Here is a 72,089-nt window from a genome sequence, read left to right as displayed (position 1 = left end):
TAAAATAACTGGAGAAACAAAATGAAACAAAAAGCAATACTGTTGTTAGCACATATTATTGCCTCCAACCAAGCAAAGCATGTGGATTCTGCTTTCCTGAATCAAACTGAAAGTTGATTCTTTCCTGAATCAAACTGAAAGCATTCTTATTATCAAATCAATTAAATGTGGGTTAGATGGCACAACAATCATGTGGATTAATAGCTGACTTGAAAATCATATTCGGCATTTGTGTATCGATGTGTTCCACATCAGTCTGGATTAAGAGAATGGAGTGCCGGAAAATTCAGTCCTAGGTCCTGTACTCTTCATTGTTTTGAGTAATAGCTTAGATGGACGAGGTGGAGAGAATGCCTAACGGATTTCACAAAATTGAGTGGAATTGCTAATACTGTTTTAATTGATTAAAGAAAATAAAATAATAAAAGTTAAAATAAAATTGTGACATTTAATCAAGACAAAGTTTTTCACTTAGAAAGCAGAAATCAAATACACAGGTTAAAATAAGGATAGATGATAGAGATAGATAGAGATAGATAAATGATTGATTAGTCTTACAGCCATTAAAATAAGGAATACTTGGTTCAGTAATAGTAATTGTGAAAAAAAGTTCTAGTAGTTGTTAATCATACACTGAATATGAGTCAAAATTTGATGTAGCTGAAAGTAGGCAAATAAGTTTATATGCATAAATTGAAATATAGTTTCTAAATCAAGTAGAGTAATCATTCCATTTTATTCTGCTTTGATCAGATCCCTCTTTCAATATTATGTCCTTTGTTTTAAGAAGGATCTGGAGAAACTGAAATAATTTCAGAGAAAGGCATGAGGAGGCTGAGGGGACTAGAAACTGTCCTAGAAAAAATGATTGAAGGAACCTTGAGAAGATGATAGCACTCTTCAAATACCTGAAGGTCATTGCACAGAAGGACAAGACTATAAGAGCAGTTCAACAGTAGAATCAATTACATAGAATGATGAGCAAATAAGGTGGCCTTGGAAAGTGCCTGTGATATTAGCAGTATAGGCAGTCCTTGTAGCCGGAATGATACAGTTCTTAAAAACTCTTGGATGATGCTATCAGGATATGATCACTTCTTACTGTGCAGTCTTTCAAGATGTCCTTAAGTATCTTCTTGTTACCTAAATTTGCTTTAGTTTTCCAATTCTCTTCTGAGAAACAGGCTCAGGTATTAAGCATTTTCTGCAATAAACACCAGTGCAAATAATTTATTCCATTTCTTTGAAATACACATATTCTCCTTGAGTGTCTCTCCAAATCCTTATTGTTTAACACTGAAAGAACTTCCCTGGCTGGCTTTTTGCTTAGAATGATTTAAGTTCTTATTATTTCCCTTAGTGTTTTTTGCTATACACTTCTCAAATCCTTTTTTTTTTTAACATTCCTTAATACTTTTTCTGCCAAATTTTATTTATTTATTTAGTAGACTTGTCCCCGCCCATCTCCCCACAATGGGGGACTCTGGACTTTTATGTTTCTTAGGACAGGTTTACCATTTCCTGAAGAAAGCCACTTTAACTTTTACAAAATGTTAAAAACCCTGAACTTCTTCTGGACTTGCTTGACCTTTTCTTACTTTGCATAATAGATTCCAGCTGAGCCCCAACCTATTGTGTTATTTTAAATAACCTCCAGGAATTATGAAGAGGTTTGGCCCTGTTGACTTTTCCTTTCAGTCTCTTTCTCATCCATCCCTTCATTTTTTAGAAGTTTCTCCTTTTGTGATGAAATGTGACAGCGTTGGATCCTGCTTGTATTTCCCATCTGGGAGAATGCTACATGTAATAGCATTATGGCCATTGTTTTAAATCATTCCACAATACTAACCTTGCACTAGATCTCAGTGATCACTTAAGATTAAATCTAGGATAGCCTCACCTCTATCAGTTCCAAAGGCCAACTGTTCTAAAGTCATAATAATGTACAATATCTAGAAATCTATTTCTTTGTCATAGTCTGAACATGAATGGATCAGGTTGAGGTTAAGTGAAGTCCACCATTATTACTACTTATCCATTGTCTGCCTCTTTAATTTCTTTTTCCATCTCAAGATTACCTTCAACATTTTGATCAAGCAGATTTAGCATGTAACTAAATCTAATTTATAGTTGTGGCCAGATATTGTCACTTATAGTGGAGGAATTTAGTCTTCCAATGTTTCTAGTACATTAGATTTTATACTTTCTTTGATATAAGGAATAACAGTTCCCTAATATACCCTTCCTCATGGTTCAATAAAGTTTGACTTTCTTCTTTTGGGGTTAAATACACTGGAGATGGCATGCTATTATTACTTGCCAAGTTAAATTATATCCTATGCTCCATTCTGACAGTATGAGTGAGATTATCTCAATAGGGGATCAGCTATTTTCCCTTCCCTTTGAACACAAAGAGGAAAATTCCTTCACCCAAATTAAATGCAAAGTTGTACCACCAGCAGGAGCATGGCTGTTATCAGGAGAAGTATAGAATGTGTGTATTCTTTTCTTTGTCCCATTTTAGCCTTTCCACAAGCATATCTGGATTGGTGGAGCGCTAGTTCTATAGCTATATTTGCATGTGGAATGCAAATATAGCTATAGCAATAGTGGCACAACATTCTACTGGCAGAAATAAATAACCAGGTGCCTTCCAGATAGCATAGATGAAAACACTGAGAATTTTTCATTGGCCATAGTGGCTGTGTCTGATAGGAGATGAAGATCAAATCACCTGGAGGGCTCCCACTTGCCTTTCCTTCTATCAGAATTCTGAGGTTTTTTGAAATCTTTTAATTCTTCAGTTGGGCAACCTCTGTATAAATGTATAATTGCACTTTTCATCATCTTTTTAATAACATTTACAAATGAGATATTTTTTTCAAATATGTATCCTTTTTTCCTGATTTTTCACATATCTAGCTTAAAAGTAAAGGCTCTTTCACGTTGAACTCAACCCTTGACGACTGTGTGTTTCTTATTCACAATAATGTGGAATTGGTTTACCATTCCATTCTTCTAGTCTAATTACTTCAGTTTTGTTTTTCAAAACTGTTTTGAAAATGTTCATGTTACCAAAGGAGGTAATCTTTAAGATGGAAATACATGGTTTTGTGCAATTTTGAATAAAAAAGAATCTGTTTTGCAAAATTCATTATATAGTCCAGCAGATGGCAGTTGAGCTTCGATTCTTCCATGTTCCTTTTCTAGATTTCTACCATTACTGTATTAAAAAAGTCAGCTTTGGAAAAGAAGATGCCAGCATAGAAATGATATACATTACAACATATATTAGATTCTTGATCTAATTAATTAAATTATTACTTCATCAGCCAAGTTACAATATTAAGCATAATGTAGGACATAACAATCCTGACAGGCGTAACTAAACAGCACAGCTATTCTGTCTGAAAATCAGGCTTAAATTCTGATTTTGAATTGTTGACCGGGAATTCCAGTTCCTGTGGAATTCTGAAGAAAGCCGGATTATAACGAGCATCTTCGCAGAGGTAGAGGTGAAAGATTAGATTAAAATGTGAGCTAAGCAGGATGTTTCTGGAAAAAAATAAAAGGACCCTCTTTTCCTTTCTCATTGTTCACTCCTCTACAGTACGGGAGTGAAATGTTGCAGTTTCAGCCTGGCAGCCAACTCAAAACTAAATCTTGTAGTACTCTACAGCAGAGCAGGGAAGGGGCATGGAAGAGCAAAGGCAAAGAAACCAATGCTTGTTTCTCTGTGTCCTTTCCTCAGCTTTTCCTCATTTCTAAATATCAGTGCAAATCTTTAGTTCCAGATTGCCAGGAAGTTAAGTTATGAACAGAATCCCTTGGGCATTTGTTCTAAAATTAACCTGCAAGTATTTAGTTAACTGCATGAAGCCAAAGAAACTGATTGCAGGAACAATAAGTAAACACTTATTCTGGGCCAGTTGTCCACCTGCCTAGCTTGATCCTAACTGGCTCTGCTGCCCTGCCTGTAGAAGTATTGCCTTTAAGCACTGCCTGTTAGGGTCCTTACCAGTGGGGAAAGAGGAAAGCCTTTAGGAAAGGCTACTGTTTGGTGGTTCAGTTTGTAATTTGCATAAGGAAGAGCAACTGCCTTTCATATTCACATGAGAAAAGAGCTCAGCCTAAGGCTTTGGGGAGGATGCTGCTGTCCAGGGCACACTGAGCTACAAGGACCAATGATCTGATTCATAAAAGATATTTGAAGGATGAAATTGCAAGGATTTCCCAAAGGCTGCCTCCTTTTCTGTCACAAGGGAGAGATTTTGGAGAGCCAGCGTAAATAGACTTTTTGACTGAAACAGCTGCACCATCTCTTTCTTCTAACTTTTTTTTTTTTTTGCTTTCCTACAGATGGTCTAGGATTAATGGCATGAGATTTGAAGAGCCCATTTCCTGACTCATAAAGCTGATACTGTGCAGAAGACTTAATATGCTGTCCCAGAGGAGGTGAAGATAGCATTACATCATTTCCATAAGCTTGCAGATTGCTTTTATACAAAATAGAAACAAGTTGAAAAGCTCTTCAGCATACCCTTCTCAAGATTATTTGAATCTGTGTGTGTGTGTTTAAAGAACAGAATATAGAAAAGGTGTTAAGAGGCACGAAATTGCTTGCTCGGGGATGAACTTCAACCCTCACCTTTATTAACCATACCGAATGGGGTTACTCAGAGTAGTAATTCATCTGGAGGGCCACACGTCCACCACCCCTGCTATTACATAGGACTGGGACTATTTTTCTCTACGGAGCAGTTATGCGTGATGTCGTGTGCAGAATTAAAGTTGGTCGTGGACAGATTGAAGGGTGCATGTTGATTGTCTTTCTGGCTTAGTTTTTGTGGCATCATCTACTCAGGGGGCTCAGACTTGCTGGAAATACCGGTGTTGACATCACGTTCTCGTCGCTGGAGAACAACCCGAGCGAATTTGCCGGCAGTCTGAACTGCAACACTACATGAATTGGTAGCTGTCACGCAGCTTTGCAAACGTCAGAGAGATCTCTCCCGGAAATAAAGACGGCAACCCCGCTCGCGCTTACTCGGAATTAAATCGCCCCGAACTTCACGGGCTTGGCTGCCCCAGACTTCGCTCAAGAAATGTTCCCAATATGCCCGCGGCAAGGCAGGCAACTTTGCAAAGCGGCAGGTAGGCAGGGACGCAGCTGACCCCAAGGAGCTACCCTTTCTCCTCCTCCTCCTGCTCGCAGACCTGCCTGCTTCGCCGGAAGATCCGGGTCGTGAGGAGGGAGCAGGAAGTCGGGACGTGGCCGCCCAGCTGAGCAGCAGGGGGCGAGGCAGGCGATGGCGGCCGCGGCGGCGCTCAGTTCAGAGCGGCTAGAGGTTTCCATTGATGGTCTGACCCTGAGCCCGGACTCGGAGGATGCTAGGCCGGGCCAGGCAGACACTAGGCCGCTTCCGCTCGCTGGCAGCCGAGGCGACAGAGTGGGGACTTGCGGTCAGCCAGCACAGGCGAGGGACGAGGCCGGCGGAGACAGCGACGGCGGTGGCGGGCTGAGTCTGGAGCGGCGCTGGGGTTTCGGCCTGGAGGAGTTGTACGGCCTGGCGCTGCGCTTTTTCAAAGGTGACTGCCTTTGCCCCTTCCCGAGGCGGGAAAGTGGCGAAAGTCTCCCGACCCCTTGTGCCCCCCGACCTCTCAGTCGTAAGAGGGTCCGTGAGGAGAAAGCTTGGTAGCCTCCCGCCCCGACTCACGTTCCTAGAGCCCCGGTAATCTTGAACTAGGTGTACGTTTATTTGGTTGGTTTGTGTCTGTGGAGAGAGACCGCCGCCGCCCTCAGAGGCTTGTTGAGAAGCAACAGAAATACTCAGTTTGCAGGAGAATACTGTAGATTAGTTGCAGAAGTGACATTAAGTAGACTTCAGATATGCAGGCAAAAGCGAAATAGCTAGATGAAGTATGTTAACCTTTTCAAATAAGCCTGAGTTGTATGTAGACCAAGGACTCCTTTTTCAAAAGATTATATAGCCTTATGGAAATATGGGAGCCTGGGGGCATATAAAATGATATTGTGGTGCTTGTTCTTTCTTCTTTTAATGTTGGTTGCTGTTTTGGAACTATTTTTCATCTGAATGAATACAATCCTGAAAACCTTCCCAGAATATTTTAAGGCTAGATATACTTTTGAATAAAGTCACAGAAGGTAATATAAAAGCAAAGACAAAGAAGCCCATAGTTGGGAAAAGACTTGCTAATGTTTAAATAAAATATTAAGCCAAAGTACAGAACACACTGCAGCAAATTATGTTATAAATCCATTTTTGTTGTTCATATTCTATTTACAAGTACATGGCAATTGCTTCTGCAATACTACTGCACTTGGCAATATTTTATTATATGTTGGAATATATCTATGAATTATAAAAGTAACCAGGGAATGCTCTTTTCTAATGGGGAAGAGTTAGGTCTTATAATATGTACTCAACTTTTATAGAAATTCTCAATGTTTAGTATCTTTGGGAAATGAAAAAATATTTTAAAAATCCACATTTGGAATGACTAGATAGTAAGTTTATGCCCAGGAAATGTGAACTTTTGCTTTCATATTTGTTGATGTTGCTTTCACACTAGAATGTTATCTATCATGTAGTGCAATCATACTCAATTTTATTTCAAAGCAAGAGATAGTAAAATTTAGTATCATACATATGTAGGATTACATTTCTGAGCAAAATAAGTGCCATTCCTGATGTGATGTGTTTAACGTACATCAGATATCAGATCATGGGAACTGGATGTTAAATATTCAGTGAAATATTTAAGATCTTGTCACAAGTGTGCATATTATCACTTAGTGCAGTCTCAATATTTCGTTGCTTGCCATAACAATTTGTAGACATAGAAATATTTAAATACTTCATTGCTGTTCCTCCTGGAGGAGGAAGACATAATTTATTACATATTATAGGCCAGAAGTTAGCCTGAGCTGCCCATTTAAGTACTTTGAGGTGATATACAGTATTCTACTACCATAAATATGCATTTCTTGAAATATATTATTGCCTTTGAAGGTCAGCCTAACTAATCACTTTCTGTGTAAGAAATGATTGCTTCTATAGAAATCAAAAGGAATAAATAAAGTTACTTGAGAATAATTATATATTGTCCTCACATATTTGTTACAACTTTTATATACAACAGATAGTTTCAGTCGGTGTCAAATGTGGTTTTCAGATACTCCATTTCTCTGTTGTTCTTTATGCCACTCCAAATTCTGCCAGGGATGGTTGGGGTATCTTCTGAAGCAGATTGGGAAGGGGGATTGAAAGTAGGGGTTTCAGATTATGGAGATCCATAGTTTTTAAGAGCACCTTTACTGTTAACCATAACAGTTTTAAAATGTTATTAGTTTAATTTGGTATTTATATAAACATTATTTATTATTTTAAATAGTTTGGAATGCTAACAGCTATTCTGTTTTAGATTGAGTCTTTCAGATTGACATTTTGTAATAGGAGAGATTGCAGGACAAAGTGGTAAAGCCCATATTTTGCATGCATGAAACCTTAAATCCTAGTATCTCCAGTACTAAGACTGAAGGAAAAGAATGGAGATATATCAACCTAAAATGCAAGGTCTAATATTTGTAGAGCTTCTTAATATTTTGCTCTACGAAAAAGAAAAAAATAAATCTACTAAATCAGGTTGTATATACAGTAATATATTTAATATGGAAATTGACAACCTGAAAGATACGATGTATAGTAATTATGCAGTGAATAAATTTTTACATACTGTGTGAAATGCAGCCAAATGCCGCCTGGAAGTATTAAGACATTACTGTAAAGTTGGCTTTTGATAGCCAGTATTATATTGGGTTAAGTGTATATTATGTGTGTGTGTGCTTGTGTGTGCATGTGCGAAGGTTTACAGCTTTTCTGCCTGATGTGATGAAGAGTATTATACACCTTTGAATTTTGGCATCATTTCAATGGCTATAAGGGAGAAGATTATCTACTGCTTTCTTATGAGAAAAAAGGCATATTTAACAACATATGTATTGCTTTATAATGTTAACAATATGTATGAGTTCAGTATTAATGAAACTATGAAGCTTAACATTATAAAGGTTTTTTTCAGGCCACCATACTTAGGAAATATGCACAACTCTTAGGGCAGTATAGTATATTAACAGCTCTCAGTACCTTTATATTTTAATCCTTTAATATTAAAAATAAGTGTATGTGAGTTATATCTTACAATATTTACAGGTGTTTTATTAAAAGTGAAAGTCCTCTCTCCTTAAATTTGTTTAATTTTCTCATGTCATGAACAGTGTAATTTTCAGCATGCTTAGACTAAATTGGGAAGTTGACAAAACCATCCAAGAAGGTAGCAATGGCAAACAATTTTCATATTGCTGCCAAAGAAACTACATGGATGTATCCAAGACGTTTTCAGGAATCAAGCTCAAAAGGGCCCTTACTTTTTATTCTGATATAGACAGTAGCACTAGACAGCATCTAGTGTCCTTGGCTGATCTTGAAAAAAAGCTAAGTCAAGTCAGGCCCATTTAGTACTTGGATAATCAACTACCATGAAATTTTAGGGCTATGGACTAGACTGGGAAGGCAAAAAAGATCTTGGACAAAAGCAGTGGCAAACCACTTGTATATTGTTAACAAAAAAATTAACTTGGATGTGTTCATGTAGTCACCAGCATAGAGCTTGATTTAAGAGAATCTGTTATTTTTAGACATACGTTTCACTAAGTTGAATAATGCTTAGAATATTTTGTGGTTCAAAATCTAATTAAATATTTTCTGTTAAATATACTGGAGGTGAATAATTTTTTACTTTTTACTAAAACAAAACATTTCTGCTTGTTTACTAATTAGAAGTCAGTGTCAGTTTTAAGATGTTAGAATATTTTCCAATTCGAAATTTCAAAAAACTCGCATTGTGGATAGTGTGTGATGTTTCTACAGTCTACATTATTATGTTGGGAAAGAGCATTAATGAATTCAGATACAGTACTGCAAATTGTGACTTAGAAATCTTGTGATTTTCAGGGGCATAGAAATATGCTATTTGCTCTTTTATTTTAAGAGCAAGCCTTTGACGTCTCATTCTCCCTCATCATAATTTCCTTTATCTGCTTCCCTGAATTGATTCCACATTGTTCTTCCTTCCTCCCCCTGGTATCTTTCTGGTTAAAGCACATTTGAGCTTTATCTTTGGAAAGTGTATTCATATGGGTAGTATTTCAGCATTCAGTTTGCACTACAGTATGTAAATACCAAAGGTAGTACTCTGTACTGCATTTAGAAAAATAAAGATAGGCTGACTCTTAATTCTGTGCTGTAATTTACAACTGACTATTAAAGAAAATTTCTTTAGTAGAACTTTTAAGATCATGTCAATTGAAAATGCATCATATATGTAATATTTAATTTTTTGCATGTGGCTTCTTGGTAATTGTTAATACTGTTTAGAGATATGTCCCAGAATAATTAATCTTAGTTAGATCACTTAATCTGAAGCTGTGAATATCTTTTAAAAACTCTTCTTGAAAGACTCTGTACAAACAATTACTACAGCATTTGGATCTCCAGACAATACTCTAAAATTCTGATTGTCTGAAGTGTGTACTTTAATTTTTCTCCAAGTTCTTGCAAACTAACATGTTCTGGAAAAATTAAAATGATTTTCCTAAATATAATACATTCTATAATAATAGATATAAGTGTACTCTAAAGACCACTACATGGAAATATTGATTTGCACACATGAAAAATTCCCTTCTTGTTCTCTTCTTTTCTCCATTTATTTGGATAATTTTTGGAGACATTTCTTAATCTTGTATCACTCTCTTTTCTTGGTATGTGAAAGGATTAGGAATCCACATGTACCTAAATGACCATCTAATAAAGCCAAAAAATGCAAGTTTTCTGTTAAAAATATTGGAGTTGCTAAATCAAAAACTGTTTACCATCTCATAGTCAATTTTAAATCTCCTTTGAAAATTGTCAGGAGAAAGTACAATTAAAAACATGTAGCAAACAAGCATGCTGTAGATTGTGGCTACCACCACTGGATTCAAGAAATGTGGTCACTGTCATTGCTCTAAAGAAATGTTCTATACAAATGCTACAGAGCTATGCTTGGAGTACAAAGTAAGAAATAATAAAAGTAATGTTAGGCAGAAAGAAAAATTGTGGTAAGTTGAAAGTTTTAAGTTGATAAACTATGTTGGAGTGTTACAGAGTAGATTATCCTACTTTGGCAGCTGTGTGGAGTTATCCTTGGTTGATTGATTTATACAGACATACAGGTGCATTGGAAAAGTACATGAATACTGGGGCCAAAAGATTGTGATGCAGAGGGTTGCAATATACCTATTGAACACAGATTTATACAAGATAAAAACATTGTTATCCCTGCTGATATTGTCTGAAATATATATATTGGGAAAGAAGGAGAAAGGAGAGGAGAGGAAAAAGGAAAAAGGAAAGGAAGCTAATCCCCACCTTCCAGTCCCAATTTCATCCAAATCAAGCTTGAAGAAGGATAGTAGGATATTACTATCAGATCTGGGCTACAAAAATGCCGATGACTGCCAGATGGCAGCAAAGAGAGTTTTCTGTATCTCCTTGCTCTCATCTAGTGGTAGACCTAAGTTTTGGAGCCCAGATCTGCTAGCCATAATATTGGTCCGTCTCTTTTGATATCATTGAACTATGACCTTCCAGACAGCAGGGGCAACATAGGGCTGTTGACCTGAACATAACATGAGAGAAATTTGATACCTGCAACAAAATGTTTCAGTGTATCCTAACAAGAGTACATCACTTTGGGATATCTGCTTATCAACCATGTTGTATTTCAGGATAAGCAGTAATGGTATCAAGAAGATTGGCCCACTATCTCTCTGAGCTCCTGGGTTTTCTTTTCCAACTCAATATTCCATAGTTTCTGGAGGCTCTGACTGTGCTCAGTCCTTATTGAAATGTATTTTGAAGTTTTGTTTTGTTTTTTTAACTTTTGGCATATCTTAGGGTCACCTGAGCACGCTAATATTTCCTTTTCTTTTCCATGGTCTTAATTTCTTTTCAGCTTTGTCTTGTGTAGAGACTGACTTTGTTACTGGTAGAGCACAGAACATATTGACAAGAGAGCATATACATTGTATTTGAAGGACACCCAGTAATTAAGCTCCTGGTGTGAATAGGTCTTTTAATAGTATTATTTGTGCAGATAAAGGACATTATTGACATTTTGGTTTGTTGGAGGGCCTTATCTCTCTATTGTTGGGTAAGTAGGAGGTATTTAAGCAGGACAGGCCTATCACTCTAACTCTGTAAGAAGTGTTTAGCTGGGAGCAGCAGGTTACTATTAGATATTTTGTCACTTTGTTTTCAGGAATGATGTTCAAAACAAATAATTTCTGGGTATCAGCTTGGATTTTGTACTTCATTAATTGTTCTTGTTTAAAAGTATATGGTACAGATCAGTGTTTCTTAAAGTGTTGTCCTAGGACTCCTGGGGGGTCCCCCAAGACCCTCTCAGGGGTCTGTGAAATCAAAATTTCGCCAGCCTATTTTGAAAAATAATACAATATTAAAATCCCATCAAACACCCATGAGAAATGGTAATGGCAGCAAATAAATCAATTTTAATTTTTAATATGGTAAATATTGATAAATATAAACCATACAAACAAAAGCTCTTTTGTGTCCTCCATCATTCTTAAAAGTTGGAAGGGGTCCTGAGACAAGAAAAGTTTAAAAAACACTGGTATAGATAATTCCTAAATACTTTATTGTCAGAAAATTACTCCCTCATTTGTGTTTATGAATGACCCAGGAAACTAATATTTTGAGATAAGTACACCAAGTAAAGTACCCTGAAATGGCAATCCAGGCTTGTTTTATTATACCAATTGAGGCTTAATCAAAAAGTGAGAAGTGTCTGAGTAATATTTGGACCAAACTGTACACCTTTTGAAATTCCACGGATAAGATATAATACAAATGGATTATGAAAAGACTTGGGGAGCTGGTTTTATTATAAGAAGAATAATTTCACACCTTATCCATCCAACTTTAACATATTCAAATAGGGCCAAGTAAAATGGCTTTGCATAAGATGGGGCTGAAGAGTGAACAGGAATTCCTCCCATGCTGTCTAGCCTGAAATTAGTGTGGCCGGTATTTGAGACCTCTTATGCCAATGCCAACAAGAGCATGTTTTTGTAAGTTTCAGCGGGCATCCATACAGACTCTATTATGATAATATAGCATAACAGAAATTACTCCTTTATACTGACTTGCTATATGGCAGAATAGCTCCTGCATTTGCGTCTTTGTTCCATGTTTCATCAGTCAGCATTTTTTCAAGCAATAGCTTTTGCTCTTCTATATGTTTTGTAAATTCACTGAATGTACTGTAGTAGGCATATGCTCACTAAACCTAAAAATGTTCTTTTCCCCCCCCAATAACTTGTGGTTGACCTGGATTCAATTTAAAATAGACTAAATTTTTATAAGATTATCTTTGTTGTAAGTACAGTTACATTTGATGCTCTTGCTTACTTCAGGTGAACCCTTTGAAACCAGATCAATGCTTATGGGACATAAGTTTAAAACATATGACATTCCTTTTGTGGCAGATGTTAAAAAAACTAGATTAAACTTGTGAAATGGATCATTATTTATTTGCTGTAGTTTTTAGTAAGGTCCTTTCAGTCTTTCCATTCCTGCCTGTTAGCTCATTTATCAGTCATATCTGTAAATAATTCATTAACCTGCTCTTTAATAATTAAAAGTAAAAACTATTTGTTTACTTCACTAATGTTTTTGTAATTTTATTATGTAATTTAAATTATTTAAATTTATTATTTAAATTATATTCTAGGATGTATTCGTAAAATAACATGAATACTTTCTAGGCATATTTTTATCCTAGCTGTATAATTAGAAATAGGATTTATGTATTGAAAATAGTAAAAGGAGAGGCACATTGTTTTTATAAAGACAAAACCACATTGATATAGATAACTCTGGATATATGTGGATTTGTGATCTTATTTGTTTATTGCTACCCATTTTTTCTGAGGTGCACAGGGGAGCTTATAGTATTTTTATCTTCACAATAACTGCAAAGTGGGTAAGACAGGCCTCCAAAGCCACCTACTGAGGTTCGTTACTTAGTAGAGACTTAATCCACATCTTTGATCCTAGTTTAGTATGTTAACTTAAGGTACCATACTCTTTTTTTTTCAATAAAGTTCCTTACCACATATGAGGCTATTAAGGTGAAGCTACCATTCTTGATGGCTTTCCATGTAAATGTGTGTTGGGATAAGGCTTTATTCATGTTCTGAGTGTTTGCATGGAATTAGGTCTCTATGACTGAAGTATAGAACTGCTTTTCCCTGAAAATGTAGGTGAGCCTTTGTTTATTACCTTTCTTGGAGGTAACCTGGAAAAAATCAATATTCACTCCTCAGTTCTCTGCAGTGGGCAACCATATCAGCTGGCATGACTGATACCACTGTGAGGGACCATTACAGATGATATGACATTCCATCATGTTCTTAACTATGGAATGTATAGCTCTGTGGCATTGATCATTTATATCTTGAAATTCACTGTATCTTTTACCTTCAGAAAAAGATGGCAAAGCCTTTCATCCCACCTATGAAGAAAAACTCAGACTGGTAGCCCTGCATAAACAGGTTCTGCTGGGACCTTACAATCCAGATACCTGCCCTGAAGTTGGATTCTTTGATGTACTTGGAAATGACAGACGGTAAACGTATTTATAGATATATCTATGAAATACATTGTTTGATTTAGTCAACACATTTTAACCTAAGATTGGACTGTGGGTTGAAATGTCAGTAGTATGGTGACGTCTTATGAATTTAGTGCCCGAGCGCATTTTTAACATTTCTAGAGGCCTTTAAAAGGTGGTTGTCTGTCTGTCTGTCTGTCTGTCTGTCTGTCTGTCGACAGAAGATTTGTATTTTGTGACAAATCTTTGTAACAATCTTGAAGATGAAGTTATTGGCTTTACTTTTTAAAACAGTAAAAAATGTCAAACTTACATACATTTGTTCTCGTTTTCACACAAGACAGCAATATGAATTAATATTTAATCACTAATATATTTGTTATCTTAGGGAGTCATCTGATAAGATTTTGTGTATATATGTGTGTTGTCATGCGGAGTTCTTAGTGTTCTCGGCAGAAGTACTACTTTCAAAAGTATCTATGTTCAGAGTTGTTTTCTGGGAACATTTTCCTGCCCAGTTGGCTTAGCATCAAGTTAAGCATAAATTGTTGTGTTTATACTTAATTTGATAGGAACTGTCTCCTTGTTATCTCATCATTGCAGGAAAGAATGGGCTGCGCTTGGCAATATGGCAAAGCAAGAAGCCATGACAGAGTTTGTAAAACTCCTGAATAGGTGCTGTCATCTCTTTTCAACATATGTTACATCCCATAAAATAGAGAAAGAAGAGCAGGAAAAGAAAAGGTATGCTTTTGTACTTCTTTGGAACCTTGTTCTAGTTCACATAGATTCCTGTGTCCTGGCTATCTTTCCTAATAATCTCTTAGTTCTTAATTACTTTGTAACAATCTTGAAGATGGAGTTATTGGCTTTACTGCAGTTTTTCTTAGCTGTGAAATAATTTGCTTGCTTGTATTAAAAATATGAATATTTTAGGCAAATATGAGGAATATTAGTAATATTTTAAATGTTGCCTAAATACGTACTTGTCACTAGTGCAGAAGAATCTTAGTAAATATGTAATGTGGTTTACAGTACGATCAGTTCAATGCTTCATGTTCATTTATTGTGGTAGAGAAATGGCATATTACCTAGTATCTCACCCAGTGTCTGGATTGCTGTCAAAAAATTAAATGTATTCGCTTCCTAACATAGATTTGGTTGCTTATTGATGGCATTCTTCACAAAAATGTCATCTTGTGAAGAAACAGATTTTGTTTTCTGTTCTGTTCTGTTTTGCACCAGAGTTCAGTACATAGTTAGTTTTTGTTGCATTTCCCCAAGTTTATTGGTAAACTTTTGGATTGTTCTGATGCATAGTAAGAAATGATTTTAAATTTTTTGTAATAGTTCTGTGTACAATGTTATTTCTGAGAAGAGATTACTTAAGCCTTCTGTGTTCCATTTGAGTTGTTGTGGCCTTACTATGCAGGCATCATTGTGGCTGGTTCCAAGGTAAGTTTCTCTAGGATTACAGTCCTGGAGAATTCACTACAGTAAAATCATGATTTAAAAGAATATTTGGAAGGGGTTCCTTTAAATCCAAATATCTGTTAAATCCAAATTGACATAATTGACATTATTTGCATTAATTGATACAAATTATGTCAAATTACTTAAATACATGAATTATGTGAAATGCCCCGACTGCTTTGTGAACAACAGATTTTATCTGTTATTTGGGATGAAGTCCAAAGTTAAAAAAAATCCATTCCATTTCATCCAAAGTCTGCTGAATAGGGATAACTGCAAAATCAAGTTTTTACTGTATCTTCCCACTAATAATCTAATCAAGTAGAACACTAGATTGCTACTAGATTAAACCATAGGTTCTTTTTATCCAACATTCTCAAATGCCTCAAAGAAGCACCTTGCAAGGCAGCATCTGCTTTCTTGGGCTCCCCCATGGCAGATAGTTGGAGCTGTATGACCTTGACTAATGGAGGAAATGTAGCTCTTGTAGATAGTAGCCATTGATAGTTTTATAGAGATAATCTTATACGGGTTCTTCATTTTTAAATCCAACGACAGCTCTTTAGACTGGTGGGTAGCTACACTTGATTTGAAACCTCGTTCTTCATATTGCAACATGAGAAGCTGTACAGAGTTACAGAATAATTAAGTGATAGATATGAATATTACAGGAGGGAAGAGGAGGAACGTAGACAACGTGAAGAGGAAGAACGAGAGCGTTTACAAAAGGAGGAAGAGAAACGCAGGCAAGAAGAGGAAGAGAGGCTCAGACGGGAAGAAGAGGAGAGGCGGAGGATAGAAGAAGAGAGATTCCGAATGGAACAGCAAAAGTAGGATTCAGTAATACATGATTTGATTATATCATATTTGTGTCTTACCTTTTTTTAAAAAAGAGCTTTTGAACATGGGATTATCCCTTTTATTCTCACATTAATGGAAATGCCACCTTGCCCAAGGTCATACAAGTGATTTTTACAAGTGACTAAATATTTTTAAAATTATGTTTTGAGTCCTCACAAAGTGATATACAAAAGGAGTAAGCTGAAGTTCACTAGAAATAAACATTGTGTGTAGAGAACAAGCTTGCAGATTCAACCTATTACCATGGACAGGTAAACCATTTTTGAGTTGATTTAAAATACTGAAGACAAAATTCTTCAAAGGCATATCTAAATTCATGTACTGAATTTACAAGTCCATTGGAAGAAAGTTTTGCTAAGAAAGTCTTAGAACTGTAGAGCTTGAAGGGGCATTTAGGCCATCAAATCCAGTAATGCAGGAATTTAAATTATAGCATTGTTATCTAGCTTCTGCTTCAACATATCACACAAAAGATGAATCTACCATTTCTCCAGCTAATTGGTTCTACTGTTAAACTGTTAGAAACTTTTTTTTCCCTGATGTTCAGTCAGAATCATTTTTCTGGTATCTTGAATGCATGATTTCTTGTCCTGTACTCTGGAACAATGAAGAACAGGCTTTAACCCTGCGTGACATCTTTCCAGGTATTTGAAAGGTGTCATTATATTTATCCTCCGTTTTTTTTTCTTCTTAAAACTAAACAACTCCATTTCCTTCAACCTCTTTTCATACAACTTAGTTTCTAGTTTCTTGATCACCCTTGTTACTCTTCTTTGAACCTGTTCCAGTTTGTCTGAATTTTTATTAAATTGTGGTGCCTGGAACTGGACATAGTACTTGAGCTGGAATCGGAGCCAAAGAATTATTTCTTTTTGTAATTTGAAAACTGTCCTTCTGTTGAGGCAATCTAAAACTGCATTTGCTTTTTTATAGCAACATCTCACTGCTGACTCAGATTCAGTTTGCAGTAAATTATTGTGCAATATTTTTTTCATAATTTTTTTTCATAAGTTTTGTTGTGAACAGAGATAATGCAGAGATAAGTCCTATTCTGTACCTGTACATTTGATTTCTGTTTCCTAATGAGAAACTTTGCATTTGTCTTGATTAAATTGCATTCCCATTTTCTTCCCATTATTTAATTCTATCAGTATCATTTTTATGTTATTTGTTTATCAATGGTATTAGCTATCCCACCCTATTTCTTGTCATGTGCAGATCTGATAAGCATTCCCTCTACCTCTTTGTCCTACTCATTAATAGAAATGTTGGAATTGTGAATTCCATACTGGACCTTATAGCACTGTACTCAAGATCTCATTCTAATTTGATAAGGAACCATTGATGCCAACTCTTTAAGTATGATTTCCAAGTCACTTATGTATGACTTATGTGTCACGCCATTCAAGTCACACTGAACTAGCTTGCCTGTTACCCATGGATAGCATGCTAAACTTTTTAAATTTGAGAAACTCAGTGTAGAGGCAACATCAGTTGTGATAGTCAGAAACTTAAAGATTTAAAAGTTAATATCATCAAATTGAAGAGGATCTGAAAATCCAAATGTAATCAAGGCAGCTGGTACATGCTTAGGCTGGCAACTCCTTACCATATCTAGGTGGCTACAACTTTCATCTTTATGGCTTTTAGAAACCAACTCATTTAAACTGAGTTGCAGTAATATCTTTGGAGATAATCACTAGGAATGCATGAGTAATTGTTGCTAGATCTGGCATATCCAAACAGGTGAATCGCTTGCTTACAAGCTGAAGCTTGTAAAAAGAACTGATTATTGCCATCCTTTATGAGGATTGGAACCTGTATCTTCCTAAGACCAGGACAGCCATCTTTTTAGATTGAAAGCCTATTAGCCTTTGCAGAACCTTAGAGGCCACATAAAAATATCAACTTGAGTGGTGCCACAGTGGTCACAGCCATGGTCTCTCTGTTTTATATACACAAAAAGACAATGCTAAGGATCAAAGCATGGAGAGGTCTAATGTCCTCCTCCTCCACACTTACTCCAATAATGTTATAAAAATTGCCCTCTTTTTGTTACCCCCAGATAAACAACAGTCTTGTTTAGGATGGCTGTGAGGGAGAAGATTAAACTTATTAAGATTGCTGTTTATATTCTATTGTTGGTGGCTTAGAAGCATGTAATTTTTTCCTATACCAGCAGATTGCTCATCAGCTGGTGGGTAGGGCAAAGTGGACAGAGCTCCCAGGGCTGCTGTGTCACTAAGGGATTGCATGCAGGCTACAGATTAACCATATGCGGTGTGTTCACTACATTGCACTAATTAAAGAACAATCTCTCCTGCTTTTTTGTTAAGTAATTCAGTTGATTCCATTCTATACAGCTAATGAAATGTTATATACTGCTTTCCCTTTCTCTTAAATCATGACCAGTATGTGTTTTTGGCTCAGTTTTCATAAAATAATAATGAGCTGTTTTAATATCTTATTTTGTAAGCAGAGCCCTTAAACAAAAGTTGCAGCATTGAGTAATTCTTTTCAGGATGTTGGGCATCCCATTCTGTTGTTCTTTTCTTTTAACGCCTCTCCCCGCTTCACCTCTCCTCGCCACTAGTTAATATGGTGCACCACTGAGTATAGGCTGTGTTTAGGAATTTTAGGGAGTATATCCAGTGCCCAGTGCCAGCAATGTTAACATCAAAAAATAACTTCTCAGTGTGTACCAGTGACCCATCAAAATTATGATATGTGTTCTGTACTCAAAAGTCGAAATGTGGAGTTAGTCTCCTGTTCCACCCAGTCTACTTTGTTTCCCCTTTCCATCTGGCTGTTAGTTTTGTAATGCTCTCTCAGTGTTTGTACTAATAAATGTTATGGATCTTCCTTGTGAGCCTTAGGTTGTTTTTTGGTTTCAAACTTTTCTATATACAGAATATTTTACCAACACATCTGGGCAGTGCAGTTTTAAATACATTGCCATCGGCTCAAATTTGTTTTAATGTATGGTTTTAGTAAGTGTTCCTATCATATTAAAATTTACCATTTACATTGAAAAGTTAATGAAAATTGCAATACATTTAGCATGAACTCTTGGATTAACCTGAAAGATACAAAACTGTTCTCTGAATGCTTAAAGGTGAAATTGCAATTGTGAAGTGCTGCTACATTTTTGTGGATAAATCACCAGCATTTCAGAAACAAGCCTGAGAGAGGATCAACATTTATGTGAGGTTTTACTCTGGCAGAAGCTGAGTTCATTAAATGGGCTTTAAACAGAGGGAGTAATATTTAGGGAGTTTTCTTAAAAATTAGAATTGGGGATTACCACTTTTGGAAACTTGAATGGTAGATCTCTTTGTCTTCTTTTCCCTGGAATCTGATTTTGAGATAATATGAACACTATGTAAAAATAGATCATAAGGCTTTGTTCCATAAATTTGATGTTTGTTCCACAAACAAAAAAGGGTATGATGTATTTACTGGATAAGTTTTTTTGAGACATATTCATTGGTTGTCTAATGTGTATCGTAGAATAAATGTGATTCATCTTTTGAAGGAATGATTGAGAAATGAATTATATTTTCACACATTATGGGAAGTAAAATACCTCATATTCATTATACCCATATATACATAACAGAAGTAATTATTTCTCACATTTTACATGTTAGTGGAGCCAAATATGAACACAAATGTCTTCTTGGAAAAAGTGAAATACAGATTTTCTGACTTGTAATTCAATCTTTCAAATACTGCATCTGACTGAGGGTTCATATTCCACTTGTATTCTCACATAAACTTTACTAATATGCTTTAGAAATAAAACATTCTGAGTCCCAATTAGTGTAACCAGTCGGCTCTTAGTATGAAGAATAGTTAATTTACTGTGCTTGAATCCAGTTAAATAGCTGCTCCTCCAGTGTCTGCAGAATTATTTTACTGGGGCAATTTGTTCTTAATTCAGACAACAGATAATGGCAGCATTGAACTCTCAGACTGCTGTCCAGTTCCAACAGTATGCAGCCCAGCAGTACCCAGGCAACTACGAGCAGCAACAGATCCTAATTCGCCAGCTCCAGGAGCAGCACTATCAACAGTACATGCAGCAACTTTATCAGGTCCAGCTTGCACAGCAGCAGGTATAGTATACCATGTTGGCAATTCATCTCTCAGAATGGTAGATTCATAATTTTCTGTTGAAACAACCACTGAAATTACTAAACTATACTGCAGGTACTTCTGAAGCTATAATAAATTCTAAGAATAAATAAGTACTTCTAAAGCTAGAATAAAGTCTAATAAGATATCTATATCACAGCAAATGGCAACACCTAGCCAACCAATGGTGATCTTGAAAAAGCTAAACAAGAATGACTAGTGCTTGGATGGGACTCTGTCAGGAAATCCAAGGGCTGTAAACTATGTCGAGAATTTGAAAGAACATCCTGGAAAAAGATAGTGGCAAATCATTTTTGCTGAGAAAACAATATGGATATATTCCTGTACTCACCAGGACAGCTTGATACATTGTGTATGTGTTTGTGTGTGTGTGCGTGGGTTGTTACTGATTTTCTTTGCACTTGCTGCACATGATTGCTGGGTCCACTTATTTTTGCACTCCACTTGTCCAGCTTTTTACAGTGAAGCTATCAATGCATAATGCAACGAAGGGCTTTATCAGCCAGCTTGTTATAGAGCCTGATGCTGATCTGGATTGAGAGAAAAGTCACCCAATTGAATTCTGGGCCTAAAGGAGGACTAGAATGTGGGTCTCCCTGCCCTGGTCCAGCACTTTAACACCATACTACCCTAGCCATGTGTATATGTATGTGTCTCTAAAATGCATCCAGTATTTATCCATTTTCCCCCTAAAGATGATAGAATTCATTCCAAGTAAAAATATAAGTACTGAGCTAATATGATTTGACTTCGCTAACCCATGTCCTCTTGGAAGCAGGTGTCCTGGAATAGGAAAAAAGGGAGTCATCATTAATCCCCACTTACCATTCTTTTGGGGGATGACTAAGAAGCTAAGTTTTTTTTTTTTAATCTGCTGCCTCTCTAAATAGATTTTTTCCCTAATGTTTGATAAAAGAATTGAGATATGATATAATTATTTAGGGGGTTGGAGTAAAACCAGGAAGATCCTCACTCATTTCATGAAGATTGGGTGACCTTAGTTTAGCCACCACCCAACCTCCCATGATGGCTGCAAAGGTGACATGAGGATCAGGGATGAAACATCCTGGAAAAAAAATCTTCCTCCATGTTATTTCTGAAATATTGAAAAAAAATATAAAGGGACAATAAAATATTTCTTAATGTTTTCTTATAAGTAATAACTAAAATGATTAAGATGTGAAAAAGTCTGTATCTGGAAATATGTCTCAAGAAAGATAAAACTTCGGTTTCAGAAACCCATGAAAACAATAAAAATAAAGGATTGTATGTAGTAGAAACTGCTGATATTATCTCACATTCAGAAAAGAGCCTCTTAGACAGTATTTCATATGGCAGAGTATTTATTCTAGCTTAAATGTGCTCTTCATTTACTGTATTCAAGTTTTTTTTTTTTTTGGAGAATTAGTGCTTTCTGTATCCATTTGGTACAATCCATAATGCATCATATAGTATTTCATATTGAGAAAATGAGACTGATCAGACAACATTTATGTAGCATAATACGTATTCTGACTGTTGGTGTCCCCCTTTCTCCTTTTCCATTTTTTAAGTTGGTGCTTTCTGTGATTAGTGGATCACAACATCTACAAAACTCAGCTTTGCTTTACTACAATACCACCCGTTTCTTCTTTTTTTGTGTTAATTGATAGCTTTTTTTAAAAGGCAAAAATAAAACAATGCTACTTTTTTTAGAATTCAGTAGCTTGTAGCTATATTTCTAACAAAATTAAAATATTTTAAAGTAAAAATCAATAATCATTATCTGAATAAACTATACGTTCCAATATGGGTAGTCTTCACTTACCAACTGCAGTTGGGCCCAGCAACTCTGTTACTAAGTGATCTGGTCCTAAAGTGAAACGTCACGTGACAGTGACCAACTTACGACATCAGTTCCAGCTGCAGCCATTAAGCAAATCACGGGTCGTTAAGCGCAATGTCACATGACTGCAACTAGCGACTTCCTGCTGGTTTCCCCATTGACTTTGCTTGTTGGAAGCCAGCTGTGATGGTCACAAATGGAGATCACGTGACCATGGGAAGTTGCAACTGTCATAAATGTGCACTGGTTGCCAAGCACCCATATTGCAATCAGGTGACTGCAAGGATGCTGGGACAGCCGCAACTTTGAGGACCAATCGTAAGTCTACTCATGCAGTGCCATTGTAACTTCAAATGGTCACTGAACAAGTGGTCAGTAAGTGAGGACAACCTGTACCACAACAAATATAACAAGAAAGTTAGTTACAGAATACATTTTACAAAGTAAGAAAGTTACTTTATATCTGTAAAAGGTCTAAAAAAAATCCTCAAATTTTGTCAGGTTTTTTTTCCAGAAATTTTGCAGCTCAGTTCAAGAGAAGAATGTATGTTTTCCTGAGTAACTTAGAGGAATGGCAGGAAAGAAATAACAATTAAAAACATAGTCCAGAGGAATGGTCCCTCCTTTCCATTTTATTACAGCATTTTTTAACACATTACATTTTAATGGCAGTGTTTCTGCTTCTTATTAACTATGGAGGATTGTCATACCTTAGTGGAAAGGCTGGGAAGTTTCAGAATCCTAAATGAAGTTTCTTTGGCTTAAATAGGAAATACAGACTTTCCCCATAATGAGTTGATCAATAACAATGTGTTCAGCTCAGGAATACTTTAGGCAGATAGAAGTGTATTGTAGCAGACGTTCCAGTTACTATAGCGGTTAATTCAAAAATGGATCATTAGTTTGTGACTTAAGGGCTTCACCAGACTCTGCCTCAAACATGAATCTAGACTTTGTACCTGTGTATAAGCTATGTGCTGCTATAGTTAACAGAGCGCACAGTAATTCTGCCAGTAATCCACTTCTTTTATATTGACTGCATAGAGTACAGCCTCTTTAATTCTGTTTAAATATGATGCTTACATTAGGCAGCTCCTGTCAAATACTTTGCACATTTTTATTGGCTTTGTGTATTTTTTTATTTGTAGGCAGCTTTACAGAAACAGCAAGAAGCAGCTGCCACAGCTTTAGTCACATCAGTATCAAAGGCAAAGTCAGCCACTGCAGGGCAAATCTCATCAGTCAATGGACAGGCTAATGCACATGCAGGCAGCCCTGAAAAAGACCTGGAAATAGATGCTTTAGAAGAAGCACTAGAGAATGGGCCAAAAGGTATGATTGAGGTTTATTGGACTCTTTAAAAAAATGATAAATAGTTCAGTATAGAGACCTGCTTATTTGTTGTTTCTGACTGGAGCCTATATATGCACCCTTTTGTAATTATTGGAGCTAGTGGCCTTTAGCTGCATTAAACTTTAAAAAGTTGGCCTGCAGATCAATGGCTTGCTGCCATGTAACTATGCAGAGTGTAAAACAGCCCAGTGTTCACACTGACCTTGGCTTCTCATCTATATCAAGATAGAACATGGCATATGGCTGGAGATTTAATCTTTGCTTACAAACGTGCCTTTAACCGACTCAAACCTGTGGACACTGTGATTTTGGCAGGGTGAGATTGCTTTTCCTCTAGGTCTACTAAATAATTTGGAAAGAGTAGCCCTGTAGCATAGCTCTTCTTTGTACTGTGCTTCTTGTCTATTGATATACCATCCCAAAACAATTCTGTGGGCAGATGTGAATTGCTTAGCTTAGCTGCACTTTTTTTTGTCCCCTCCTTCCTTTTAGAATCAGTTCCAGTAATTGCAGCACCTTCCATGTGGACACGACCCCAGATTGCTGACTTCAAAGAGAAGATTCGCCAAGATGCAGACTCTGTAATCACAGTGGGCAGAGGAGAAGTAGTGACAGTTCGAGTTCCAACACATGAAGAGGGCTCTTATCTTTTCTGGGAGTTTGCTACAGACAATTATGACATTGGTTTTGGGGTATATTTTGAATGGACAGACTCTCCTAACACAGCTGTCAGTGTTCATGTTAGTGAATCCAGTGAGGATGAGGACGAGGAAGAAGGTATCTTATTTTATATACCCAGCAAGGGTTTAAGCTTGTTGGAGACTCTCCACATTTTTCACTTCTTGGTTAAGCTATCTTATTTGAAATTTGAGAAGTTGATTCCAATATCAAGTGCAGGTGGGAAATAATAAATGCTGGAGTAATCTTTTCTTACCCTGGTACTTACAAAGATGTTGGGACTGCAATTCCCAGAATGCCCAGCTGGCCAGTGGGTTAAATCATTCATTGTGGGCTGAAGGTTATCAGGTGGGAAGCATGTTGATCAAGTTAATATTCCTTTCACAATTATTGTTGTAAATGACCAAAGTCTCCCTTAATATTACAAGGTTCATCAATTACAGCAGCTGTCCTACAGTACTTTACAGTGATCTCTCAGCTTGGGAATTTCAAAATCAATGTGGAATTAAAATAGAAAAATTCTCCTTGAGGTATTTACGGTCCCCAACAGCCATTCTAAAAAATCAGTCAGCCAATACCTTCTCCATTTGTACCTTCCTAGCAAACCTAAAATTTATATTATGTAGATTACCATCTAGACTCCAAGTTACATGGTTTGTCTTTTCATCATTTTTTAAGTCCTACCAAATTCATTGCCTTCTCAGTTTTCTTTTTTATCCTTGTGATTTCCCAAACTCTATTTTAAACCTTCATTTACTGTACAGTCTCTGCGCGATATTTTCTTCATAACTCTACATTGTTGAACAATTGTCTTAACATTCGCCTCTCACTGTGTGATAAAACACGTACAGGTAGGCCTCAGGTTACGAAGGCAATTAGGACCAGGAGTGCTGTTGCTAAGTGATGCTGTCATAAAGCACAATGTCACATGATCGCGCTTTACAACCGCATTGTTTAACAAGGGCAATCCAGGCATTCCCAGTTGCTGTTGTAATCCTGAGACTTCGTTAAGTGGGTCATCAAGCAGGGGCAAGTGAGTGCAGGAATGCAGGGGAAGGAGAGTGCAGTGCGAGCACAGGAAGGCAGAGGAAGGAGGATATAGTGTGAGAGCAGGAAGCCATGGGAAAGGAGGTCACAGTGCGAGTGCAGGAAGGCTGGGGGGGGAGGAAGGCATGGTGCATGCGAGCACAGCTGGGGGGACTTACCCAAGCAAATTGTGACCTTCCCCATTGACTTTACTTCTGGGAAGCCGGCAGGAAAGGTTGCAAATGGCAATAATGTGACCATGGGGGTGCTGCAGCCAGTTGTAAGTGGTACTTGGTTGCCAAGTGCCCAAATCGCGATCATGTGACCATGGGGGCACTGCGACGGCCAGAACTTTGAGAACTGGTCATAAGTACCACTTGTTCAATGCTGTGGCAACTTCAAATGGTCACTTAATGAATGGTCGGTAAGCGAGGACTACCTGTAATTATATAGCATCCAGATTCTAAAGTTTTGGCTATTTCAAAGAGCAAGACAATGGGTATTTGTGGATGATAGATAAATGTGTATGTGTCCTTTGCTAGCTGCATGTTTAAGCTAGGATCTTAATTTACATGTAGCTCATGATACAAATTTGCAGGACAATTAATTCAAATTGTTTCATTTCCACTAATTTAATTTTGAATTGAGTATAAACTGAATTAAGTTTGAGTTAAGTATTGACATTAATGGAGGCCATCCTTTGAGTATTCCTTCATGGGAAATAACTTTTTAGCAACTTTGGTTATACTAACAAATACCCTTTCATTTCCATAAAAACTGTAGGAAAGCAATACTATTACAGCTAGGCCAATATTGCCCAGTTATGAGGATGATAATTCTGCTAAACTTTATAGTTTTAAAAAATGGGATTGCGATTTTGCTGAGAAATCACTTAAGCGGTTTTTTTAGAATTGCCTATTAACATTACTATCCACATATATATTTGAGTAGATATCTGAAGAAAGGTTCAAAACCATGATCTTCATTTTATTCTAAAAGTACAAATCAACTATAAAACAGTGGAATTAAAAGTAGCACTTCTTATTATGCATTTACATTGAACAGTAGCATTTGTTCATTAGTTAAGGAAATTGCCCCAGATTGCAGTGAGCGGGTTAATTTCAGTTGCTTCCTTGCAAATCCTTGATATCAAAAAGTCAGGCTTTCTTGCTCCATACTGTTCCAGTATGAATAAGGCCATATCATTTTTACTAATCATTGTCTATAAATAATTGATTGTGGGATTTATTTGGCATCAAGGCATGTAGTCATTAATGCTTTATTTCTGACTTTTTCTCAGAAAATGCTAGCAGTGAAGAGAAAGCTAAAAAGAATGCGAACAAGCCTCAGCTGGATGAAATAGTGCCTGTGTACAGAAGAGACTGTCATGAAGAAGTGTATGCTGGCAGCCATCAGTACCCCGGGAGAGGAGTCTACCTCCTTAAATTTGACAACTCCTACTCACTGTGGAGGTCAAAAACAGTTTACTACAGAGTGTATTATACTAGATAAAGCTGTTACGTTGTTGGAGGTTGGGGTGGTGCAGAAGACATCATGTTGTTTGGAACTTTCCTCAAGTATACTGGACTTTTTGACTTCGTTATCCTGTCTAATGTATCTGGGGTGTGTGTGTGTGTGTGTGTGTGTGTGTGCTTGTTAACTTTGACACTGGGAATTAGGCTTTTATCTACAGCTCAGTGTTCATGAGATAGGTGGAGCTAGCATCTCCCATTTTTTCTGGTGATGATTCTTTACCAGAAGTCAAGACAAAAGTCAATTAAGTTTATACATTGACTTTCCTTTCAAGTCTAAGGCACACACACACACATACACAGACACACACACAGACACACATGGGGAGACGTTTCATTAGTGGCAGCCATGATGTTGCCTGATGTATAAATTTTGAACTTTTAAAAACAAATCTATTAGCTGTTCATTTGATGGTAACAGCCTTACTTGTGGGGGGAGGGGGAGTTGGATGCCATCTGCACTGTAGCAAGCAAGTTTCTTAATACTGTATTTGAATGTCAGATTTTTACACCATTAAACTTGAAACTTTAGTGGATGCAGTTTAGAAACGTATTTGACGTCTGTTCTCATTGAAGTTATTTGGAGCCTAGTATAGTATGGTTTGGATGAGATAAAGAAGTGTGTGTGTGTGTGTGTGTGTGATGTGCACGCATGCAAGCAAGTGTCCTTGTTAAAGGTGTGCAGACCCATGAGTGTACATATACATAAATACATGCACATATGCTTATCCATATACATCAGGGACCTCTTGTTTGATTGCAGGCTTACAAAGAATGGATTTTGGGCATCAAGAAAATAACAAAACAGATATCTATCTTTCCTCTATATCTGCTGCTATTCCTAAGATTGTTTTGTGTGTTATTCTTATTTTAAAAGAAAGACATAAGAACGTTTGGATAAAACTCTAGATTAGTGTCCATATCCCACCTAAAATTAATGAGATCCACTCTTGCTTTTGGAATTTGTGATAAAGCAGGTATATGTATGGGGCATTCCTGTTAGAGTGCATGTCTTTTGCAGCTGTATAGGTAAACATCCTATAATAGCATTTGTCTGCACTGGTTTTGTAGTCTGGGGATTTTTTCCTTTTTTGAAAACTGAAGCTGCCACATCCACTTTGTGTATTATCAAAGAGGTTTGCATTATTGCAGAATTAATATTGCACTAATGTTCTTGAAATCACTGCCAGGCCCACCCTCATCTTAATTTTAGGTTATTTTGGATTATCTAACTTTTGTTCTTTCAAATACACAAGTAATATTCCAACCTTCATATCAAGTCTGTACCAAAGCTAAAATTACACATTTGCTCAACAATGACTAAAAATTGAATTTTTGTCCTTTATTTTCAGTTACATAACAATTTTTATATGGACTATGCTTCCCAAAAGCAAGGCAGGAGTGCAGATGTTAAAAAAACAGTTTGTAGAGGTGTGTTATGCTTGACATCCCCATCACCAATTTCTCTTTGTAGAATAATTTCTTTGGATTAGTCAACATACATTTTGGAATACTACAAATAAATCTCACGGTATTTTGGAAATTTGGTTTGAATATTTGTATATACATGATTTTTTTTTCCTTTCTCACATCTTACGGAGATCTGTCTTGTTTGATTTAGCATTTTAAGCTTCTGTCCACCTAATGCTGTTCAGATAGCTCGGCTTTAACATGTTGTTTCCTTGTGTACATAATACTGTATAAGCAATGGAGTTGAAAAGTAATTTGCTTTTTTAAAGCTGTATTTTAAAAAGAAATTAGAGGCAGGCATTCATTCTGTTCCATTTCTTTTCATCCATACAGAATTATGATCTAAAAGTAAAAATGTGTTGGAGAGCAATACTTGTTGTAAACAGCACCAATTTTTGCTGTCAGGCTTTGTGGATACCCAAATTCCAAAAGTTGCCTCTTACTGTTAAATAGTGCAGATAAGTGCGCTTTCAAAATCTTGGAATAATATATTTAATCTGAATTAAAAATGCTTATATGGACTTCTGGCTTTTTCTTAAGTACTATCAACATTACTTGGCTGAGGGAAAATACAGATTATAATACTAGAAATATACCTTTAATGAACACTTTTTAACCCATTTTTTAACTCAGAGATTATGAAGTCTAGTTATGTTTCATTAGCATCCATATATATTTACAGATTTCTGTGTCTGTTATAAATTAACATAGGTTTAATTTACATGATTTGACTATGATTTCAGAAATGTTTCTGCCTCCAGAATTCAGGTTAATTAGGCAATATGGTAGGTTGAAATTGATTGAAAGTTGAAAATTCAGTATCAATTGAAAGTTTATACTGAAGAGATGCTACAAGACATCAAAGAGGAAAAGAAAAGCTGCTGTGTGAATTGGTAATATGAGGCCACAATTGGGGGGGGGGATAATGTAGGTCACATACCCCTTAGCTATCACTGGAAACTGAGAATCTTCCTTTAATTCCTCAAAGAGTGCACTTAAATATTAGAACAAGTTGTATGAGAGCTACCTAAGAGAGCCAGGTCACAAATTGGGGACCAGAATTAGAAGCTAATGCAGGCAGCACTCCACCAGCATCCTCAAGTGAATCTACACAAGTGAGAGTGCAAGCCAGGAACAATTGTGATGCAAGAAGGTACAGAAAATAATTCCAGCTAGTTGGGCAATAGAATCAGTTAAAGGCTACAAATCCAGGATTTTCTACCAATTTGATTTTGGGGAATTTTACTTCCTGATTCTACAGAAAGCAATGAAAACTTGAATAACTTTGGATATTTAATAATTTTCATGTCACTTGCCATTCTCACTCTAGTTGCAGAGTGTGAGCTACCCTGCAACAGTTGAGATGTACATGGGACCATCATTCTAAGTCCACTGTTTTCTTTGAAGTCATTACAGAAGCTAGGAAAGTAAGTGCATTGCCACATGTCCTCAATGAGTTGTGTGTGTTCATCATAATTGTAATCTCAGTTACCAAAGGTACTTAATTCACACTTTTTAACGTATATGTGTGAAGGATTTTTCTGGCCAATTTTCTTCTTATCTAAAATTCAGGAACCTTTCTAGCAAATATGATATCTAGTATACTATTTAATCACCTGAGTGTTTTTCAAGCAGTGCTAAAATATAATTGAGTGAGCCTTATATTGAGAGCTGGTTTGGTGTAGTGGTTAAGGCATTAGGCTAGAAACCAGGAGACTGAGTTCTAGTCCCTCTTGAACACAAAGCCAGGTGGGTGACTTTAGGCAAGTCACTCCCTCTCAGCCCTAGGAAGGAGGCAAGGGCAAACCACTTCTGAAAAACCTTGCCAAGAAAACAGGGACTAGTCCAGGCAGTTGCCAGGAGTCAACACAAAAACCAAAACCAAACTCCTGCATTACTTCCAAATAATGACTGGCTATTTTAAAATTAAATCTATCTCCTAATTAGTTTAAATGGGCAATAAAAATATTTTTTAGAATTAAAACAGTAAGTTGAAAGTTCAAAATTTATGTCTACAAGAAAAAAAAGGACCAGGCAGCTATAAATAATATGTACATACAAAGCATAACCAAGCATTGGTTTTCAATATGATACAGCTTTTCTATGTGATAAATTACAGTTCCCTGGATGATTTAGTAATATAATTAACTGGAGAGGAGGGGATTAATTTAATCTGAGGTAGTACCAAGTATCAGGTGGGCGATAACAAGTGATCCTGAACTCCTAGAAGGCTGATTCAAGGCACTCTGATAGGAAATAAATAATACAGTGCACTAATACAGTTTATCTAGTATTCTAAAACAAATATTAGAAAGAAATTTATAAAAAATTCACAGATTGAGATTCAGCCATGCTTGTTGGGAATGAGTGTGTGTGTGTCTAATTAAAGGGAAATGCTAATGTTGTTGGTTAACACACATTATCAAAAGCCTAATGAATGCCATAAGTATCTCTCCAACCCTTGGGATCTTACATTACATCTGTCAAGATGACAAAAATGGAACTCTACACACAGATAAACTACAGTGGCCAGGTCTTTCAGAGGAATGCAGACCTTTACATTTTAAAAAGTTTAAAAATAAAATTATTACCAACCCACTTACAATTGAATTTATTTCACTTACAATTGGATCTTGATATTTTTAAATGTCAAAATAATAGGATTTCATGCAAGATTGAAAGGTAGTGGATACAACCCTGAAAACCTAATAGTCTAATGCTAAAGGTCATATGCTGGTGAAAAATAGTATTAAAACTAGATTTGCTAAACATAGAGGAGATTAAGCCTTCTGACTGAAAAATCAGTACGGTATTAGCATATGTAAGTTCTGCCTCACTAAGAGTCTTAGACTGTATTAGAAGCATACAGACATGAACAAAAGCCAAGTCCCTCACCAAGAGACACTGAAAGAACTTCACACACAATGCTGCGTTCATATATAACACTAAGGATTTTTTTAATGGTCTGAATCACACACAATGCTAAACCATAAAGATGGGTTCACGCATCACAGCCAAAGCCAAATTCTGTTGTGACTTAGTGGCGTGTACAAAACCCAGCAGATGGATGAAGCAACACTAATTTTCCTCTCAGTAGCGGAATGGGAGTTCAATATCTAGCACTATAGAAAGTCTAACAAATAATAATAAATATAGCAGGATCAAAAGAAAATTCTAACTCGCACAGTGTAGTTCATGGAGGTTGCTGATGTAAGATGCTGTGGTGGCTTATGATCTTAAATGACTTTAGACCACCTAGAATCTCCACAATTTGTGTTGTGTGAGATGGGAAGGGAGAAAACATTGAGTCAGAAATGTTCTTGGGACTTAATGGGAAAATTCTTGTACTCTTCATTCTTTTAGATCAGTATGTGCTCTAGCTGATCTTTCTCTTCAATGCATTCTTTTGTCTATATATGACTCAGTAAAATTGGTGATACTGAAATTTGGGATATTTACTTCTCAATTCGGGGGAGAGGTAAGCTTCAAGGGAAAGGGCACTGTCTGTGGGTGCTGTGTTGCCAACCAGAGGAGGCAAGATAAATGTTGGATGAGGAAGGGATGGACACTCAAACATAGGAAAGGCAATGTAATCTCTATGCAGACCAGAAATTCAAGAACATTGTCAGTATGCATATTTTACTAAGTGAACTACAGTTGCCACTTCCTGAAAAAAAGACAAGAAATAAAAGCTGAAATATCACTCTAAAGGCATTACATTTCTTAAGTGATAAATGCAGAATGTAGAAAGATGGCAGAGCCTGAAGCTTCGAAACAGTACTAATGTAAGCAGTGACTAGAAATTAACAATCCATTAAGAGGAGTAGCCTCTGCGAAACCCATTGTTCTTATCTGATAATAAAAAGACCTTAAAGATGTACCTGGTAATCTAAGTTGGGAAAGCCAAGCATAAGTATAGGACTTTCACAGAAAGGGCACCCTCAACCCTCTTAACCTTTCCCCCCCAGAACAAAATCACAGATCTGAGAACAGGAACCCACATGCAAGAATATGCTGCTTAGAATATGTTGCTTAGAATATGTAACACCAGCCTGGCCTGAAATGGAAAGGTAATGGACAGCTGTGAGGGAAGAGGTATAATATACTCCATGCCTCTGGTTCCTGTCGTATTGTGTATGTGCAACAAACCCTCAGATTTCAGCTGCATAATTAGCTCCAGATTCCACAAAAAAGTAATTAACTGTATGACATCAGCATGCCACTGATTCCTAGCTACTAAAGAAAGCATTTATAAAGTATGTTCTTTTTCAATTCATTATTTTACACCAGGTTGGTGCCTTCCATTTGTGTACCCTACAGTTCTCGTCACCATAGTCACCCCTTTGCTGGCAATGGTTGGAGAAGGTAATTGTCCACTATGATATGTTCTTGCTTTACCCTGTCCATACAGTGGCCTTAGCTTGCAGAAACCAATTTACAGTGCAGATAATTAGAGATGGGACTTCCTGCTCCATGCAGGAACCCACTTTAAACTTTCCCTGACAAGTGGCTATCCAGTCTCTGCTCGAACACATCCAGTGAAGGGGAGACCCCAACCCTCTCTAGTCAGTCACTCTTGGTCTCGTAAGTCTTCTGCAGAACTTCCATGCCTGATCAGTTTCAAACTGAAAGTGGCCAGTGGAGGTCCCTGGAGCACTCAGTGCCAAAAAATGTGGTGAACCCCCCACAGATCCATTGTCTGAGCAAAGGTTTCACTGTCTCACGAAAGATTGGCCTTATGTGTGAAAGGGAATGTGCGGTGGGCCAGGTCATCGGCTGACTTTTTTCTGGGCAGCATTTCCAGTGTAGTTCATAACAATAGAGTTCTAGTAGTTCTCGTGGTGTCTGTTTCCTGAACTGACAGTATTTCCTAGGAGCTTCATTAAAATAAAGAATCCAAAACACCCCAGAACTGATGAGGGGGGACATTGTTCTTGTGTGTGCAGGATGGGTGAGCGGGATGGTGCTAATGGTGGGGGTAATTAAAGGAATGAGTCAGATTTCTGTCTTTCTAACACATATGCCAGAGGTCCACCTTATGTCTTTATAGCAGATCTACTGCAGGAAAAGCTCCCAGTGTAGCTGTACATCAATTAAAAAGCAAGTTCCTGCTCTCCTGCTTTCAGAGTTATAAGGGAAGGTGGGACTGGGATGGAACAAGAAAAGAGTCCTGGGAATGAATTCTTGGTGTTCTCATGCTTTTGCAAAAACTGTTGGGAGTCTAATAGAAAGGCGGCCCAGTGGAGAGGGATTTCTCACAGGGATCGGAGCCAGGTGAAATTGGGCTCCTCTTCTTGCTCTCTGAGGAACACCCAGGACCAATAGAAGAGAATATATGTAGCTCAGGGTTGAATTGTGGAGTCCTTGGTGCTCTCTGAGCTTGGCTGTTTACTTGCAGTTGTACCCAACTAGGTAACATCATCAGTGCAAGTAAGTGTGGGATTTGCTCCCTGTTTATATACAGTATGCTCTGTCAGTTTTGGCGGGGGTGTGGTTTTCTCCTTGGTAGTTCCTTGATTAGGGTATTGTTTTCTGCTTGATTGTTTGCCTGGTGTTAATTCCTGCTTATCTGGGCGTTGGCCGCTGGAGTGGATGTGTTCTGAACTTTTTGTTTCCTTCTTAGCTTTTTTTTTGGTCTCTTTCGAACAGTGTGTAAATATGGTTTATTTCTATGTGTCTATTGATGGCTGATTTGTCAGAATGCCAAGCTTCCAGGAATTCCCTAGTGTTTTGGGATTTAGCTTGGTCTAAGGTGTTGACAGTTTCCCAGTTTAAACTATGGTTAAGCCTGTCCATGTGTGGTGAGATTAAGGAGTTTTCAGCGTGTCTTCTGACTGCTAGTTGTTCATGGATGCGCTCTGCTAGTCTTCTGCTTGTCTGTCCTACATAGTGGCTGTTAGAGTCCTTACACTGTATGTTGTAGATGACTCCTGTTTTTTCTTCTTGGGCTACTGGGTTTTTTGGTGCTTCAACTAGGAAACTGTCAGCACCTTAGACCAAGCTAAATCCAAAAATGCAAGGGAATTCCTGGAAGCTTGGTATTCAGACAAGGCAGCCATCAACAGGCACACAGAAATAACATCTACACACTATTCAAAAGAGGCAATAAAAAGGAAACAAACAACCAGAACATCTCACCAGCAATCATCTCCCAGATAAACAGAGATGAACACCAAGAATAACACCAGACAAACAATCAAGCGGTAAACAACAGCCTAATCAAGGAACTACCAAGGAGAAAACAACACCCCCACCAACACTGACAGGGCAAGCTACTGTATATAAACAGAGAGCAAACCCCACTCCCTTTGAGTGCTGCAGATGCTACCTCGCCGGGTAGTGAAACGTCTGCAAGAGAACAACCAAGCACAGAGACTCCCAAGGCCTCCACCGTTTCCTCTGCTGAGGAGGAGCCCTTCCTCCCCCGCAAGGCCGTTCCAGAGAGTTCCCACCCAGGCAGCAACTGCGCCTGCTTTGCCCGAAAGAGCCTCTCCGTGGCTAAAACAGACCTTCAAGGAAAGTAACCCCGTTTTTAAATCTGGGCCGTTTGGCTCCCTTTTTGTTTTTCAGCGAGAGCAGCTCTTTCCCCTGGTAGAAGCAGAGGTCATCTCCGCAGGACCGCATCCCTCCCCGTCCCTCCAAAATGAAACTCCAGTTCCTGTCCACAACGTTGGAAGCGGGCCCTTGGAGCCTCGGGCTGAGCTGGCAAGCAAGGCGACAGAGGGCCTCCCTCCTTCCGCTCGGCTGCGGGGACCTTTCCTCCGGCGGAGGAGCAACAAGCGGGCGGCAGGAGGCCTCCGCCCGCGATTCTGGGAGTGGGGAACGCCGAGATCGAGGAAGGTGCGCGGGGGCTGCGGTGAGAAGAAGAAATCCGTGCGGGTCCCCATCTGCCCAACTTCCCGGCGCCCTCGCAGCCGTTCACTGCGAAGAGTGTTAAACGAACAAACGGTCTGCGTCTCAGAGCTGACGCCACCCACGGAGAAGTTGGCATTGAAAGGTGCCTGGTTTTGCAAGCAGGAGGCGCTTTGTACCTTAGGTGCGTCCTCCCCACGTAACTTTTCTCTGCGACGCTGCAGCGTTTAGTTTCTCAATTTGCCGATTTGGCCTTTTGGCGAGGGAATGAGCAGGGAAGGCAGAGTGTTGGGCTTATTGTTTAATTCTGTGAGTGGGGCTGAGCTTCTAAATTAAGGGTCGGGTGTATGATCTACCAGCTGCCGTCTTGCAGTCTTAAAATAGCCATTAGTCCATCTATGCCAGCCTTACGGTGGCCAGATAGATGCTCCCCAGCCTGGATTGGGGCGTGTAGCCCCCTTCCCGTCACTTCCCAGCAACCGGTATTCACCACATGCTGCGTATGATTCAGAAGGCATAGCCTTCAACATTATTCCACAGTATGTGCTATATGGAATAAGCATTCCCATCTGAAGCCTCTTTGCATTTAACTTCTAAAATGACCTTGAGTATTGACAGTGTGGGAGGGAGAAAACCGTTATCTATACTGGGCATCGTTTTGTATCCCTCTATCATTCTTCCCTTCCCTTTGCTCCAAAGTCCTAAGTGCTATATCCTTTCCCTATAGAGCTACTCTCCCCACCCCCGCAATCCTTTCAGTTACCCTCCTTTGCCCTTTTCTAGCTCTGTAATATCCTTAAGACATGACAACCAGAACTGCACATAATATAGCAAGTGTGGCCTTATCATATTGGAAGTTCTAGTTTCATTTCCATTCCCCAATACTCTAAACACAGGATTTCCCTTTTTCAAACAGCAGCTTGAATGCTAGATTGACGTTTTCATTGAGCTGTCCACCGATGCTATCAGATTCCCTATCCTGATCTGCCATTGACAGTTGAGATCCCATTAATGTACAGGAAATGTTTTGTGTGTAGATACATGACTTTCTTGGTTGCACTGAATTGCATTTGCCAGTCTGTAGACCATTCACTCAGCTTGGAGAGATCCTTTTCAGGCTCTTCACAATTCCTTGATTTTATTACCCAGAAGAGTTTGGTATCATCAGCAAATATGGACATCTAACTGCTCAGCTGTAACTCTAGATTTATGTACAAGTTATTCCTGGGGAACTGATAACTCCACTCCCCAGGATGAGGACTGCCCATTTAGTCCTACAGTACTAAGTTTCCTATTTTTTTTAGCCAGTTGTAAGCCCATAATAGCACATGTCCTCTTATCCTGTGGCAGCGGTGTTTGTGGCAGAGCCTTTGGTGAGAGACAAAGATATACCAAAGCTATTAGATCACCCTTATCTACAAGTTGGTTGATACCATCAAAAATATCAAAATCTTTTCAACTGTAACATAGATATGTAAACATGACGTTAACACATTTGTCCACAAGAAAAAAATTATCAATACAAAAAATGCTCTAAGACTTAAGATTAGACAGCAAATCTGAAAGTTACAATACAATAGTATTGGAATATTGCTTAATCAATTAAAACTACAATTTATCCTAGCAGAATTACTGGGCAGGGAAATAAGAAACCATGATTATGTAATCCATTTTTAATGAACCATGTACTTGATTGACTCATAGAAGGTATGAGTTAGGTGTTTTATAGGTCAGCTAGTTCAATCTCCTGCTCAGTGCTCAAAATCTGCTAAACTACAATATCTCCAACTTGCTATTTAAAGTAAGGATCCACTGCAATGCCTAGAATTTGGTAAAGTACTCCTAGTACAATTTAACCTTTGTGAAATGCAATGGAAATATTACCTCCTTAATCTGGATCCAGCACTTTGGTTAATGCAATCCAAGATTGGCCTTTTTAGCTGCTGCATGACATTGCTGGCTCATCTTCAGTTGGTGCTCTCAAATCCTGCTCACAAGCAATCCAAGTCTCCTCAATCCTGTTATGCATTTGATTTTTCCTGATGAGATATGTGACCTTAAACTTGTCACGGTTGAACAGCATTCAGTTGTTCCTGCCTACTGAGGTAATTTTGAATTGTAATTTTGTTCCGAAGGTATTACCCAATTCCCCTTCATGGTGTCATCTGCAAACCTGATAAGCCTTATTTCTATTCTGTTCTTCAGGTTATTTATAAAGTTGTTGAATAGCAAGCACCAGCTGAGGATGAGCCTTTAGGATCCCACTTGGTACTTTTCCCTTCGGGACAATTTATGAAGTGACTGACTTCTCCCACCTTTTTCCTCCTGTGGTTACTCAGACTCCAACATATAATTCTCCCCACCCCCAGTGCTTTATTGTTCAGGATTAGGCCCAGGATTGCTGACACATTTTTTCTCTGCCTTCTGAAATTGTCAAGGTAGATGAGAAATTTGCTGGATCTCCCACTCCTAGCTTAGTTTTCCAGCAGATTTTGAGGAAGTTAAGGTTTCTCATTGCCACTCTATTGTGCGTTCTTGAGAGCTTGGTAAGCTGATTTAGAAAGGCATTGTCCACATCTTCTGCTGGAGTAGGTAGTCTATAATAACTTCCACAATGGTATCACTTTTGTTTCTTACACCTTTTAATCTTACTTAGATGCTCTCCATGGGGACATGAATTTCTTCACAGACATATGGTTTCTTTACATACATTCATTCCTCTTTCTCCTTTTTCATGTCTGTTTTATTAGAAAACATAACATCCTTTGAGCCCTAGATTCCAGTGATGACTCTCATCCCACGGATTTATAACACCTATCAAATCATATTTGTTTTCCCATGTTAGGATTTCTAGCTCCTCCAATAGATTGGTGTACAGACCCTGAGATCACTGATCTCCCTGCTGCCTCCTTCTGAGGATCCTGAATACCCTTTCATGCCTTGGGCCTATTCCATTGTCATACACAACCATGGTTAGGTGAGCTCTGGTGCTGAAGTGATTTTTCATGATTGGGGAGTATTGTTTTACCTCCATCATCATGCATTATTGGTTGCAGCTGTGGTTTTAATCCCTGTGCGCCACCCAGAATCACTGTTGTAACATGGGTGCTCATATAAATCATGTAAACAAATAAATAGAAGTTCCTAATGCCAAGAACTCCTCTACTGAGTCTGTTCTTCTGTCTCCTTTTGGATTAATTTAATGCCTTCCTTGCCAAGCTCTCACCAAATTCATTTTTCCCAACCTAAGAATTCTTTGCCTCACATCTCGACATCAAATCAAGAATGCATTTCTGAAAACAGTTATCCCATTTTTGAAAATTATTTCAACCTGCTTTTCATGTTTAAAATGGTTTCCAACTTTTGTAAAACATTGCAAGCTTCTCATCAATGAGAATAAAATTTATGCATTTCTTAAAAGAACAGGCTTTGCTAAATATAGACTCTGCAGTTAAATTCTGAAGCAGCATAAATACAGACACAGAATATAGATTCATTTTTAAAACTATACAAAATTTTAAATTGAAAATAATTGTTTACATTTTCTTTATACATTAACATACAAAAGACCTCATTTTATGAGGTATTAAAGAATCAAAACATTGCTACAGCTATCTGAAAATTCAAATCTGAAAACAATTTATTACACTGAAGCTTTACAAGGTTATACTAAATATAACAACTCAATACACCCTTTTTACAAGATCAATATTTCTCTACACTCCTCAGGTCTTTAGTTTTTAAGGCAGTTTAGAGGACTGGCTATCCAATTGCATTATAAAATTATATTAATTGCTTGATAACCAGGTATTTAGTTTAAATTGTGCAAACCAATCAGTGGAAAATATTACCAGTTATTTGTGTGAAATATCTTAACTAAAAAACTTTTTGCCCGTTATGGAGGGGAAAAAGCATATTATATCCATTTATAGGAATTCAAGAGTTCTTTTCTATTCCTTCATTCAATTACTTTTATAAGTTACAATAAATTAAACATTCCAAAGATATTAACTGATTTACAGGGATTCTCAGTATCCACAAGTGTACAATAGTCATCTATTTGCTACCACTCCTTCAGGTATTCCATTATCCTGCTATTTCTCAAAAACAGGAATATACATACTGCTTTATCAATCAGCACACTATTCAGAGGCTAAAATCAAAAAGCTATTAAGACACAGTATGAGGGACCATGGTTTCCAAGAAGAAGAGATTATTAATACAATCCCTCATCTGTGTCATATCAGTTTCACTGTTTTCAAAACTTCTAATATAGTTGCCAGGATTTGCTGCAACCACATTTAGTTTTTCCTTTGTATGAAACATGTCTGCATAACTTTCAGTTTAAAACAACACACACACGTATTATAACTAAAGTTTAGCTGTTAAAACAAGATAATATTATGTGCATAGCAAGTGATGAAGTCCATAGCAATGCTGGTAATTTTATGCTGGTTTCTTCAGAAGCAGTACAACCACTCTCAAAATATCCTTTTCTTTTGTCTTCCAACTAGTAGGATATTTGGTGAAGTGTACGCACCAAGCATTTTTCACTACTATATTCTGTACACCTGGATTATAAGGTAAATGTTTCTCTCAGTCTCTGTTAGTATTGTTTGCAGCAAAAGCATGTAAATTTCCCATTTGGCTGAGGCCACTCTGGATATGTGCAACATGGATCTCTACATTATTCTGGAAACAGCTGAAGAAAGAAAAAATAGTTCTTCATTGTTACTATTTTGAAAATAGTCCACATACAGACATGTTTTCACTTTCCACACAACAATGGTTCATTTTTATGACATCAAGCTATTTACTTTATTTGCCTTTTTTGGTACAATTTCAGTCAATTTCATGAAAAGGGGACATATTTCTCAACAAAAACTATGAAAGAAAATCATGTTCTTTAACATAGTGAAGAGCAAACACTCTCCTGCCCTATTTAATCTTTTGTTGTCCTTTGATATTAACATAATGGTATCCTTCTAAAATGTCTCAGAGGACTGGAGCAGAGGGCACTGCATTGTAATAGTACTTTCATCATTGATATTGATAAAGGGGAGACTCAGACACCTACATTGCAGGGTTCCTTGGAGTTCAACACTTTCCCAGCTCTTATTTAACATAATATATACGATAAATAAATAACATGAGAATACTTGGTGAGGTCATCCACTAGCATGGGGACAGTTATCATCAATATGTAGATGACACCCAGTCATATATCAAGACTGCTGACAAGTGATTCTGTTGCGGTTCTGGCCAAGCTCTGGAGGCTGTTAGGGTCTGAATGAGGAAGAAGAGGTTTAGGCTCAAACCCAGCTAGACTTAGTGGCTGTGGATTCATGGGATCTCTATTATGAGGGGCTTTTCAACTTTGGTACTTACTGGAATAGCACTTTCTCAAATAAAACTGGCACACAATTTAGGAGCCCTCCTGGATTTATAGCTCCTGTTCAAAGAGTAGTGAAAATTTTGGCTAGGAGGGCCTTTAAACAGATCCACCTTGTGTTCTGATTACACCCTTTCCTGGATTGGGAGGTCTTACTCTCAGTCACCTATGCCATAGTCATCTTGTGTGTGAACTACAGCAACAAGCTATACATGGGGCTGCCCTTCAAGACCACTGGGAAGCCACAACTGATCCAGAATGTATAAGTAACCTTGGTTCACCCAAGTAACACCTCTGCTCTATGAGTTGCACTGGTTGCCAGTTGTTTCCAGATTTTCATCTATAAAGCACTTCATGTCTCAGGGCATGGATATCCACAAAACCATTTTTCTCCAATTATGTCTGTTTGTCCTATTAGATCTAATAGGGTGGGCATGCTCCTGGCCTTATTGATAAAATTATGTCATCTTGTGGGATCTCAGAAACTTGCTTCTTCCATGGTTGCCCCCGTTCTTTAGAACAGTACCCCCTCAAAGTCCACACAACCCTGACCTTGCTTACGTGACTTTTCAGCATGTTCTGGGGCAGGGCAATTTGTGACACCCTCACTGATATGTATGTATTGGATTTGTATGGCTAATTGTCAAACAACACAAGGCAGTGCACAGGACAAGTTAAAACCACAATGTGACAATAAAAGAAGAACCACATAGCAAACTATCCAGGGAATACAAAAATTAAAGTAGTCATATGTAGCATATTAGTGGGTCCATGAAATCACAGAGCCCAGGACTTGCTGGAAGAGCCAGGTCTTCATAGCCTTCCTGAAGGACACCTGAACTCAGGAGGAATTGGTACTGGACTATTAATCCTTTGGTGCTATGGTGTTTCCCTTCTTCGATATGGTTGTTTAACAAGGTTTGGGTTATACTTCTTTTACTTTGCTTTTATGTTTTAATGTACTGTACCTCATTTATAATCACTTTGGTGATCAAGGTAGCTTATTAATTGAGAGATATGGTTGCCTCATCATGAAATGAACTGACCTGCTGCTACCATTGACCAAATCTTCCCCCTACTAAATGGTCTGCATCTGGATACAATAGACAATCCCATTGAAAAGCTTACAGTATATATAATGATATCTGATATATGTTTAATTTTAAGTTTTTACCTGATATTGGTGGAATCTATGGAATTCTTGATGTCATTCAATGAATCTGTTAATGATTTAAACTCAAAGGAATTTAGATCACCTCCTTCTGCTAGACACTGGAATAAATTTCATAAAAATAATTAGAATAGAATGAAAATGAAACTTTTCTATTGTGTACTGCTTAAATACGTGTATATAGACAGACACACACAACCGAGAGATATACACATGATGGGGGAAGGCATCCCCAGGAGAAACAGTAGTGGGTATGACTTCCATCTCATTGCATTCTGTGCTGGCTGGGAGATAAACTATTAAAACCCTGATACTCATCAAGTATAAATAACGGGGAATCACTATAGACTAGGTTCTGCTAAGAAAAAAATGAACAAGGTGATTGAAGAGTGTATATGGAGGTCACATCCTATATGTAATAATTGCCTATTTATGAGGCCAGACTCAGGCATGTGAATTGGTCAAAACAGGCCTCCTCACCCAAAGTGGCAGAGTGTATTTCTCAGAATAAGCATTCTTCTCAACAATAATCGTAATATTTACCTTAATCTGCAATAATACTGCTGTAAGTCTAGCAATCAAATCTGTCAGATTTTCATTTTGAACACAAGGTTGTCCAGTTGTTGATGTGTTTGATTGTCTGACAATTTCCTGAGCTTCCTCCTCACATCTTCGTCTCAAATCTGTGGGATGGTCTGAGGGCTGGAGACCTTGTTCTGGAGCAAGCTGGGACATAAAATTAAATTAAAATGTGAGTCACATTTTAGGAGCCAGGATTCCAAATGCTCATCTAGGCCATATTTTCTAGGGTGGACACTGACATTTCAAAACTGCAGTATTGTATCTTAGCATTTTACTAAACAATTTTTGGTGTTTAAGAAAAACCTCACTGGGGCAAAAGCAACGGTTTGGGCTTAATGTTCAACAGAATGAGAAGCAGAGTCAGCATCATCTGTTGTGGGAGAATAAAAAAAATCAAGTTGGCAGTTGTGATTGAAGCCCTCTCCCTTTGCATTTGTGTGCAATGTTGATACACATACAAAAGGGACAGGACTTCGATCACATCATGTTGACTTTTCCGATATCCCCCTACTCCAGAATGCTGAAATGACACAATAGCCAATATCGGAGGAAGATCCCATATATTAACAATTAACAATTAACAAATAAGATCCCATATATAACAAGTACCTTTAAATTAAAAAAAAATCAGTATTGGACTGGGCTATAAGCTTTTTAATTTCTGTGCTAGCTTTTTATTTGTGAGACAGAATATGCCTCACCTGCATCTGAATAGCTTATCCTATTTTTTCATTTACCTATATAGGTTAATTATTTTATCAAGCTACATCAAATATAAAAGAAAGATAACTTCTATGCTTCTATGGTAGCATAGAAGAAATATCAATAATGCATAAATGCTAATATATCATTCTGAATATATTCAAAAAAGAACCTGTAGCTTCTCCTATGGTTACTGTTTACCTAATTTCTGAAACATGAAACTAGACAAAAACACTTACCTCATAACAATACTGCTGAACTTTATGTAAAACTTTATTTAGATCCTTATTCAGTTGTTCAAGATCTAAAACAATAGTTGCATATCGTCTCTGAAATTCAATGCTGATAGGCATAGAATAGGATTTCTAGAAAACATATAAAAGAAAAAGTTACATGCACAAAGCATACATTTGTTCAACGAAGTTCAGGTTTTTTAAAACACAGATTACAGTCTGAGATTTTTGTTTCCTAACACTTAACCGTTTCTTAAACATACTTCTCTATTACCTAGCTGCATTAAAAAAAATGCAAATTTATTTTAAATGCATTTGATGAATCAAGTTGAGAATCCTTTTAGTCAATGGCTGCTAACGGGTAATCTCTAAGCCTATTTAAATATATTTTTAAATAGCTGATAACCTTCTGTGTACCAATTAGGCTGATAACCAATTCATTTATGTTTAAGTTCAAACTGACTGAGGTTGCAATCCTATACATATATCTGTAAGCTCCAGAAAACATAATGAGGCTTATTTCAAGAAGACATGCACTGAACTGCACTGTAAGGAGGAAGATACTGACTGTAATGGAATTAATCACAAAATGTATGTCACAGAGTTTTATAGTTTGTTCTTTTTTCTAAAAACTCCTATGACATTTAGAATTTTTTTTTTCCAAATCTCGCATACTTATCTAGACCTGTGAGATCAATGTTATATTAAATAATGATTATTCAGATCAAAAGGGAGCACTGAAGAGAGGGGGAAAATTATAATGGGAGGAGGGACAGAGAAGTCATACATAAACTCTTTGTTCAAGCATTTAAAATATTTCTAAGCACATTTACACAGAAATAAGAAATATCTCAATTGGATGTTATAAAACACACAGTGCTTTTTGCTTTATGTTGGAATGGGATGGCATAACTTGGTATAATTTGTTTTATAGCCTTATTGTATTTTATGATTGTTACATTTTTTCCAGTGTTATTGTTGTTTTAATTGTATACCACTCTGAGTCTTATTACATGAATTGTATCCAGCTACATTCCTCTGCCAGCAGAATGGCAGCCACCAGTGCAATGTTTCTTAAACTTTTTTCTCTTGGGACCCCCTCCCATTTTTAAAAATTATGGAGGACCCCAAAAGAGCTTTTGTTTGTATGGGTTATATTTATCAATATTTACCATATTAAACATTAAAAGTGACACATTCACTGCTGCTACTCCCGCTCACAATTGGTTGATGGGATTTTAATACTGTGTTATTTTTATTTTTTTAATAGTAATTATACTAAAAGTTACAATTAAAGTTTATATTAGATAAAAACTAATATAAACTAAAAGAAAAGAAAAAGAAAAAAATGGAAACTGCAGAAAAGAAAAAAATAGGAAAGAAAAAAATAATATAGTAAAGAAAAAGAAAAATATATAAAGAAATGACTTCCCCTCTTATTACAAGTATAAACAATTTTAATATCACTTTCTCTAAAAATACAACAAATGATCTCTTCTTCCCATATCCCATCTCTTATTTATAAACAAATCCTTAAAGCCTTGTTGTTTCAGTCCTGATCAGCAAAAGTCCATTAAGGGTTACCAGAGGTAACAAAATATCTATTTTAACCTTGATCAAATAAACCAACTTTATATTTCTTCCTTTTACAATCTTGATCTTTAGTCCCTTTAAATAACGTCCTAGAACTTAATTTCTTTTCATTTTTCCTTTGTCGCTTCTCACAAAATTCTTCAAAGCTTTAACAAGTCTCTTTTGTAAATTCAATATAGGAAAATTATCCAGGTCACTTCCTTGGGTTGTTATTTGTATATCCCTTTTAATTATTAAGACATCAGCCAGTTTCTTTTGTATGTCTAGTGTAGCATCTTTTTCCATATCATTCTTGTATTCTGTCATTTTTAAATCCACTTTCAGATCAGCCTCAATCTTGTCAGGTAAAACCTGTTCCTCTTTCATAATATCCTTGAAACACAGTCTATCTATAGAGGTAGACACTCTTAAAATTAACTTCTGGGTCCATTGTTCAATAATATCCATCAGTATATCCAATGTTAAAATATTCTGCTTCATTCTGTACTAGTAAGTCAAACTGAAGTGTTCTTCTTTAATTGTAATCTTTAGTTCCATCAGGTTCCCTCTAGTGTCCAACCTTCAAAGTCTCATCCTATCATTTTTTTTAAAGAGAATTCAAAACAAAAGCATTTTCCCACAGGAAGGATTTTTATAATTAATTCCAAAATTGGAATTAATTCATCTGGACCCTTAGTCCATTTGTAACTTTCCAAAATCAAAATTCTAATCACCCTTTTGCTGTTTATTCCAAAAGAATTTTTTAAAGTCCTTAAACTTGTATTTAAAACTTCTTTTGCTAAGGATTGAAGGAAACTCACCTGGTGCTGTAAAATGTGTTGATCCAAAGGTTCTTAATAGCTGAAAAGCAGTTAACAAGCAATTTCTGAAAGTGATTAGAAAATGCAAATGGTATGCGAACCCAGTGTGCTTTTGAAGGTGCCGACTTTGGTTTGAGCAAGATGGCTATTTCCTCATCTCCCAGAGTTCTAAACCCACTGGGGAACTCTGTCTTATGGTCTCCTCATGAGGAGCAACTGTATAGAGCACTTGTGGGCAATCTCAAGTCTCTCCTTGTCTGGAGAGGAATTATGAATGGCCAGTCTACTCACTGGTTCTTCATTCCGCTTCAGTTGCTGGCTCCGCTTCAGTTCACCATTTCTTCCCCGAAAATTCCAATATTGTATTATTTTTCAATACAGACTGGTAAATAATTTTGATTTCATGGACTTCTGAGAGGGTCTTGGGGGATCCCAAGAGTTCTAGAACCACACTTTAAGAAACACGGCACTAGTGGAACAGATTTTTACTGCCCCTGCAGCCTATAGAAAATGTCTGCAACAGGTGAGGAAAGGACTGAGTGACGAAGACAGGAGACGCATGTCCCACTATATAAGTGGAAATCTATTCATCTGTTTATTTACTTATTTATTTACTTACTGTGGCTTGTATACCACTCAGTTCCAAACAGCTCTGAACAGCTTAAATCAAGCAACATAATAATCACAATAATCAAAACAATATCCCCTAATAGGGATAGGTTAATCATTGCCAAGAAGGAGGGGATGGTCTGGTTATCAGGGGCAAACTGTTTGATGGAATGAGGCCATCACTGAGAAAGCTCAATTTTGGACTAATCCATGGTTTACAGAATAAACAACATGTTACATTAACACAACATACTAAGCCCCCCCCCCCGGTCTAGCATGTTGTGTGATCACAAACTGATATAATAATGACCACTGAAACAAGGCTATATATTTACCAGTTTTTCAGCTTCTGTATTCATCTCCCTTAACTGCTTGATATGTTCCTTCTTGATCATAAGTATTTTTGATAATCTGGTCTGAGGAAAGCAGAGAAAAGAGTATAATATATTTTGCATATATTACAGAAATTGGAAGTTAGTAATCTAATATTATTGTGCTTGAGGTTTAAATTAAAAATCAGTATCACATAACATACAAAGATCTGGAAACACTTCCCAAAGAGCTTGCTATGGTGTTGAAATAAGAGCAAGGTAGGTATTATTTCCTACCCAGTCTGAATAAATTTATTTATTCACTATTTAAAGTTCATGTCATAGGCCCAGCATTTCAGGCTCAATGCATTAAGTCTGCTGCAGCCAACTTGATTAATACATTTCTAGATAAGTGCAAATTACCTGATTGGTTGAATCTCTCTGCCTGGGAGGTCTAACCTCCACACTAAATGTAATAAAAATTTCATTTTGTTTTTTTACATCTCTTTTGATCATCCAAGGATGCTATATGTTGAGTCTACCCAGGTAATACCGTTTGCTTGAATTTTTCTCTAAAAATTATAGCACATTAAGTTTGTTTTACATGTAGACCTTGCTTACTGACTGCCTTGTTCAGCGACCAAATTTACGATGGTGCTGAAAAAAATAACTTTGTGACCAATGCCCACATTTATGACTTTTGCAGAGTCCCTCAGTCACATGATCACCATTACACTGAGTATGTGTTGTCCTGTGCCTGACCAATTTTTTTCTCCCCTGTTTTTGTAGAGTGGAGAGATTGGAGAGGAAGGGATAACAAGAGAATAAGCAAGGCACACAATGGAGAATACACTGGCTGTTTGATGAGCGCACCCATGGCTCCCAGTCCCATGCTTGAGGCTGCAAGCGCCAGCGTGTTACCTTCGATGTGTATTCCCCACTGTGTGCCTGCTTACTCTCTTGTAATCCCTTCCTTTCCAATGAATGTAAATACAAACATTAATTCCCTTCTTGCTAATTATCCCAGTGCTGGAGTGAGCATTCCAAAGGGCAGGGGAGTGGAGAAAAAGGAAAGCACAATTGTTGTCACATGATTTCCCACTTAGTGACTACCTTGCTTAATGACAGAGCTGCCAGTCCCAATTGTGATTGCTAAACAAGGACTACCTGTATTGTCAAAATAGCTTCTGCTTTCCTTTTACTTATTTCATCTCTTTAGTAAAGATCTTTCACTGTGGTCTTAAAATTCTGGAGTTAGTTTCTAACAAATCCCAGCAAAAGTTCTCACCTGCCTATTTCTACAATAGGGTTAATTTAAAATTAATTGCTGTGTTCATATAATATAGCTTAATGTGATCACCTAGTTCCCATAACATGCTAAGAGAATGGCTGGGTTCCTACAACAAGCTGAACTGCAATCTACCCAATTTCATTTTAGCAGAATCTGGCATGCTCTGTGAACCCAGCCTTCAAGTTACATACTAAAGCTACAAGCCAATGTAACCTTCCATAAACTCGTATTCTTCAAGTGTGTAAGAATAATTTTTCTTCTTCAACCAGCAGAGCAGCTTGCATGCTGACTCTCGATTATAGGATTTATAGTCCAACACATCTAGATAGCACCAGAATGAACTGATAAGGATGTAAAGGTAGAGGATGGGCTGAGGCTTGACCAGTAGAAACAGAAACTTGATCAGTATTTCCTTGTTCCTGACTTATAACTAAGGCTGCATAATGGGAGCTATAAAATAAAATAGGATATATTTCCATTCTATCTGATCTAGAAGGTTGGCATTGGAAGAATTGTCATTACCACAATATGGCCATCTAGACACTTGAAATGTGCTATTATTTTTCTCCACTGAGATTTCAGTCTGTCTCAATTACACAAAGAATGGATAAATAAGACATTTAAAAGTCTCTCATGTTATCCAAATGAGAGGAAGATCCATATGAAGTAGAGTATCTCTACTGACGGTTGAGTCCCCTTCATGTAATTTATCAAAATGGGTAGAAATGAAATGTGAAGATTTCACGTCAGTAAAAATGTCATGCTTCATATGATCTCCCCTTTAGATTGTGGGGTATTTTTTGGGGTTACATTAATATCCTATATTTCCTCTGGCATACATAACTTTCCATCTCCAGTTTTCCCCTACAACAGGAGCGATGTGAGATAACTTGAGCAGAGAGTAAGTCACCCACTGAATTTCCATGGCTAAAAGTGGTTTTGAACCTGTGTCTCCCTGGTTCTATAACACCTTAAACAATATTGCAATGCCCTTCAAACTATGTCTAGTGGCTTCAGATTGTAGAAGTGACTTCAAATTATGGGTTATCAATTCAGATACAAAAACAAACCACAGTTAATGGTTTGTTAACCATCATCTTAATCATGACTTGATCTGATGTCTACGCTGAAACTAAAGTCCCTAGACTTTCTAGCATAATGGCCACAATTCAAAGCCTGTGAAAGTAGTTCTTAATGACACATCTCATGCCTTATGACTAGCTGTTTTTTTAAGAGAGATTTTTCAAAGTTTTTTGCAGAATAGTAAACTAACTTTTTAGGAGAAATAGCTATTAGGAGTCAGCAGTTCCTTTGGCCTACAATAAAACCCTTCTGAAAGTCCATGCAATGTTTGATTTGGACATTTTCATTTTCATTAGTAAAAATACCTGCAAGCACAATATTGAAGATTTGAGAAAATATATTTAAATGGTAAACACACTTATGTTCCAAATATTTATTTTCACTTTTTACAATATAGACCAAATATTTGTATTTTCGTGTTTTATAATTTTGGACAGAATAATGATTTATCACAAACATTGTTCTATTAATATTATACATAAGAAAAATTGATTACTTTTAAAAGCAGAGGTTTAGACCTTTAACATCTCTGAACAAAATATTTCAATCCATCAATACAGATAAAAGTGAAAAAAACATTGAGACTCACCACTTGGATAAGGAATTCTACAGGAAAACCACCTAATGTCTCACTATCTGAGCCTGAAATTTTGTTTTTCCAAGAAGACTGTCCTAATAAAGGATCACTGTCCTATATAAGAAAAAAGTTGCATTTAATAATTATTTTTTAAAATTGCTTTAACCTTAATTAAATTTTAGAATGTACTGAACTGCTAATTTTGTGTCAAGTCTTTAAAAATTCAGCTAATTAGTGCATGAAGCAAAATTTAAATCTACATCACTTACTGTAATTGGTGATTGGAGGGAAGGTGTATAATGTAATTGAGGAGGAGTCATAATGTATCTAGAAGGTCTCTGTTTTTGTCCAAAGGCAGCAATTGGCATGGTATCATGAGGTTCATTACTCTGAAGTTACAAAGGAAAAAATAATTAAAAATGATTCTCTGTAGCTGATAGAATGATCAGGTTTTAGTAGTGTTCTAAGAGAGAACTGAACATATTTTAGAAACACTGATAAAGTTGACAGTAATGGTATTTTTATTTCATTCCTGAATTATCTTGCACTTTTGCATATTCCAACTCTTTAAAAAACAAGAATACTTACAAGGACTTCGTAATCTGGGATTGTATGTGTCCCAAGTCCTGTCCTCTCAAAGGTTACTCTGTAAGTAGCATTAAGAGTGTCAACAGCATCAATCTGTCCAGTGAAGAGTCCATCATGGGAACCACGTAACCGCGCTATGATCAATATCACAATATTAATTGGAGAAAAATACAGTAAGGTTGCTAGGCAATTGCGAAATTTAAATTGCAGGGTCAATTTAACTCTCCAAATTCTGTGCCAGGAAAAGGTGAATTCTGTTACCAATATAGTAATAAAACTAAGTAAGTTTGATTCTTTTTAAAGTATTTGACTACTTAAAAAAAATAATTTAACTTACAGTATTTCCAAATGGGAGAGGATTTAGATGTCTATCCCTGATTTCACATAGCATCTCTGAAGCCTGTGATTTTATTTGGCAATGTTTGCCTAATGTGAATGCCTATCCTCATGTAGTTATAAAAAGCTAAATTAGATTTTCAGGATACTCTTTTCTGTACTTATGGAGAACCACAAGATACTGTGCCTGTTCATAAGTACATAGTGTAAAAAAATAAATGTCAAAACTCAAAATGGTGGGCAGTTGAAACAAAATGGTACTCCTGTTGCTCAATAATGCTGGATAATGTTGAGATAACCTTATTCTAGAAGGCTGATGGCAAGACTGCTGGATATCAGCAGGGCAGGATGCACCCAGAATTATCATCATGATAATCAGTCAGGGTGTATTAACTGTTAGAAACAGATTAAATAATGTTTGGCTGCTCAGAAAAATAAAACAGCACCAACCACAAAGATGATAGAGTGAGATAAACATATTGTGGATGTTTGCACTTGATTTCAGGATATGGTTCCCTGTCAAAGATGGAAAGTTTTGAAGTACTTTTTTCATACATTTTATGACAAGCTGAGTAATTTTAGGCCTGAAACATTTAAATGAGCTAGAGAAAGTAATCTTTTTTATGGAGGGATGCAATAGTATATGCAAAAGCTAAACTTGCCTAGTTATTTTCAAACTAAGCTAGGCCTGTAAAACTCAAAATCAGGCTTCATGTAAAGTGATAAAAGGCTTCATGTAAAACTGATAAAAAGTACCTGTAACTTTTGTGCCTATTACTAGTGGCAATGGAATTTCTTCTGGAAGATCTTTAAATTGGGATATATCTGCCACCTTTCGCTGTTGCAGCAGTCTAATTTTTTGCCGTTTCTGTTTCAACGCTGACCTTTCCTCTTCAAAGAATGCAGAGGAACATCTGCAAAACAGAAAGTGAAACTATTCTGATTTTTTCATCTGTGCTCATGCACAAATTTGTACAAATCCTGCAGCTGGTCCTCTAGAGGTACAATAAAATGCTTTTATGAAATATTTACATGTGGAAATCTTCTCTAAGTAAAGCTAACAATAAGCAGGCAGGAATTGTTTCCTGAAGGACTTTTAACAAGACCTAAATATTCATGTTAAGCCACAGGAAATAAGAAAGTCCAAGCTTGCCAACAACAGATTCACCCATTAAACAAAGAACAGTAATAGCTAACACCACAGCTATTACTGGGGCAGGGCTAAGCAACATACAGCTCTCCAGATTTTTCTGTAATTCCATTAACATGACCTATAGCATAGGATGATGTCAGCTGCATGTTGCCCACTTCTACTACTGACAGGCTATGAGGACTATGTTTACATTTCAGCAATTAATAAATCAATTTGTGCACTGAAAGTTTACTTGGAAATACGTTACACCCTACTGCCTTCAGAGAGGTTTACTCTTACATAAATGTACATATGATCGCAGCTCAAGGATGTTATGTTATACTTCAAAAGAAGATTTCTATTCGTGGTGTGATGTTTTGCAATCTTCTTAGATCATTTTAAGAGACCAAACAGCAACACAGAAATGTGCAACATTCTTTTGATGAAACTTATTTGGATCATGCTTTGACTGTAACACATGGCCAAAACCTCTGGATGCAATTATAGCAAACAATTCTTTGGTTCCTTAAATGAGCAGGCACTACATTTAGCTTATAAAAGATTGTTACTGCAGAACATGCCCTAAGAGGATTAATGCTAACCCATCTAATTGTTCAACACCCACACTGATGACCTGTTACTTAGATTCTGTTCTCAAAGTTTTGGGTGCCATTCATTCTAAGGTGGATGGAGGACATGGGGCATTTAATCCAGCAAAGAGTTGGACTACCTTCACATCAGAGGGTGGGCTTGAGAAAAAGCCCTCCCCTTGGTTAAATCACATTCCTTTTTTTCTCCCTCAGGTAACTTGTTTATTGGTTATCTTATTAACCTTTGTAAACTTATAGCAGTACAAAAATATTTTTTTTAATTAGAATGTATTTTACAAGATTACATTAGAAGAAAGAGGCAGTTCACCCCATCCTCCAAGCAACTAATTTAGTTGTACTAAATTCCAGCAAAAGGAACCATCAAAAATCAAAGAAAGACATTCATTGGCCTAATAGTAACTGAAGGTGTGGTAAGAGGGGTGAGATGTTTAAGCACAGGGAAATTATTGGATTATTAAATATGACATGTAACAGTGAGTGTGGCAAACAATAAACTTAAGAAAACAGTGCAAGGCAAGTGCAGTGGTGCATATGGATTTCATCTTATTGTAAGGTGCATCATTAGACGATAGAGGCTGCACAAAGTCAGCTTTGTTTTAGGGGGAATTTTAAGGATAGAGAGCACAGAATACTTCAATCATTTTTGACTTACCAGGCCTACAACCAAAGGTGAGCAATAACTTGGGGGGATGGTGATGGCAGCAAATAATAAGAGGCACAATCCTCTGGAAATGTCACCCATGCCAGCCCTTCTGAAGTTAACAGGGGATTGCACTAGTACACAACTTGCTTTAAGTATACACCCCACCCCCAGCAAGCAGATTATGATTCTGATTATTTGTATTCTGCACATTCCTAAAGGCAGCCACTTTCTTTATGCAGGAAATGCCATGAAAAATTGTGTTCCCCTGCAATGATAGCAGAATTGTCTTGCAATATGAGGATATATGAAAAGAGGGATGCAGGACAATCTGCAGTGTTTCCTTCCTTGTGGAGAATTCTGAGAGACACAGGTCTTGGATGCAATTGGACGGAAAGGTATCCTAGGCTGCAATAGGCATCAAACTGGAAATCCCCATACCAAAGTCCTCATTCTAGTATGGAAGACTGAGTACAGGAGGTGAGAGGCCCTTCTTAGCTGAGAGAGCCCATACTTCACAATGGAGTCTACCTACAACATCTGGAAAATATATTCTATTTTGTAATGTATACAAATTTGATTAAGCTGAGTAATTTATAATATGACTGTTAGTCTAAATAAATGCTTTGATACATTTAAGTTTTCTCTATAGCAGAGATTTTCAAACTTTTCAGTTCTGTGACCCACAAGATAAATGAATTTGTGTGGCTCTACCTAGATCAATAAAAATTGCACTGGAGTTGGATAAGAAATTACAAGGATCCTTAAAACCCTGTGGTACTATAATTGCCCTCTGGGGTTTGTGCAGGCAAAGCAAGGAGCAAAACACAGAGCAAATTTGGACTGCACTCTGCCTGTGTAAAGCTGATCATATCTTTTAAAAAAAATTGTGACACCCCCTGCCCCCATTCTAACTAGCTTGTGACTCTCCAGGGATCCTGACCAACAGATTAAGAAACTTGCACAATAGAATTTCTGTTATTCTAAAGATCTCTACTATAATACAATGATACTGTACTTGTAGTGTTCTAATTTCTGGACTAAAAAATTATTACAAACTGACTAGATGCTTTAATGGATTAGGTGAGCGAAGTATGTACCACGTATACACATACACAGACGTACACATACACACATACATGAACACCTTACTATACCAAAGTAGTTTACAAAATAAAAGCCATATAATCATATACACAATAAGCCATAAACCAGTTTACAAAGTAAAAGCACTAGCTTCATAATCTAAAAGTGTTAAAGTATTTATCTAAAAAGTTTAATCCAGAAGTGTTAGATTAATACTTCTAATACTAAAAAGGTGCTGATAATGACATTAAAGTAATATTGCATTGGAACTGATTTTCTCATTGCCATCTGTCTTATCTCACATGATGGGGATGTCTTGCAGAGAAGTCCTACAGAGATGTTATGGATACTCCTTCAGAGATTCCAGTCTTGAAAGGTTAATAATAATAATTTTGAATTGGACCTAAGACAATTTGGAAATCAGTGGAGCTCTTTAAGCCCAGATGACATACAGTCAGGTCCAGAAATATTGGGACATCGACACAATTCTAACATCTTTGGCTCTATACACCACCACAATGGATTTGGAATGAAACAAACACAATGTGTGTTAACTGCAGACTGTCAGCTTTAATTTGAGGGTATGTACATCCAACTCAGGTGAACGGTGTAGGAATTACAACAGTTTGCATATGTGCCTCCCACTTGTTAAGGGACCAAAAGTAATGGGACAATTGGCTTCTCAGCTGTTCCATGGCCAGGTGTGTGCTATCCCCTCAGTACCCCAATTATAATGTGCAGATAAAAGGCCCAGGGTTCATTTCAAGTGTGCTATTTGCATTTGGAATCTGTTGCTGTCAACTCTCAAGATGAGATCCAAAGAGCTGTCACTATCAGTGAAGCAAGCCATCATTAGGCCGAAGAAACAAAACAAACCCATCAGAGAGATAGCAAGAACATTAGGCGTGGCCAAAACAACTGTTTGGAACATTCTCAAAAAGAAGGAATGCACCGGTGAGCTCAGCAACACCAAAAGACCTGGGAGACAACGGAAAACAACTGTGGTGGATGACCAAAGAATTCATTCCCTGGTGAAGAAAACACCCTTCACAACAGTTGGCCAGATCAAGAACACTCTCCAGGAGGTAGGTGTATGTGTGTCAAAGTCAACAATCAAAAGAAGACTTCACCAGAGTGAATACAGAGGGTTCACCACAAGATGTAAACCATTGGTGAGTCTCAAAAACAGGAAGGCCAGATTAGAGTTTGCCAAACGACATCTAAAAAAGCCTTCACAGTTCTGGAACAACATCCTATGGACAGATGAGACCAAGATCAACTTGTACCAGAGTGATGGGAAGAGAAGAGTATGGAGAAGGAAAGGAACTGCTCATGATCCTAAGCATACCACCTCATCAGTGAAGCATGGTGGTGGTAGTGTCATGGCGTGGGCATGTATGGCTGCCAATGGAACTGGTTCTCTTGTATTTATTGATGATGTGACTGCTGACAAAAGCAGCAGGATGAATTCTGCAGTGTTTCGGGCAATATTATCTGCTCACATTCAGCCAAATGCTGCAGAACTCATTGGACGGCGCTTCACAGTACAGATGGACAATGACCCAAAGCATACTGCAAAGGCAACCAAAGAGTGTTTGAAGGGACAGAAGTGGAATGTTATGCAATGGCCAAGTCAATCACCTGACCTGAATCCCATTGAGCATGCATTTCACTTGCTGAAGACAAAACTGAAGGGAAAATGCCCCAAGAACAAGCAGGAACTGAAGACAGTTGCAATAGAGGCCTGGCAGAGCATCACCAGGGATGAAACCCAGCGTCTGGTGCTGTCTATGCATTCCAGACTTCAGGCTGTGATTGACTGCAACAGATTTGCAACCAAGTATTAAAAAGGGAAAGTTTGATGTATGATTATTATTCTGTCCCATTACTTTTGGTCCCTTAACAAGTGGGAGGCATATATGCAAACTATTGTAATTCCTACACCGTTCACCTGAGTTGGATGTACATACCCTCAAATTAAAGCTGACAGTCTGCAGTTAACGCACATTGTGTTTGTTTCATTCCAAATCCATTGTGGTGGTGTATAGAGCCAAAGATGTTAGAATTGTGTCGATGTCCCAATATTTCTGGACCTGACTGTATATTTCCAACTAATGTTCCCATTTAATATACAACTAGCTGTATTTTGTACCAACTACAACTTCCTGAGAATCTTCACAAGCAATCCCATTAGAACATAATACAGGAGTCTGTGATGTGGCTGATAAAACCAGCTGTCTTTATACAAGCAGCAGCCACAGAAATGTACGAGATTTCTGGTGAATGGCAATCTATGCTACCTGGGCCTCTGGTAATAAATCTGGATCTGAACATCACCAAAGAACATATTTGAGTGCAGTTGATTACCTTCTTCCTGGGCAGACATTCCATCTATCTTCAATTTCATTATATTGGTTTCATTTAGTCCATTACTTATTCTGATCTCCAATTTAGCACTTCCATAGCCTCAACTGAATTAGATGAAAATGACAGAGCTGGTGTCATCAGCATGTTAATGACATCCACTCCAAAATACAGAAAGCTCCTACTAAGTAGTTTCAGGAAGATGAAGGGTTGAAATAGAATTTCATGTGATCTTTTGGTGTAAATGTCTGGAGAACAAGCAAAGCAGTATTTCCCCAATATCATCTTTTAAAATCAGCTCATGATGTAAGAATAGAACCACTGAAGGAGCTCTTTGTTTTGATTCTCAAGGTCCTTTGACATCAACATTACCAGTTTATAGGCTTAATAAGTGACTTTGCCTTTTTGAAAAACAAAAGTGGGAAAGCTTGTAATTGTGTTAATCAGGAATTGCATTTTTCACCTGCATAATCTCAATGCCCCAGAGTGACTAGGGGGATAGTGGTAAGTGGCTTTCAATGATATGCATCATGTAGGCTGCTTTGTGGACAGGATACTGTATATGATTTTAAATCTCATACACAATAGGTCAATTTTTAAAATTCATTGCACAACTTTGTAGAACTCATTTACATACTAATAGCTATAAGCATATCATTTTCTATTAGATACGAAAACTGCATCTACTTGACAAAAAAACCAAAAAACAAAATGTCACATTTCTTCATTCTCAACTGTACTTATGTGACATAATCTGTATTTTAAAAGCTATCCAGCACTTTTTAAAAGGAATCATCTAGGAAACCATCAAATAAAAGTCACCATCACTAGTCACACACACAACAACATAGCCTAAAAGGCCTAATACTTCAAAATATACTAAAATTTTACCTTCGTGGCTTTCCCATTAATCGTCTAATTTTTCCCCATTCCACTCTGGTTAATTTCCTTGTTTTCAGGTTTGGAAAAGATTCTTTCAGGCAAACACAAAAGTCATTATCTCCTTCAAACAATGGCCTATTAAAAACAGTTGATATTTTGTCACTATAGATATGGATGTTTTCAGGAATTATTTAACAATATATTAGGGAAATTTTACTTATATTTACATAAGACTTCTATATATACTGAAGATAAAGTAATGTAAATTAAACGTAACTTAAAAGTAAATTTTTATTTCTAAACTTGTGAGAAATGAACAATTACCAATTTGAAATAAATATTTATCAGCTTTAATGAGTAACTATTTCTCCATTACAACTAGATACAAAAATATCATTAAAAATATTTTACAATATAGATACCATATGTTTTACAAAATATTTGCATTTCTATTACTATGGGTACTATAGGTATTAGATTTATTATTTATTATAATTTAACTTTAAAATAATTGCACAATAAACCAAAGCACTACATACTGTTATCTATTAGAATTAATTTCAAGGTACAATATACAATTGTTTGGGCTATGAAGCTAAGCCGATATGGGCCTGAACTGTACTTGGATGAGACATTTTCAGGGAATACTAGAAATGCAGCTAAACTGGGAAGCCAAAAATATGTCCTGCAAAAGAGAATAGCAAACCATTTCCAGATTACTGTCAAGAAAATGACACGAGTTTGACTATGAAGTCAACAGAAATTGAGGTTAACTTGAAAGAGAGTTGTCTCTTACCCTCTTAAAAATTTATTTAGAAACAAACAATTTAGCAGCTAAGTTAATTGTTTTAACAATATTAAATAATGACAAAGTTATTTTGCTTTATTCCTATTAATTAAATTTTGTAGTGGAACATAGCCAAGTGAAAATAAGCAGAAAGCTTAATTGTCATAAGTTGATTTAAAGTAATAGATGAAAAATCATACATACTTATCTATATTTGAGTAGAACCACTCATATATACACCATTTGTGGGCTTTAGGAAGTTTGAGTAAATTACGTAGCCGCAAACCAATCTTTTGTGATGCTTTTTTGTCTGGTGTTGGCACTGTTACAGTAAATTTCTAGGTAATATAAAGATAAATAGAGGCTTATTAACATATGACATTTAAAAATTTAAAGTGAAATATTAATATTAAATATTAATTAAAGTGAAATCAGTAGGGATTTACATGTTTGGATTTTATCTATTATATACAATAATCTGCAACTCTATGCCTATTTTACATGTATTTTTTATCACCTCAATATAGTGTTGGATCTAAACATTAACTTCCATAAAGGAAAAGTTTATCTCATCCACAGAAGATTGCTGTTAAAGCAGGAAAGGGAAGTAGAAAGCACATTTGCTGATTTCCCCATGCCCTTGCTTTGGAAGGAGTATCGGCCCCTTACAGCATAATTTTAATGGAAGGAATGAGTTGCAGATAGAATCAGCAAATTCCTTTTCTGCTGCAAAAAGTGATGTTCCCAGTTTTTAATATAAGTATGCTCTATGTTTCACAAACTTGTTAATAAGCTGTCAAAATTTCAAACACACAACCACTTATCACTGAACAGTTTCATATATAAGCGTACCTGTGGGACCATTCCAACTCTCTGATTTCTTTTTGGTGATCTTGTATTCATTTGTCTTTCGTCTTCTTCACAAAAGGAACGAGTTCGTTTGGAATTTCTGAAGGGCTGCAACCAAAAAAATCCAACCAAACAAAAACTTGACTTGCAGACTGTAAGGTTTTGCAATACCTGTTCTTGCAATACAGCAAGCTCATTGTAAATTTTCTGGGGAAAAAAACCTTATCTATATAGAATGATGACAATCTAGAATAGCCTTCTCTAACTTGATGGAAAAGAATAGTGACATAATCTGAGATCAAATGAGAGAAGAGGGCAGGAAGTGTGAATTAATTGATGACCATTCAGAGATCTAATTACAAGTACATGTAACCAGTTCTCTCATGATGGTCTTTGTTATTCACACACACAGGTGAGTAAGAAGCTTCTTACTTGGAAGAGAGCTTAGTTGTCATAAGGCGATTGAAGAGACAACAGCTCTTCCAAAGGTTACATCTCTTTGGGAATCAAACTTCAATCTATAGTGCTGGTAAGGAGGAGAACAAAGCCCATCTGGCTATTTGGCATTACACCAATAGAGGAATAATCCAGAAGAAAGCTGTCAATGCCCCAGAATCAAGGAGTACTGTTAGTCTTGAGGCTGGTGCCTATGGGTCTATTGTGTTGGATGTATAGTTAATGCCAATGTCTAGTAAGAGGCCCTGGGCTTATGCTCTTTCTATCTAAAAGAATAGTAGTTTCTCTACTAATAGAGCATGGATGGCAACAGAAAGGAATGAAGTAGAGTTGCTGCAGTCCCATCTGTGCAATATAAAGCATATAAACCCCACCCAAGGTATCATAAGGCTTAGTGCTGAATCATCTGTCCTCATCACATGGAAGGCTCTTAGTCTCCAATGTCAGTTTAGAATGGCAACACAGGGTGATGGAAAATGCTGTAACTTTGGCAGCTGAATCAGCTACACAATAAACCATATTTAATTCATGTTTGGCAAAACAAGTTGCTAGTATATGAAAAACCTGGATAATTTGCCACTTGTTCTTTGGTAATTGAAGTAGGAATGGAGATACCTTCTGTCACAAAAAAATGATAGTATTTAGCCACCCATGCTTGATTAGATAGCAATATGGAAAGAGGGGGCACCTAAAGTATATCACTTACATCTTACTCTTACTCTTAATTTCCTTCCCTCCTTGTCTATGGGTGGAATATGATGTTGATAATAGAAGTCTGACTATGATGCTTCCACTGTAACAGAGTTAGGTGTGAATGTTGGAATAAGAAAACGTATCCCTCTTCCTTTAACCAATAAAATATTCTTGATGCAGCATGAAGTTGATAGCACAGAAACCAACTTGGCCCAGGAATCTTTTGTTGACTTCGGCACAAATGGAAGTACTGAAATGAGAATTTGCAAAGTTGCTATGTCTTAGACTAATTAGTGTATTGTGGCCTTTACACTTGAGAAGACTTTTAAACTTCAAAGCCAACATAATATGCCATCTTATCAATGTGTTTGCTGTAGGAATGGAAACTTTCTAAAGGAGAGGTGGGCACTTAGTTTCCAAGGCAAGCATTAGGTGACAATATTAAAGAATATGCTAAATATGAATAAACAAAGAAGTATCAGAAGCATAATTGCCAGGCTCAGCAAGATCAGCATGAGCATCACTACAGTACGAATGCAGTTGCTAGATGTGGATAAAATCTGAGGTGGAATGGTCACAGAAGATGTAGGTTTAACCGACTGGAAAGAAGATGATAAATCTGGGGCAAAAGGCCGTGCTGGGTTGGAATTCTGCTCGAAAGGAGCATCTTGGAGGAGACAGAAGGGTAAGAAAGTTATGTTTGCAAAAGCTGTGCATTACATGGTTGGTTCAAGACATAATTAAGTGGTGAACTGAGAAAAATATGAGTGAAAGTATAATGATCTGCCTCACTATATTTTCCACTGTTCTAGGGAGTACAGATCTCTTGACTGTGAAAGACTTGAGCAAATCAATGATCTATTCTAGAAGAGTGGGATGGCATGGTGCCAAGTTAAACTGGAGAGAGATCCTTTTGGAATCAGAGTAGCTTTAAGGTAATCAACCATGATCTCAGTGATCTCAAGATGGCTAAAGGGGATGATCATGGATATGACCACCTAATGAACAAGAGGGCAGTCTGGAGGAGTAAATCTCAAGGGGCATCTATCCTGAATCTTTCTTTCAAAGATCTAATCTTGTGCTTCAAGGAGCTGGTAAGAATCAAGAGCCAGGACCTTTTTTCCTTATTTTGTTTTTGCCCTGATTGGAATTGGAAAGGTAAGCCTCTTAGATCACTGAATCTTTAGTAGATAATTTTATTAGTGTTGGTAATGGTGCAGGAGAGACACGAGGATCCTTTGTGGACAATGAAGAATTTGACTGATTCCTTAAAGAAACAAAGGGAGCTGCCAGTTTTTGAAATGTGATAGGAGTGTTGTAGCGTGCTCCTAAGGGCCCTTCTCAGATGAGGAAGCAGACCCTGCACTGCCAGATTCCAGTAATGATGCTGACCCAGATATTGTCTCCACTGTTTTTGCCTTAGACCCAGCAGATTCTGACCCTGAAACTTTTCCACCAGCCCTTAAGAATGGTATCTGAAGAAAGAATATCAAAATATAGAGAATCATATGATTCTTGTTCCAACACAATCCACGACTGAATTTTCTTATGCATGTAGGAAACTTGGAGTGACTTCATAACTTTGAGATATATCTGATGGATTAACTGCTACCTCAAGACAGAGAAAAGAGCCAATTTGGTGTAGTGGTTAAGGTACCAGGCTAGAAACCGGGAGACTGTGAGTTCTCGTTCCACCTTAGGCATAAAGGCAGCTAGGTGACCTTGGGTCAGTCATTCTCTTTCAGCCCTAGGAAGCAGGCAATGGTAAACCAGTTCTGAAATCTTGCCAAGAAAATTACAGGGACTTGTACAGGCAGTTGCCAGGAGTCAACATTGACTCAAAGGCACAAAAACAAAATAAAAACAAAAATAGCAGAGAAACAGTTGTTCATGACACCTGGACTGGGAAACTTGGAGAGAATTACATTAACTTCAGAATCTGTCATCCTTATGGCTTGCTTCCTGAGAGGGGTTCACAAATTAGAAGAATGACTGCAACAAGCCTTCTTGGTAAATTCCTCCCATTACTTAGTAGCAGGTTACTTTAAAAAAAAGTGTGCAGCGGATTCTTCCTTCTATTTTCATTTAAAATGTTAAATTTTCAGTTTTATAAGTCAGGTAAAAAAAAAGTTTATACCCTCTATATCTTATAATGTAAAAGGAAAAGGAAAGCAAGTTGTGGGTTTAGCTAGCTTTTTAGGCAAACCACATGAGAACACAATGAAAACCATCTTCAGCTTTGGAAGAATGATAGATAAAAATGTATTAAATCAACACATTTAAGATAAAAGTTGCTTCTTACCATTTCTACAGCAGCTCCTGCATTTTTGCCTTTCCAAATGGGTGTTTTCTGCAAAGAACTGAATTTTTCATTCCATGTATTGGATAAACTTCCCTCTGTTATGAATAAGTTATATATTTTATATATTTTATATATTTATGTATTTTATATATTTATATATATAGTTATATATTTTAACCGCCCAGAGTCGCTTAACACGATGGGCAGTGGCAAATTTGATAAATAAAATAAAATAAATAAATGTTTTAAATATGATTCCTTTCATATTTGCAAAATCAATACAAAAGTTTTTTTCACAAATCATGCATAATTATTAAGATTAAAATGTGAGTTATGTAAATTACATTCCCATTCTGGGACTCTACATCTAATTCATTTCAAGTTATCTGGTTTCATTTTCAAAGTAACTTTGTCTTGCAATGAGGCTATTTCAGCCAGAGCAGTATATGTCAAATCCATTGGACAGAAACAAAATATTTTCAGAAGCAGTTCCTCAACTTTCTTTGCTCTTAACCCAATCAATTCTATTGTGTGCTTTCACCTCCTCCCAAAAAGGGAGGGGTACCCCCCCCAAAGCAAACCGTTTTTATATGTGCTAAGAGGCTGTATTTGCAATCTGTTTTTAAGTATAAAAACAAATTATCCTTTGGACCACCACTAAAGAAAGGAACAAAAAACAGCCTTTGGAATGCCTGTAAATAGATCCATCCATCCATCCATCCATCCATCCATCCATCCATGGATGGTATATCTAGAAATAGTTTATGGTAATCAAGAAGACGCAGGAACCTACAAATGCATAGGACTACCCCTTTATTTATGCTGCACAATGATCTTCCAGGGGCAAAGTACTCTCTTTGCTAATATTATTCCCTGGACACAAATGGGCAGTGGCATCTGCAGGGTGTGTGTGTGTGGATGGAAAAAAAGCAAGATGGTGGTTGTGGCAATAGAAGCCCTGCCCCTTTTGTATGTGTATCAATGCTGCATACATGCAGAAAAGGGTGAGGCTTTGATTGCAACACTGCTAACCACCATCTTGACTATTTGAGCCCCTACACAGTTACCGCTGCAACTGGGCATCAACTTTCTTTTTAAATGTTGGTATAAACTCACAAAGTTAGAACTTATCAGCAGGGAATGCTCTGTGTGGCATAGTGTAATTAGGTTGTCTAAACCTTCTCTTTGTTTACTAAAATGTTATGTGAAAACCTTAGTTAACCAAAGCTATGATGGGCTGTGGAGACAAATCTACTGACCCACATGGTGAAAATTATGGCATATGGAAGACTTCTACCTGGAATGTAGAAGAAATGAGAAATATGTAATAGATCTGAATGAATCTTGTGAACTAAAATTAATGAATACATACGTGGAAGTGAAGATTTGGTTTAACTGAAAGGGCTAAAATGCATAGCATGTATATTGAGAAAGTATATTAAGCTGCAAAGAATGTACTGCAGTTCAAGACAGCAAGAAATGGTTAAGATTTAAAGAGGCAGAAAAGTGAAAAGTGATTTTGATGGAAATAAAAAGTTGTTTTGGAATTGCATGAAGGGGGGCAAATGAGGAGTCTCTAGCACTCCATAAAGAGATGAAATGATTTAGGATGAAACTGAAATGAGGGATGCTGGAGTATTTTAAACATTTGTATGGGAATGATAGTGACATATTGAAGAGTGGAATTTAAACAAATGCTATAAATGTCAGTGTTCAAGAAAACATTGATGACAAAGAAGTAATGGTGGATGGGTGTAGGAGTGTTGAAAATGGTAAGGCTAGGCGTTGATGGTGTACTGCAGAAATAAATTTAGATGTGGTTTGCTTAATAAGTTACTGTGTGACTGGTTTAATGTGTTTGTGAAGACTGCATCTGTGCCTAACAATTGATAGAATGCTGTTACTGTTTCCCTATAGAAAGAGAAAGGTAGCAAGAGTGAATGAAAACTCTTATACCGTATATGAATTAATTTGTTAAATATGGTTGGGAAGTTTTGACAGAATTCTGACTGAAAGGGAATGTTAGATGATAGTGAGCAAAATCTGGGAAGTGCAGTGTGGTTTTCTACTTGGCAGCAGATGTGTAGACTAGATTTTGTTCTTAGATCATTAAAAAACATACACACGTGGGAAAGAATACTTATAATATACTTTTTGATTCAGAGGAAGTGTATGATAAAGTGAATAGCTTGGCTTATGGAATGTTTTGAGCAAATGTGGGTTCAACATTGTGTAGGAGGTAAGACGGAGATTTTGATGTTCCCTCATTGCTTAATGTGATGAATATATATGGAATACTTGTGTTGACATTAGAAGTGTATTTGTCTGGGATGTGAATGCGCATGTACTTTTGTGTCCAGATGATGCTATATTGTTGGCCGAGAACCCAAACAATTTGCAGCAAATATTAAATAGATTATATGATGCAATAAAGAGCATGACTGTAACAATTAACATATCAAAGACCACAGTAGAGAAAACAGAGTGAATGATTGTCAAGTTTTACATAAATGGTGAAAACAGAAAAGATTATGTATTTGCTAGAATATTTATGAAACATGGGAAAGTGGATGGGGAAATTTTGTGATATGTAAATGTTGGTAGAAAGTGGGTAGTATGTGGTCTGTTGCAAAGAATGAATGTTTGCTAAAGAAGTGAAAATAGCTGTTTATGATAATGTATTTTATTATATAGGAGTGAGAGTTTGGTATGTCAGAAGAAATATAAAAGTTGAACACAATGACAATGAAGTTCTTAAGAAGAGATAATGTCAAGAATGAATAGATGTTGGATGAATGTGCATTGAATACAAGAGTGAGTAACTAGCACAAAAGCCTGCTGAGATGGTTTGATCAAACAGGGAGAATAAAAGGATTGAATCACAAAACAAATATATTAAAGATGACTTAATGGTCATAACAAAAAGGAAGACCCAGAAAGTCACAGTTGGAGGAGTTGATGAAATTATTTTCTTACCTCATGCCTTAAATTTCTTTGGCTTACATTTCTTACTTCTTTTAGGACTTTGCATAACATTGCTTACCCCAAAAGGGTACAGAGTGATAGGTATGTATATAGGTAGAAATGTTGATGCTGAAAGAGAAATGTTTTCTCCTTCCAATCTGGGGGGAAATTCTGTGTGGGTTGAGCATTTTAGGGGAAAGGTATAATTTTCATTTCAAAATAATGAATTATGGTACTTTTTAAAGTAGAAATTTAAAATATTATATTTGATTTTTAATCAGAATTTTAAAATAATATTGAATTAGTTTTAAGTTTCAGATTGCTTAGATATAACATTCAAAGAGAAAATAATTTGGATATGTTACGTATACTGACCCCAAATTCCTCAATTTATTTTTCATTTATCTTCCTGATTTTCACATCCCTATTTCTATAAAGGAAAACTACCTATAAATGTAAATACATGTAAGTTTCATGTCTTGATTTCTTGCATAGTTAAAATTTTCATTCTGGAAAGTTTTGTGGATTAATTTAATCTTCTTCTGTTTCTTTTACCCATTGTTAATTTATTCTGTTATTTGTCTTGTTTTATTTCTTATTGGTTGTTTTCATAGAAATATTGGAAATTTGTTCACTTATTCACAGGATATTTCTTTTAACAGAAAAGTAGAATATACAAAAATAAAATAAAGATTACAGCACATGAATACGGCATAATAAATCCAAGTACATTACAAACATGCTAGTACATATACATTCAACTTTCCTGCAAATGCTATCCCCTGTAACTATACTCCAGGTGATCTGATGTCATCTGAAGTTAAACCTTCTGAGTTGAGCTTGACTCCATAAATATATATATAACCACTTTTCCATATATATAGTCATTTTATGCATGTTTATCCTACAAGCTGTGGTTCTCTCTTGTCGAAGTACTAATTGGGCCCAACCTTGCTTTGCACAAGGTCAACCAAGTACTGCCATAAATGAGTAGGTAACTTCTAAAAATGGGTTCACACAATCCATTAAATCATAATGTGATTTGCTTTGGGCTCAGTATGGTGCATAAACCCAGGCACTTCACTTGCAAGCTGTGGTTTTATGACTTGGTGTTATGTGAACAAGGCTACTGTGACTTGTTCAACAAACAATGATTAAAAATACTACAGCTTGTACAATGTGTAAATTCAGCCATAGCATAAAGTACTACTTAAATAAGCATTTTTGTAAGATTTAACCTTCATAAATACTACATATGAAGAAATAATCTGGTTGTCCTACCTTTCAAACTAACCAAGGCTTTTGCTGATGAACCTGAAATAAATAACAAAACTCAATAAGGTGACATTATTTCTCACAATAAAGTCACTACTCTTGCTGCATTTACATCTGACGTTTTTAAGAGCTTAGTCTTAAAATCCATATGCCGATAACAGATCCAAAGACATTCTATTCTTCCAGATGGACCCAATCCAAGCCTTTCAATTAGGCTAGCAATGAAGTTGGCATTGTTAATTCATCCATTCACCCCAATTTATACACCTTTTGCTTGGTGAGCAGGGGACAGCAAGATTAAGGATTAAATCTTACTGTAAACCACCCAGAATCACCCCACAGTAAGATGGGCGGTGACAAATGTGAAATATAAACAAACAAACAAATAAATAAATGGTAGATCTGTTGTTCCACTTTTCCCTACTCTACTAATGACGATATTTTGGTGTTAAAAAGAAAGCATTTAAACCATATCTACCTTATAGATGTAAATCAATTTCAAAACTTTTACACTGACAGGTATCTCAATCAAGGAAATATAATTATGAAAATCTATAGCTCCATACAAGGAGAGAATTTTTTACGAAAAAAAATCTTAATATTCCAAAAAAAGCATGCACTAGCGATTATAGGTGTAATAATCAAAACAAAGTTAAAATGTAAAACAAAATACCAGAAGCACAGTAGTTAGTGTAAATTAATGTATGTCAAATCACAGTTTAATGCTACCGGACTAAGTCTTGTGCTTGCTCAATACACTCCACACCTAGTGCTTATTTCTCAATTTATAATAAACTGGTTACATTCAGACTGTCACACCACAACTTCTATTCCCTGCAAATCAGGATCAAAGTCTCATAGACTGGACAGTCTTTTTTATTACCACGCATTCATTAAAAAAAAAAAAAATCTTTTAGGAGCATTTATTGCAATTTCATACAAGACACAACACAGGATACTCCCAAAGGAAGCTTTCAGTGGGGTTTAACAATATATGTCCTTTAATCAGAATTACAGAAGATGCTTGAGTCTCTCTTCAACTTTACCACAACATTTACATTGTTTGAGTGGGTAGGACCCATAAAAATAGTAAGTTCTACTGATAGCTTGTAAATATTTTGCATTAAGGACCTGAAATGTTTCAAGCTGAAATAATATGACCTGTAATTGTTGGATTAATATATTTATTTATGCACCAGATTAGGGTTGTTTTTTTTTAATAGAAGAGGAAAGTAGTATGAACATGCTTTTAAATTCTGTTCTAATATGTCTGCATTAACTTCTCAACAACTCTACTTTGATGAAGAAAGGTATCTTCAGCAACAGATATTTAGCTGAATAACAGGCTTTACACTATGCAACTAAATAAATTGTAAAGAAAAATATTAGCAGAGATAAGATGCAGGAAGATGCAACAGTCTGCTAAATCAGGCCATTGGCCTATCTAGTCCAGCATTCTGTCAGATGCATTCCAGAAGCTTACAAACATGGACACAGTTGCAACATTATGGCTGGAATTATTTTTATTTATTTATTGTATTTATATAATTATTCCTTCCTTTATGTGGCTATCCTCAGCAGAATGTTCTATGAATTAGAGAATTTTGTTAATTACTAACTTTCTATATTTATACTGCCAAATGATTCCATATCACCAGATAATATATATTATTTCTGTTTTATAAACACCTATTCATACATTGTTACATTAAGCTAATAAGATGTTTCTCTAAGTCATAAAGCAATGCAGGTTTTCTCAGCTAGATTGGCTAATCATAAGGCTCACTTACTCAGCAACAAAACATTGATAAATGTCTACAGTATTACATAATGCCTATATAGCACTATGCTTTGCAGCCCTATTCAGGCATCCAACTTACTTCAATTGGACTAAATTCCCAGTAAATATATTTAGGATTTTAGCTTAAGTTGGGGAATTTAGGTAGTAGTCCTTAGACTGTTAGAGAATCATCTAATTTTCTGCAGAAATGAATTTGAATATGTATGTTAATTTAAACTTTCTACTCAGTGTATGTGTATATACGTATGCAGGTGGTGCTAGAAAAAGGCTTCCTTTTAGAATCAGTATTAATCAAAACCCCTTTCCTTTGAGAATCAAGTCTTCACAGGCAGAAGATGTAGAAGTAAACTTAAGTAGACTCTAACATCTAGTTTTCCACAGCCATGACCTCTTGTATAGGAATGATATAATCATGCGAATCCCAGCCTACAAACTAAACTTCTGAAGTAGAAAACCCCAAGTAGTTTTGATATCTAGTGTTTGAGAGAATTAAGTCCAACACATAAAAAACAGACTTCTCTGACCAGATGATATATTCTGGCTATCATAATCCAGATACCCTAACCATCTTGTCTAGGACTGATAAAAGCTAAACTCCAGCAATATTTACAGAATCCTAAGATTCTGTACTCTGTCAGACATTGCTACAGTTGGAATGACATGGGATTGCAATGATAATTTAGTGAATATAACTAAACCTTATTTAGAACATAATTAATATATTCCTGGTATGGAAGAGCTTTTCTTGTATACAACAAAATATGATAGCCATGCTCTCAGCTTGTGGCTTAAGCAGTGAAAGCAAAGGTAAATGACATGAGAAGTCTAAATAATTCAATACTTGTTATCCACATTGATTCTTCAACATGGTACACATTTATTGAGGCATTAGGTAAATCAAAAGGTACACAGCATTTAAGAAAGTAGCAACGGCCTAATCTGCAACTTTCTATAGAAATGTATAAGCTCTTTACATGAATCAGCTTCATTAATATATGTGTATGTATATATACACACACACATAAATGCTCTGTATTTTCTAATATATAATTTACATATACTTTCAGTTACATATAGGATAACATAAAAATTATTCTAGCATTTGTGATTTTGTTCTTACAATTTATTTTGAATACCAAAACCCCTTAACTATCAATTTGCTATTCAAAACCGTTGACAGATGGCATGTATTACTTTCCAATTTTCTACAAATATAATAAACAGTATTAAGTTCTGCAGTGTGCTTACATGCCTGGCCTCTTGTCCAGCTATCATATACATGCCACACAGAGTGAAATCCATGAACCAAATTTCACTCCCAAAACACAATTTTCTTCCTTCACTATATAACCTATAACTGATGTAGAGGGCTCCCAGATCTTCCATAGGATCTTTGAAACCTGGAATTCTCCACACTAGATTATGTAGCTGAAATATATAATTTGATTTCTCTCATATTATAAAATAAAAAAATAAAAAGAAGTTTTTCTTATAGTCATTACTTCTTTAAAAACTTCAACTTGTATATCACTATTTTTGACCTAAATATATAATAAATAGTTCTTTATCTTGAGTTGAACAGATGCCTTTAATTACATTAATATTTTTATTTTAAAACCATATACAGTCTACCCATTAAATCTATGTTTTTTCTTTCATGTTTGTATCAACTGCCTTGTTTCAATATCCATTGTGCAACATGAACACATGTTCTACATATCTGTCATGGTTCATCAGATTCAGTATTGCAGAATACAGACAGGAATACTGAAGTTATCTATTTTTCAGAAAGATTTGGCATTACCTTTTACCATTACTTGATTGGTACGTTTAATTTATATATATCTATATCTATATATATACAAAAAAACAAAAAACAAACATCTTTACCAATTTGCTTCTATGGCAGCTCTCAAACTTTTATAAAAGATATGCATCAATGAACAATTTTCTTCCCACTTGATTGGTGGCTCAAACTGAATATCTAGCCTTCTATATGAGGTGTATACTAGTAGATATTGAAGTGATTTGCCGGGGATCAGAATTTCTTCTGCAATATTAGTAGTGATGAATTCAACCTTCTCCTTAAATTACAGTGCTGAATACAAGAAGCGTGGAGTGATTTGGATTTATATTTCTGTAAGGAAGAAGTATGCCATCCATTCAATTCCCGATCTTAAATTATTTAATTCCAAGTAAATGTCTTCCAACAAGGTCTGGTTGATGAATCTCAGGATTCTAGATAAAAACAAAATTGGTTCTTCAAATCTGATGTCTGTTCATTGCTGCTTTACCCCCAGTTGTACAGTCAGCACTTTCAGAGAGAGGTGTGCCTTCCATTCTCCAAGTTCAGTGAAAATGCATCCTCAGTTTAAAACATTTGGCTTTGCTTCCAATAATCTTGTCCAACCTACTAAGTTCAACATACAGATGGGGCCACTCAAAATATAGTACCATGATTTCCCAGATACAATACACAAATTGTTTAAATATATAATAATCATATTATGTAGACAACCATCAAAACAGAACTACTCTTGACTTGCTTCTCTATTCACAGACCTTTAAAAGGTTTACGACATAAACAAACGGACATTATCATTTTGGTATGGACAAGAGGAGAGTTAGACATAAACCTGTACTTATTACACTTTAAAAACAGCTTCCTACGAACCAATGCATTTCTCAGAGTAAAGGTCAAACACACAAACCTCTCCAAATATACAGGAGGCTAATGTCATGACAACTACTGGAAGGATGCCCACAGCAAGACAAATATTACCCCTACTTTGTTTACGCCATGAAGCTGTACTCGCTTTCTCTGCCTACCCCGGAGAGGTGCAATGCCACTCACTGCCCTACCCACAACGGTTCTCTGCCCGACTTGAAAAGGCGTGCACTCTTCCCTGCAAAGGACGGAACCGGTCCCGGCCTGCTCCAAGTCTCGGGGTTCAGGGTGCGGTTCAGTCCCGACGGGAGAAGGGCAGCTTATATAATAGTGGTTTCCGGCCCTGCTCTGTTGGCCTCTCCCCCCCGCCCCAGCCCCCTTCTAAACTCGAGGGAGAGACCGGAGGGGAGGCCATCGGAAAACAGAGCTGGGCCAGGCACTGAGGGAGGAGATTGTAGCTCCAGCCCCGCGCAGCTCCGGCTCCTACTACAACAGTAGCAGGAGCAACAAAAGAAGTAGCAGGCACCGGCGCAGCAGGAAGAACATCGAGACTGTGACTCAGGAAAGGGGATTAGGCGGAGGGTCCGGTAGCCAGAACCGCTATTTCAGGAGCGGCTGAATAGAAAGGACCGGCGGTGGGGCAGAGTGAGGGGCAGAGATCGCTACTCACTCTCGTCAGGCAGCTGATCCAACTCCGCCATCTTGAAGGAGCCGCGCCGCTTTTTCAAAGGCTGCCTGCCGCGGTGCATTGTGGGGGAGGAGACGGAGTCCTCTAGTTTGCCTGACTGGAGGGAGGAGGCGGGACGTGCGGGAGTCGCTTGATTTGCCCGGGCTCTACGAAGGCTCAGGCGGGAACTCGAGCCGATCGTGTTTCTTTTCGGGCTCCATCGGGAAAGTTCCTACAATTTCAAGAGAGCTTTACTGTTACTTTTCCACAAGGCGAGGAAACGGGTTGGGGAGAGTGGACGGCTGCATGCAGTGGCCGCATCTGGTCGCTGGCTTCATCTGGACAGCAGATTATATTTACAGATACTGTTTGTGCTTGGTTTGCATGAACACTTTTCAGTGGGGCTTAGGCTTTGTGGGGCAGATCCAAAACAATACCATCTCACCAACTTAGTAATAATTTCTTAAACTTTAACGTTGCACTCAAGTGAACTGAGCAATAACAAATGTCGAATTAAAACTTTTTTTTTTGGCAAAGCTGTCATATATACAAAATGGGCCCATTTGACAAAGAACTGCACTTATGAGCCCCACAATACCTTTGAACAGTAACAGATGCATATAGACCAGCAGAGAGTTTGGCTGAATGTTTATTT

General features: G+C 36.9%; 2 protein-coding genes across 5 annotated transcripts; one reads left to right on the top strand and one right to left on the bottom strand.

Annotated features, from left to right (window-relative positions):
- Window positions 1-5,223: 5,223 nt before the first annotated feature.
- Window positions 5,224-30,741, top strand: ACBD3 (acyl-CoA binding domain containing 3). Its single transcript, XM_007438335.4, has 8 exons — window positions 5,224-5,589; window positions 13,635-13,776; window positions 14,365-14,505; window positions 15,906-16,064; window positions 20,039-20,213; window positions 23,227-23,410; window positions 23,924-24,208; window positions 26,436-30,741. The coding sequence occupies exons 1-8, from the start codon at window positions 5,310-5,312 to the stop codon at window positions 26,645-26,647; spliced, it is 1,578 nt and encodes a 525-aa protein (XP_007438397.1). The 5' UTR covers window positions 5,224-5,309; the 3' UTR covers window positions 26,648-30,741.
- Window positions 30,742-37,690: 6,949 nt separating this feature from the next.
- On the bottom strand, window positions 37,691-71,516 carry LIN9 (lin-9 DREAM MuvB core complex component). Of its 4 annotated transcripts, XM_025173243.2 has the most exons (16): window positions 71,438-71,501; window positions 69,990-70,337; window positions 66,305-66,337; window positions 62,060-62,154; window positions 58,612-58,716; window positions 57,964-58,097; window positions 56,982-57,107; window positions 51,014-51,171; window positions 49,922-50,055; window positions 49,603-49,722; window positions 49,346-49,447; window positions 46,407-46,487; window positions 43,076-43,201; window positions 42,096-42,278; window positions 41,556-41,653; window positions 37,691-39,691 (listed from the first exon to the last, which is right to left on the bottom strand). In XM_025173243.2, the coding sequence occupies exons 4-16, from the start codon at window positions 62,060-62,062 to the stop codon at window positions 39,586-39,588; spliced, it is 1,476 nt and encodes a 491-aa protein (XP_025029011.1). In that variant the 5' UTR covers window positions 62,063-62,154; window positions 66,305-66,337; window positions 69,990-70,337; window positions 71,438-71,501; the 3' UTR covers window positions 37,691-39,585. The 4 variants fall into 4 exon arrangements, with proteins under 4 accessions (XP_025029011.1, XP_007438396.1, XP_088002170.1 ...); XM_007438334.3 differs by lacking the exon at window positions 69,990-70,337 and having other exon boundaries at window positions 71,438-71,516; XM_088146044.1 differs by lacking the exon at window positions 62,060-62,154.
- Between the last annotated feature and the right edge of the window lie 573 nt (window positions 71,517-72,089).

Source organism: Python bivittatus, unplaced genomic scaffold (genome assembly GCF_059951505.1).
Source record: "Python bivittatus isolate LINGU-HERP-01145 unplaced genomic scaffold, Pbiv_v1 ctg000020_np1212, whole genome shotgun sequence".
NCBI lineage: Eukaryota > Metazoa > Chordata > Lepidosauria > Squamata > Pythonidae > Python > Python bivittatus.
Note: the sequence above shows the minus strand (reverse complement) of the source record. Positions and strands in the feature narration are given on the sequence as shown.

What these genes read in the sequence shown, in the direction of transcription:
- ACBD3 (XM_007438335.4), top strand. Translation starts at nt 5,310, where the DNA reads ATGGCGGCCGCGGCGGCGCTCAGTTCAGAGCGGCTAGAGGTTTCCATT. An exon ending in GTACTTGGAAATGACAGACG is followed by an intron (nt 13,777 to 14,364) that starts GTAAACGTATTT and finishes TCATCATTGCAG; the next exon opens with GAAAGAATGGGCTGCGCTTG. An exon ending in GGATGAGGACGAGGAAGAAG is followed by an intron (nt 24,209 to 26,435) that starts GTATCTTATTTT and finishes ACTTTTTCTCAG; the next exon opens with AAAATGCTAGCAGTGAAGAG.
- LIN9 (XM_007438334.3), bottom strand. Translation starts at nt 71,516, where the DNA reads ATGCACCGCGGCAGGCAGCCTTTGAAAAAGCGGCGCGGCTCCTTCAAG. An exon ending in GAGTTGGAATGGTCCCACAG is followed by an intron (nt 58,098 to 58,611) that starts GTACGCTTATAT and finishes TATATTACCTAG; the next exon opens with AAATTTACTGTAACAGTGCC. An exon ending in TTAATGGGAAAGCCACGAAG is followed by an intron (nt 51,172 to 56,981) that starts GTAAAATTTTAG and finishes TCTGTTTTGCAG; the next exon opens with ATGTTCCTCTGCATTCTTTG.